Source organism: Nuphar pumila, chromosome 7 (genome assembly GCF_984573655.1).
Source record: "Nuphar pumila chromosome 7, dmNupPumi1.hap1.1, whole genome shotgun sequence".
In the NCBI taxonomy this organism is placed as follows: domain Eukaryota; kingdom Viridiplantae; phylum Streptophyta; class Magnoliopsida; order Nymphaeales; family Nymphaeaceae; genus Nuphar; species Nuphar pumila.
This window is the reverse complement of record NC_143255.1, coordinates 114,618,768-114,679,715: the sequence shown is the minus strand read 5'-3', so window position 1 is coordinate 114,679,715 and position 60,948 is coordinate 114,618,768. Positions and strand designations below refer to the sequence as shown.

At 37.6% G+C, this 60,948-nt stretch overlaps 1 protein-coding gene across 1 annotated transcript; it reads left to right on the top strand.

The window, feature by feature from the left end:
* Positions 1-790: 790 nt before the first annotated feature.
* Positions 791-30,622, top strand: LOC149833023 (uncharacterized). The gene is made up of 6 exons (XM_090013352.1): positions 791-817; positions 1,378-1,627; positions 2,148-2,188; positions 25,122-25,249; positions 27,094-27,202; positions 29,955-30,622. The coding sequence occupies exons 1-6, from the start codon at positions 791-793 to the stop codon at positions 29,991-29,993; spliced, it is 594 nt and encodes a 197-aa protein (XP_089869478.1). The 3' UTR covers positions 29,994-30,622.
* The last annotated feature ends 30,326 nt before the right edge of the window (positions 30,623-60,948 follow it).

Here is a 60,948-nt window from a genome sequence, read left to right as displayed (position 1 = left end):
ATTGGTTTCTGCTTTCTAATTATGATGTGTGTGGTATACGTAGTGTTTTGTCATGCTAAATGAGTAATGGCTGGCAATGTTGTAGCCAGAACACCCCATCCTTTTCCAAGAATATATTTTACGTGCTCTTTGCACAACATGTAAATCGTTATGTATTTCAAGAAAGCTTGCACTCATGTGGACTACTCTATTAAATTTTGTTTCTAAAAGAAATTCTACTCACAACCTTGCATGCATAAATTCGTGCACATCCATTTGTGAACATAGGGATGTAATTGTCATATCATTTCCAGGCCAAAGATGTACTAAAAGGAAAAGCTTTGTCTTAATGAAATGGTGAAAAGGTTTCCATGTTTAATAGAGTGGTTAAGTAGATGTTAGAACGAAGTAGCTTGTGTACGTATGCATGCATGCAACAACAGGAATATATAGACCATATCCAGACAAAGCAATTCTTATATTGGAAAAGAGAAAAATTGATATATCTTTTGGACAAGTCCAAAACATTGTAAACTATGTCACATAGGTGCAGGTACGGGTGCGGATGCGGCGATGCAGCACTTTAAAAAAACTTGGGTGCGGGGGTTCAGAGAGGGTATATATATAACAGTTTTAAGTTAACACTGCGTGTATGTGTGTGCATTTATGTATTTATATATATAATATTAGATAAAAATGGACTTGATTAGGGTTAATTGAATATACTTTTGGATAGAAATGGACCTCAATGTGGTTAACTTCACCTAACACAAAGGAAGTTGTGTCCAAGTGTTGCACCCGCCTGGGTGCGATGCGGGTGCCGTGCCCTGTTAGAAGAGTCCGTGTTACATAGATTGTAAATGACTGATGTGTTTTTTTAATTTGCTTTAACCTTTGTTTCAATAGGAATTTTTAGATCTCCATAAATCATGCTATAGAAATTTGTTTCCCTTTATTTCAATAGGCAGTATAAATAATATTTAAACAGTTCAAACTTTTAAACCCAACCATATTTTTCTTTTTCCAACATTGTAATTAAAAAGAAGAAAAATCATGAGACTAAGAATGATTGGTTACATCTTGAGGAAACAATTATTTTACCACATTCTCTGCCCGTGCCTGTATAATACATATCAAAACATCAGGTCATGATAAAAACTCTCTGACTTCCAAAAACTGATATTTGAATCACCTGTCATATCTGACCCCCCTTTAGAATCCTTCTGAAAGTCTAATGATCAATTTGTGAACTGGGAACAACTGAGGGTTCTTGCTATCCGGCCTTTTATATTTGCTTTAATCTTCCCTTTGTTGATCTAATATTTTACTTATATTTTTACATCGGTTTGATCTTCTTGCTGATCTTTGTAATTTTAATTTCAGGAAACTGTTCATTAGTCATTTGAAACGAACTATGGAAATCATCAGCTGGGAGCTTCAAGTACTAATTCTCATGGTAATCATGACCGGAGTGGTAATGAAAGCAAGGTTTTATTTAAAGGAGGAGATAGTTTTGATGCTAAAAATGTTGAGCTGCAATTAGCAATTGATGAATCACTAGCTATTGCTCTGCAAGAGATAGAGAATCAAGGTACTGGAACTTCCTCTAATGATGCTGCTCGGCCTGAGATTAGCAGGAATGCTTCAGGTATTGTTTGGCATTATCTGGACTTGAATTTTCTAGTTGTGCAGTGTCTATTTTCTTCTCTTTTGCTATCCTAGAGTTTGTTTGTTTGTTTGTGTGTGTGTGCATGCTTGTGTGCTCATGTGTGCATGTGTGTGTATGTGCATGCATGCATGCTTGAGCCTGTGTGTGTTTCCGTGCATGCATTTATGTATCTGCACACATGTGCATCACGTGTATGCGGCACACAGGCTCATTTGCAATGTGCACCACAAGTATTAGGTGCTTCTGATGTAGAGGAACGTACCAAGCGTGTAGATGGAGTAGTTTTCATGTTTGTGAGGTCTTTCTAACAATTCTTTGGAATGACTCCTTTTCTGTCAAATATAAATGAATATCTTCTTTCTCTCAACTAAATAATATTATCATAGTTTATAGCTCTTGCAATCACATAGATCTTTTAAGTTTGACCATGGTGTAAGAGATGTCCTTTTGGGTGTGGTTGACATGATCCTCTGACTGGTGAAATGTGTTTTTTATTCAGCAAGCAATAGGGAAAGGAACTCCACAGCTGGCACTTCTCAGGTGACCAACGCTTAGTTTTCTTTAGCCCATAACTTTGTTTATGTTTAGAATTACAAATCATAATCTACATCTGCATGCAGACCACCAATCGGGATGATATCAACTTTGACAATATGACTTATGAGGTGCATTTCGGCTCTTTTCTTTTAATAACCAATGGAAGCACTCCTTTTGCACTACTAAGTGACCTTAAATCATGAACATTAAGACAACATTGAAGTCTTAATGTGTAATTTATATAATAAATTAGGTGGTTTGTATCACGAAATAGCACAAATCCAAGACATTCCAAATAGTAGTCCAAATGCCAACCAAAATGTATTTGAATGCTAACAATATGCAAAACTTTATACAAGTTGTATGAATGAATGATTTCATTCATAATGAACAAAAATACATAAAAGAAATAAATACATAAGGGCCTCACTACATTACACTAAAACACACACAAAAGAACCTAAAACTACCCATCACTCTCTCACCTACGATAGGCACACACCCCATATATATAGAGAGGAAGAGATAGAGTAAAGAGAGGAGAGAGAAAGTCATCTCTAGCCATTGGATTAGAAATCTAGGTGTTGGGCTTAGTTCCCAACAACTAGTGTAAAGTCAACTTTAGTTGATTTTACAATAACTATATATGGACATAAATATATATACATATATAATATTATTATATACATACAAATAGGATAGAGTAATCTTAACACCCTATCTCAAACTTTCTGTGACTCACCATGAGTTTGCAATTACAAAGAAAGAACCCATTGCATAAAATGTCTTCATTGACTTCATCAAGTTCTTCCATTCATTGCTTCCTTAAAGGATGCTCTGGATCTTCAATCATATACTCTATTATACAAAGGGTCTTTAAGATCTTCAATATCATCAATATTTGAGAACCTATAAATAGAACTAACAAAACATCCCAACTATACACATATATATCATAAAACGTAAAAGATTTCCAAAATAAACTATATCAATTATATATTATGGAGAGAGGATGGCCAAACACACCAAAAATATAATATATAAAAAATATTTAATAAGACAATTTAACATTTTTCAAAATCATTTTAAAAAATTAATTTTGAAAATTCATTAATTTTTTCAAACACAATAGTCATCGAGACTCACTTCAATAGATCATTTTAAGAAACCATAGTTCTTAATTCATAAGATAACATAATTGCATATTATCAAAAAGAGAAATGCATGCATAAAATATCTCAAATATAAGCTCATAAATCATTAATTACTTTAAAAATCCATGAAAACGTGCATTATTCAAAGTCAATACTCATATATATCTATTACGAAAAGCACATTAATGCATAAAAGGCATGGATTTTCAACCGACATCAATACCATGAAGAAATAACTCACAAAAGAGTTTAAATCCTAAAATCCCACAAAGGAAAGTAAATTACTCATAGATTTTCTTTCAAGAACAAATCATTTTTATATAGCGGAAGATATAAGAAATGATTCAAGTCATTCAATAAGGATTTGAGAAGATAAAATAATCATGGATCAATTAATATTACATTTTAAAAGCAATATTAATCACACAACTAATGCATATATATGAATGAATCATGCAATAATTTATAATCAATGAAAAAGTTACTTATTGACCAATTTTAAAAGATAACAATGAAAAACTTTCAAGAAATGACACCTTATCAAAAATATGAAGAGATTTAAAATCCCACAAATATCAAGAAATGATAGTTTGCGAATATCAATATATATGCAAAACACCCAAGACAGCCAATCATAAAACAAATTTAAAGTATCCTTAATCATGCAATTGAAGCACATTTAATGCAAAATGCATGAAAATATTTCAATAACCATTTCTCATACAAAGACAAATAAGTAGTAAAAATTTATAAATTTCATGGAGAGATTTAAAAATCCCACATAACACAATGAATGATATTTGCAAATCTCAACAATAGTTCAACCACCATAAGCAATCACCTCGCTAGACCTCCCAACCTCAAAAATCAAATGTTTAAACGTGAGTATAATCACAATGTCGCTTATGGGCTAAACAAACACACAAAAAGTGTGAAATAATCAATGGGTGCACATAACTCACCACATTGAAAACATCTCTTGTCTACATATAATGACACTCAAAATAAGTATATCGACCTATGTCACAGGGATTCGGCTAGCAGGGTGCCGCACCCGCGTCGATGCGACTCGACGCGGGTGCGGCACCGGGTGCGGTCAACCCGATCCTGGGTGCGTTGACCGCACCCAGGATCATTTAGGTCCATTTTTTTTGGATTTTTTTTTTTAAAAAAATTTGCCCTATGAAATGGGCTGCGGAATTTAAAAAAAAAAAATCTGTTGACAGCTGCTGCTTCTCCTGCCTTTTCAATCCTGACTTTTTCGTAAAGGATTTTCTCTCTCCATAATAAATGATAATGATGGTGGTAGCCTTGCTGATCCTTCTTTTTCGTAAAGGATTTTCTCTCTCCATAATAAATGATAATGATGGTGGTAGCCTTGCTGGCTATTAGTATTCACTGTTCTCCTGACGAGATGGGTGCGCTATCGTGCAGCTATATATAAAATGAAATTTGAAAAAAACCCGCGTCGGGGAACCCCCGTATTAGATTGGTATACAGGAAATAAGGAGAGAGAGAGAGGGAGAGAGAGAAGTCACAATGGCTGGGGCGGCACACACTGCTCGACCACCGAAACCCTAAACATTAAAAGGTAAAAACATGTACAACGATATTATAAAAATGCCATTAATGAGGTTATATGGCATGTGTTCATACAATATGCGTATGGATCTGGATCCAGATCCATACGCATATATCCATACTGTATTCTAACACCCTCCCTCAAGTTGTATGTGATTTTGGAGCATGTACAACTTGCTCTTCAATAGCCAAAATTGACGTCCTGTTAATCCTTTGGTAAACAGGTCTGCCACTTGATCTTCTGTTCGAACATGACATAGTTCTATCTCCTTCATCTCGACTTTCTGCCGTATAAAATGTTGATCAATCTCAATGTGCTTCGTTCTGCTATGCTGGATAGGATTACATGCAATGTTTATTGCGCTTTGATTGTCACATAAAAGAAATGATCGAATAATTGTCTCCCCAAGATCACTCAATAAGTGTCTAATCCATGTGGCTTCTGCCGTGCCTGCAGCCATCGATCTGTATTCAGCCTCTGTACTCGATCGTGCCACTGCCTTTTGTTTTCTGCTGCTCCAGGACACTAAATTGTGCCCAATATAAACACAATATCCAGAGACAGATCGTCTCTCATCTGGATCCCCTGCCCAATCTGCGTCTGTATAAGTGATGAGTTCATGTCCTCTATGCAGATTATCGTTCTTGCGATAAACAAGTCCGTCTCCTATAGTTCCTTTTAAATAGCGTAGAATGCGCTTCACAGCTTCCATATGACCCTCCGTTGGAGCATGCATAAACTGGGATACCTGATTGACAGCATAAACTATATCAGGTCTGGTAAAGGTCAAGTACTGTAACATCCCCACGAGACTTCTATACGTTGTAGGGTTGACACAAAGATGACCATCTTCAGAGCTCAGCCTTTGATGTAATACACTAGGAGTGCTGACTGGTTTGCAATTCGTCATCCCGGCTTTTTCCAGAAGGTCAAGCGTGTATTTTTGTTGCATGAGTGTCAACGTGTCTTTTTGTCTGTCAACTTCCACACCAAGAAAGTACCGCAACTCCCCTAAATCTTTCATCTTGAAAGTTTTCATTAAAAACTGTTTCATGTCTTGCACATGACTATCTGAGCTCCCAGTGATCACAATGCCATCAACATATATAAGAAGAAGTATAACAATGTCCGCCTTTTGGTAAATAAAGAGTGAGTGATCCAGAGAGCATCTTCTAAAACCATAACTCTGAATCTGCATAGAGAAACTTTCAAACCAGGAACGGGACACCTGTTTCAACCCATACAGAGATTTCCTTAGTTTGCACACCCAGGCAATAGGATCCTTCTCGGCATAACCAGGTGGTTGCTCCATATACACTTCTTCCTTTAAAGTTCCATGCAAAAAAGCATTTTTAACATCCATCTGGCTAAGGCTCCAGCCTTTATCAACTGCTAGGGATATGATGATACGAATAGTACCCATTTTGACTACGGGACTAAAAGTTTCGTCGTAGTCTTCACCATATTGTTGTGTGAATCCTCGAGCAACAAGTCGCGCCTTATATCTGTCAATACTTCATTCAGGCTTATATTTTATTTTATAAACCCATTTTGAGCCAACTACATTCTTTCCTTCTGGCCGAGGAACTATTTCCCAAGTCTGGCATTCATTAAGAGCTTCCATTTCTTCATTCATAGCTTCAGTCCAATGACGGGATTGAAGAGCTTGATTAAAACAAGTGGGTTCATCCTGTTTTGTGAGCTGAGGCATAAACAACTGGAAATCAAGGGAGAAGGTCTCATAACTCACCCATCGTTGAATAGGATGCTTAATGCGTGACGGCCTTTGAGCCGAAGCATTGGCGATGCTTTCCTTCACATTCCTCGGCTCTGTATTTTTGTCCCGTCTAGTGTATATCTGCCCAGAGAAGCGTTCTACTGGGGGTGGCTCAGCTGGAGACTCAACCGGAGATAATTCAACATGCATTTGTGAGTCATTCAACTCCCTACTCAAGCCGAAGGAAGGACAATTTGTCTGACATGTTTCTCCTGTATTAGCAAAAAGATCTGCGCTCATCCATGGATCATATACTTCTAATTCTCGAGATGGTAACGCTGCAGAGTCATTGACTTGAAAATTTCCTTCATCAAAAACAACATTCCTGGAGGTCCTAATACGTTTTGTAGTAGGATCATAGCATCGATAACCTTTGTATTCATCTGCATACCCAACAAATCTGCACTTGACAGCCTTGTCCTGAAACTTATTTCGCAGAGATGAATCAACATGTACATAACATACACAACAAAAAACACGCAGCTCATCGTAAGAGGGATGTTGCTCGAATAAAGTATAATAGGGAGATTTCCGATCCAAAAGTGCCATAGGAAGACGATTTATGATATGAACAGATGTGTGAAAAACTTCTGTCCAGAGACTAACGAGCATATTGCTGTCATGTAGCATGCTCATTGCGCTCTCTACAATATGCTTGTGTTTCCTCTCCGCAACCCCATTTTGTTGAGGAGTATGAGGGCAAGAAACCTGTCGACTTATTCCTTTATCCCGAAGAAAGGCAATAAACTCGTTCGATGAATACTCTCCTCCACCATCACATTGTAAATGCACAATATCACAAGCAAACTTTGTTTTGACCATCGAATGAAATTCCCGAAATATTTGAAAAACTTCATGCTTGTGTTTTAAGAAATATATCCAAGTATAACGGGAATAAGAATCAATAAGGATAACATAGTAGCGACTGCCAGAAAGAGAAAGAATAGGTGCGGGTCCCCAAACATCAGAACAAATAATCTCAAATGGCTTTGAAGCTCTTTTATTTATAATATGAAAAGGAAGAACATGACTTTTGCAGAGTTCGCATGAAGAACATTTATTATTATTATCAAAAAATGAACATAAACTAGACTATGGAAGGAGACCATCAGATACAAGGTTTTCAACGAAACCCCGACTACAATGTCCCAAACGACTATGCCAAATATTTGACTTATTACAATGAGATGAATTTAAAACTTTCAATGAAGGAAAAAACAAAGACTCTGAAGGTGAAGACACTGAAGAATGCTTGGATGACTTCAACTGGAGAACTAGGACTGAAGATGAAGACACTGAAGGAACCTCCTTGAAGACGTATATGTTTCCTTGTCATTCCCCCTTAGCGAACGTCTCCTTCGTTCGTAGATCCTTAACATAAACAGAAGAGAGTAAATTCGACGGAAGAATTCATATCGTCAACAAGTTAAGCTACAGAAACAATGTTCTTTTTAATATTAGGAGCAAGAAGGACATTGGACAAGTGAAGTGAGGACTTTGACATAGGGATATGTGCACTGCCAGTATGACTAATGGAGTGATAAGTTCCATCTCCCGTAACTATACTACCTTTTTCAAAATAAGGCAATAAGTGAGATAACTTACCCGCATTACCCGTAACATGTGTGGCAGCACCTGAATCAACATACCACTCGCCTTGTTCATTTTGCTTGATCGTCATCTGTGACAATGCTGATAACAAAAGTTGTTGCACATCTGTGGATGGCCCTTTTGTGTCCATAGGAGTAGTTGATTTATGCTCAATTTTGTTTATTTTTCCTCTATTCTGTAGATTAAACCAACAATCAGCTTTCACATGTCCTCTTTTGTTGCATAAGAAACAAGTGGGCACTCTCCTCTGATTTCCTGTATTAAAAACCCCTGAAATATTAGGTGTAGGCAAAATACCACGTCCTCCCTGCCCAAAACGTCCGCGGCCTCTGCCTCCTTGATGCCCTCCATTCCCTCGTCCAAAACCTACAGAAGTGTCCATGGCCAATACTGAATGAGGACGAGCAGATTCATTTCCTTCTGCCTGTTGTTTCATAATCATCTCATGCTGGAGAAGCTTCGCTTGAAGATCGTCAAAAGTGGGCAACTGCGGAAGGCATGATAAAGCCGTGGTAAGCATGTCAAAATCAGGACCCAATCCATTGAGAAGTTGTTGAACTTTATCTTTATCTGCAATAGCACTTCCAATAACCGCCAATTGATCGGTAATACTCTTCAAGCGGCCTATGTATTCCATGACTGTCATGGAGCCTTTCTTTAAACTTTGAAATTCATTTTTTAAGTACATAACTCGGGCTTCTGATATCTGAGAATATGTCTGAGACAGCTTACTCCATAGATCCGCCGCAGTGCAATCATCTGAAAGAGTAACCAACACTTCTTGAGAGAGTGTTGACGTATAAGCAACCAAAGACTGATCCCGCTTCCTCCAAGCTGTATACTCTGGATTCTTAATAGAAATGGTAATTGTGTCACCCTTCTCATCTTTGGTTTCCTGCAAAATAAGTCGTGATGGTATAGGAACTAAACCATCCAGATGTTCATCGAGATCCTGACTCCGTATAAAAGGAAGGATTTGCCTCTTCCAAGTCAAAAAATTAGAATGAGTAAGTTTTTTTGTAACGAGCTGACTCAAGAAATTTGTAGAGGGACCGGATGACGAATGGAAATCCATATCAATGGGACAATGAATAAGCAAACAAAACGAATGGAAAGAAACAAACATGTTTGAGATCACTTAATCAAGCAGGAGAACCTCAACAAGACATGTACCTGTGCTATCGATATCTGGAAATAACCGCCTTTTTTTTTCCAGTTCAAAATCGAGATTGTAAACAGTTACAATCTGTCTGTAGGCGTTGCACAGGGGACACTAAAATAGCAATAAAGGAAGAATTTCTGGAATCAATAAAAAATAAAATGAATGAAACTGACAGACGTTGCACAGGGGACACTAAAATAGCAATAAAGAAAAAAAATTCTGGAATCAAAGAAGTTCTGGAAATCAAAGAATGAATAAAAAGAATAAATAAATTTCTGGAATCAAAGACGATTAACAGATGAAGAAGATAAATAATTAACAGAGAAGATGAAGAAGATAAATCATTAACAGAGAAGAAAAGATGGATGAGCACGCTGAAAGGAAAAGGGGGAAAAGGAAAGTACCAACTTTCAGAAGATGAGATTTCAGATTTAGAAGATGAGATTTCAGATAAAAAAGAAGATGATCACGCTGGGACCTGTCCACGCTGGGGTTGCTGTTCACGCTGACGAACCACGAGATGATCACGCTGGGAGCTGGGGTTGCTGTTCACGCTGACGAACCACGAGATGATCACGCTGGGAGCTGGGGTTGCTGTTCACGCTGACAAACCACGAGATGATCACGCTGGAAGTTCTTCACGCACAGGATTAACCTGTGTGCTCTGATACCATATTAGATTGGTATACAGGAAATAAGGAGAGAGAGAGAGAGAAAGAGAGGGCGAGAGAGAAGTCACAATGGCTGGGGCGGCACACACTGCTCGACCACCGAAACCCTAAACATTAAAAGGTAAAAACATGTACAACGATATTACAAAAATGCCATTAATGAGGTTATATGGCATGTGTTCATACAATATGCGTATGGATCTGGATCCAGATCCATACGCATATATCCATACTGTATTCTAACACCCCGAACCCCCTTACATATATATATATATTTTACATTTTTGCCCCTGCCGCACCCTCGCACCCGGGTTTTTTGGAAGTGCCGAATCCCCGCACCCGCACCCGCACCCATGTGACATAGATATCAACTACTAGAACAAGAGTATAATAACAATGTCACTTATGGGCTAAACAAAACACAAAAAAGTATGAATAAACATCTCGTCTATATATAATGACACTTAAATAAGAGGCATAATAGGAGAGAACATACGAGGTAATGAGAGCTTGTAATGAAAATAAACTAATGTCACCAAGAAAAATAAGGATATCAATTTTAATAATCTTTTGAAACACCATGGTTTCAAAAATAGATAGCCATCACAGATAATCATAATTATAAGCATCCATACTAACAGTGGCCAAATAAACAAATAAGTGATATAATACACTCACAGAACCAGAGATCAAACAATCGTCAGTTAGAGCTAGACTACAAGTTGACAATCTAAACTGACACAAACTGAGGTGCATAAAACTCACCCCAACAAAAAAGTCAAAAGGAAAAGAAAATGATGCATTATATAAAATTTTGTGACAGACAACCAAATGCCATAAGAAGACAATAAATACTCACATAAATCAATTTCCAAATAAGTGAGTTCATATATAAGAATCAATTTGAAAAAACAAAGTTTCAAATCAAATCAAATAACGGTAGATGAAAAATTTAGAATGAATATAGTGCAATCATTTGCACAACAAGATGCCAATTGATAAATTTTTACAAAACAAGATTACATCAATAACAAGGAAGGATTAGCATGGCCAATATAAACAAGCTATATGGAGAGGTAGCTCAATTTAGATTATAAGTCTATCTATGAGACAATAGTGATTTTTAATATTAAATGGACCAAAACATATATAGAGATTTTTCAAAGAACCGTAAAGAAAAACAAGATCATACACAAGTGCAATTAATCATGAATACTTTCAAAGAGATAAAAGATCGTGTATATGCAATAATATAATGACTTTAAAGCTACATATCCTATGCAAAAGCTTATAAAGTATCACATAAGATATGCATAGGAACATGCACAAATAACCATAAAGATACTACCATACCCAAAATATATTTTTTGAATTATCATGCTTACACAAGAACCAATAAAACAATACCTCATTTTTAAGAGAAAATATTAATTTCAATTAATTTGAAAACACGTCTAATTTTTCAACAAAATACCAAACAACAATTTTGAAATGACACATAATCATTAACGACATATAAAAACATGCATAGACATATGTGTAGGACACATGAATACGTAGATGATATACCGATAGAGCAAACTCACGAGATCATACAAACCATTCATGACATGACTAATTAGAGCATGCATGCAAGAATTTAAAATTTCTTAAGTAGCACATCTCAATAAAAACACCACATAAAATTTAAAGAACATGCTTTGACATGTGCATAAAGTCACCAATTACGATAAACACAATACAAATAACAAAAATTGGCTTTTTTGTAAACAACATGAAAAAACATGTAAGCATAGTATTTAAGATTTTAAGAAACCACATATTCTTGCAAAATATAATTTTTATTATGATATTTTTCAAAAAATATATATTCATAATCGAAATATATATTTCAAGTAAACATGTTTATGCAAAAACATATGTCAAAAGACAATAATTTTCATAAATTCCAATTTTAATTAATTTGGAAACATATTTATTTTTAATAAATAGCCATAATATTTCAAATACATTTTAAAATATATACCATAAAAGTTTAAAGTAGAGATTCCAAAGAAAAATACATACCGCAATACTAGAGTCTTGAGTCCAAGTCGTACATCAATGCAAGTCTTTCTTTTGAAGCACGAACAAGATGCCAAGACCAAGATGCTTTGCTTTGATACCATGTCACGAAATAACGTGGAACCCAAGACATTCTAAATCGTAGTCCAAATACCAATTGAAATGTATTTGAATACTAACAATATGCAAAACTTTATACAAGTTGTATGAATAAATGATTTCTTTCATAATGAACAAAAATACATGATGCAGTGCTCTTCGAGGAGAAAAAAAAATAGATGCCCATCGAGAATCGGTGTGGCTTATGCTTTCTTTTTATTTTCAATAAGGTTTCAGTAACAAAGGGGAAAACAATGAACAATAAGGAATAAATTAAACAAAGAGTAATTGAAAAGGGGAAAAGGAATAAGCAATATCAAACGAAAGAAAAGAAAGGTTGATGCGTCTTCAATCTTCTGTGTTCGCACAAAACCCTAGGAGAGGGTTTTAACTAATCAGCTGGCGGATCCGGGTTGCTGGTCCAGTCATGGACCCGAGACAAGATTCGGGTCTTCTTGTCGGATCTGTGTCGTCCGGGTCGGAGTGCCTTGTACTCGTCTGAAGTAGGTACGCAAGGGAACCACCTCCCCATGTCTCGGTACCACGTTCTGGATCGGATCCACTGCATGGGTCTGATCCTCAATCCCTTCATGCAAATCGGGTCCGCTGCCTGGGTCAGACTGTATGGACCTGGGTCCATCTTGCACTGCATCATTTTCCCCTGGTTGGGAAGAAGTCGTCTTTGACGACTTGTTGTCTCCACAATAATCATAAAGATCAGACACATTGAAAATAGGCGAAATATGCCAATCATCGGGCAACTCAAGGAGGTAGGCATTCAGGCCTAATCGTCGAAGAACCTTGAATGGGCCGTACTTCTTAGGACTCAACTTGCTGTAGGTGCTTACTGGAAAACGCTCTGGATGCAAGTAAACCCATACTAGCTGACCGACTTGAATTTGAATATCACGACGACCTTGGTCGATGAAAGTCTTGTAGGATTCGTAGCTCTTAACAAGTTTGGCTCGGACTTGTCTGTGGATATCACGCATGTACTCAATGACATCAAATGCGTCTGGAGCTGGGTTTGGAACGCTAGATACATGCGCTAGGTCTACTACATGGATGGGTGACCGGCCATAAACCACTTGGAACGGGGATTTGCCTGTAGACTGGTTGATGGAATTGTTATATGCGAACTCGGCTTGAGGCAAAACGAGGTCCCAAGTTTTGACATTCTCCCCCACTAGACTCCGTAACAGGTTTCTTAAGGTGCGGTTGACAACTTCGGTTTGACCATCGATTTGAGGGTGATACGCGCTACTGAACTGAAGCGCGTGTCTTCAATAAAGCCCATAACGATTTCCAAAAATGGCTCATAAAGCGCGTGTCATGATTGGAGGTGATCGTGCGGGGTAACCCATGGAAGCGGGCGACGTCCTTGAAGTAATAGGAAGCTACTAATGAGGCGTCAGTGGTTCGCTTACATGGGACAAAAATAACCATTTTGGAGAACCGGTCAACAACAACTAAAATTGAATCAAAACGACGTGGAGTTCTGGGAAGGCCCACGATAAAATTCATGGACACGTGCTCCCACGGTCGCTCAGGGATGGGTAACGGAGTATACAGACCACTATTCTGACGATGACCCTTAGACACTTGACACACATGACAACCTTGAATAAACTTGACAACATCTTTGCGCATTTTGGGCCAGAATTATCGTTCATCTAACAGAGCGAACGTCTTATTATGTTCAAAATGCCCAGCTAACCCTTCCTCATGTAATTTGGAAATCAACTGAAGCCTAAGGGAGAAATCAGACACACATAACTTGTTCCCACGAAAGAGGTAACCATTATGAATACTAAAACGGTGGTCGATGGTGCGATCTGAGGAGATGCACCCTTCCCAGACTTGCTGAAAATCAGGGTCCGTCGGGTATAACTCCTTGCACTGCTCGAACCCAATGACTTGCACTGACATGGTCATCAGAAGGCTGTTTTTTCTACTAAGAGCGCCAACCACCTTGTTCAGAGTACCCGATTGATGATGAATCGTGAAGGTATACTCTTGCAAGAAGCTGACCCACTTGTCATGACGAGCACTTAGCTTCTTTTGACTATTCAGGTACTTCAATGCCTCATGATCCGTGTACAAGACAAACTCCTTATAAATGAGATAATGCCTCCAATAACGAAGGGCTTGTACAACGGCATAGAACTCAACATCATAAGTGGAATATTGGCACCTGGTCTGAGTCAGCTTCTCACTAAAAAAAGCAACAGGTCGGCGATTCTGACTCAAGACGGCGCCAATTCCCACTTTAGAGGCATTACACTCAACCTCAAAGACTGCATTAAAATTAGGAAGAGCTAAGATAGGGGCACTAGTCATTCTTTCTTTGATGATCGTAAAGGCTTTTCCTGCGGTAGGAGTCCAATAGAAACTAGTACCTTTTAGGCATTCTGTGATAGGGGCCATGAGGGTACTGAAATTTCGCACAAAACGATGGTAGAAAGTAGCTAACTCGTGGAAACTACGGATCTCTCTGATAGTCTTTGGGGTAGGCCAATCTACGATCGCACGGACCTTCGCAGGATCGACTTTAACTCTATCGGAAAACACTATAAAACCCAGAAATACGACGCTGGATGTCATGAACTCACACTTTTTTGCATTGACATACAGTTTTTCTCTCCTCAAAATTTCTAAGACCTGACGCAGGTGACTCAAATAATCGGACAAAGACGAACTATAAATCAAAATATCATCAAAATAGACAACGACAAACTTTCCTATACATGGACGCAACACTTGGGTCATCATGTTCATGAAAATACTTGGGGCATTAGATAACCCAAATGACATGACTAACCACTCATATAGCCCATCACGTGTCTTGAATGTCGTTTTTCACTCATCCCCCTCCCGTATACGAATCTGGTGATACCCACTTTTTAAATCTATTTTGGAGAAAATGGAGGCAACAAATAACATATCATCCAAACGGGGAATGGGAAAACGGTATTTGACCGTGATGCGATTGATCGCACGACTATCAACACATGTGCATGGACCCATCTTTCTTTGGAGTGAGCAGGGCGGGTACTGCACAAGGGCTAACACTCTCGCGAATAAAGCCCTTTTGCAGTAACTCTTGGACCTGCCGCAATAACTCAGCATGCTCGGATGGGTTCATGCGATATGGGGGGAGGTTGGGGAGGCTCGATCCCGACACAAAATCAATGGCGTGCTGGACTACCCTCGTCGAAAGTAATCCATCAGGCAGGTCATCCGGCATAATGTCGCGAAACTCCTCTATAAGAGGGGCAACGTCCGCGGGAATGGACACAAACGAACTCATCAACGGCTTTGCCACCAAGGCATAACAATAGCCATCTTCCTGACAATGGTTCAAGAAGGGCCGGTACGATAGGCCCGCAAGCCTAGGGACTCGCTCAGGCTTATCCACGGTGGGAAAACCGATCTCCTTGATAGAGAGAAGGACGATCTTATGACCCTTAAAAAAGAAGGAATATGTGTTCTTGCGCCCATCGTGAATGGCTTTGCGATCAAACTGCCAAGGACGCCCCAACAAAATGTGACACGCACTCATGGGGGCTACATCACACCACACCTCATCGTGGTAATGCTCCCCCATGGAGAATCGAACTAAACAATGTTGGGTGATGGGAACCTCGTTCCCTTTCTTGAACCACACCATCTTGTATAGTTGGGACAATTTCTCGGTTTTCAAGTTCAAGGTAGATACAACACTCTCAGACGCCATATTCTCACAAGCACCGGTGTCGATAATAACATCACACGCGTGACCCTCACAGTTGCACCGAGTTCTAAAAATGTTGTTTTGCAACCATTTTACAGGGGTCGACTCGCGGGGTGCAGTCAAAACATGACGGATGGACAGTAAATTTTCGACATTGCCGTCAAACTCTACGACTTCCCTCTCATCCTCATCCTCGACCGAAGATTCACTCTCACTCTCTGATGCTGATTCCACAATACCTTCAACAAGATGGGTGTTCTTGCTCACAGTGGGACACTTAGACGCGACATGTCCTAACTCCTGACACCTAAAACAATGAATGGTCGACTCACTAGGTTTGACTTTGGACCGGGTATGGAAGGCTGGTCCTGACTGATCAGGTTTGCTCTAGGCTTTGGGTCCTCCTTTCTAGGGGAGCTTGCTCCCTGTAAATTTTCCTTTTGTTCCTGTATTGAGAAAGAGAAGAGAAAGAGAGAGGGAGAGAAAGGGAGAGATCGACTGCGGCTGTCACGATTTCGGTAAAAGAAATCGTGACCTAAACATGTATTTAAGTTTACATTACACTATGGGTCGGGTCTGGTATATCCAGACCCGATAACTAAATACATGATCTTTACATACATGGACGGTGACATGGATCGGGTCGGATCCTGCACCTTTTTCACCCCCCCTCAAGTTGATCATGGTTTTGGACCATGAACAACTTGCTTTTAAGCATCCAAAAGCGATCCTTGGTTAACCCTTTGGTAAATATGTCTGCAACTTGTCTTTCAGTACTGACAAATTCAGGTTCAATCTCTTTTTCTTCAACCTTCTGCCTCACAAAGTGTTGGTCGATCTCAATGTGCTTGGCACGACTGTGATGTACTTGATTGAATGACATATTAATAGCACTTTGATTGTCACAGAGCAAGGTAGTGTGAGAGATCTTTTCTCCTACTTCAGTTAGAAGATGCCTGATCCATGTGACTTCGGCAGTGGCAGCAGCCATGGATCTATATTCAGCCTCAATGCTTGATCTAGCGATAGCTTTTTGTTTTCTACTGCTCCAAGAGACTAAATTTCTTCCAATGAAGGCACAATATCCTGATGTAGATCTTCTTTCGTCGGGATCTCCTGCCCAGTCTGCATCACAATATACAGTAATTTCGTGCTCGTTTTGGCCATGGGACTGTGGTAAATATATCAATCCATCCCCAATAGTCCCTTTCAGATATCTAAGGATCCTCTTGACCGCTTCCATATGTCCAGTATGTGGCGCATGCATAAATTGAGACACTTGATTGACTGAATAAACAATATCAGGTCTAGTGAATGTGAGGTATTGTAACATTCCTATTATGCTGCGATACCTGGTAGGGTCATCACACAGATCTCCATCATGAGCGCTAAGTTTTTGATGAAGTACACTCGGAGTTCCTAGAGGTTTGCAGTCTTTCATGCCTGCCTTGCTGAGAACATCTACGGTGTACTTGTGTTGAGTGAGTGTCAATCCATGAGCCTGGTTGTCAACTTCTACACCAAGGAAATAGCGTAGAACTTCAAGGTCTTTCATTTTGAACCTTTGACCTAATAAGTCTTTTATTTCTTGGATGTGGTCCGCAGAGTTTCCTGTGATGATAATATCATCGACATAAATTAATAATAGAGTGGTCACAGACTGGCTTTTAAAGATAAATAATGAGTGGTCCATCATGGAACGTGAAAATCCATGTTTCTGAATCTCTGATGAGAAGCTATCAAACCAAGAGCGAGATGCTTGCTTCAGGCCGTAAATGACTCTTTTTAACCTGCATACATGGGTTTTACAATTTTGTTCTTGATATCCAAGGGGTTGTTCCATGTATACCTCCTCCTTCAAATCCCCATGTAAGAATGCATTTTTTACATCAAGCTGACTCAACTTCCATCCATGTTCAATAGCAAGGGAAATGATAATTCGAATCGTTCTCATTCTTACAACCGGACTAAAAGTCTCATCATAGTCTTGCCCTGCTTCTTGAGTGAATCCTTTTGCTACAAGCCTTTCTTTATATCGTTCAATGGTTTCATCTGGCTTGTACTTGATTTTGTAGACCCATTTGCATCCGACAACATTTTTGTCAGGTGGTCTGGGAACAACTTCTCATGTTCCACATTCATGCAAGGCTTGCATTTCATCATTCATGGCTTCTACCCATTTCATAGAAGTTGCTGCCTGATAATACATGGGCTCTTCATCCTTATTGATGGCAGTTAAAAACAGTTGAAAATCCAAGGAGAAGTTGTTATAGCTAACCCACCTGTCAATAGGATGCCGTATGCGGTTTGATTTTCTGATTGCGAGGGTATGAGGAGTAGGATTGGCGACTGAGACATGATCTAAATGGTTTGATATTGTCGGTCTCTGTCTGGAATAGACAATGCCTTTGTATCTGCCCGGTACTTCCTCTGCATTCTGTGACCCCGACGTCCTAGTGTTCTCAAATACCTCTTCTTCTTGTTGCACGCAATCTGAGGAACATGTTTCATTGGAGCCAGCAAAAAGTTCTGAGCTTAGCCAAGGATAGTAAATTTCAGTTGACATATTTGTTGTGTCAGCTCCGTGATCAAAATTTTGTTCATCAAAGACAACATTTCTTGAGGTTCTGATACGTTTGTTGGTGGGATCATAACACCTATATCCTTTGTAGTCATCTGCATATCCCACAAATCTGCACTTTTGGGCTTTGTCTTGAAACTTGTTTCTCAGGGATTGATCGATATGCACATAGCAAACACATTCAAAAAACACACAGATCATAATAACTAGGATAAGTTCAAAAAAGACAGTGATAAGGAGACTTATTTTCCAGAATAACCATAGGCAGCCTGTTTATCACATGCACGGCAGAATGGAAAGCTTTTGTCCATAAGTTGATGGGAAGATTGCTGTCATGAAGCATACTCATGGCACTTTCAACGATATGCTTGTGTTTTCGTTCAGCAATTCCATTTTGTTGAGGGGTGTGAGGACAGGACACCCTTCTTCCTATTCTGTTACTTTGAAGAAAAGAGATAAAATCACGGGATGAGAATTCCCCACCTCCATCACATTGGAAAAATTGAATGGACTCAGAAAATTGATTTTTGACAAGGGAAAGAAAATTTTGAAACAAAGAGAAGACTTCCGACTTATTTTTTATGAAATATATCCAAGTGTATCGAGTATAGCTATCAACAAAGATTAGATAGTATTTGCTCCCAGATCCAGAGGCAACGGGGGTGGGTCCCCATACATCAGAACAGATTATCTCAAAAGGTTTTGAAGCTCTCTTATTAATGGAATGAAAAGGCAATACATGACTCTTGCAGGAAAGACAACTGTAACATTTGTAACTGTTCTCATCCCTATTTAGACTTTCTTTTGGAATGAGATTATTAGATACAAGTTTCTCAATGAAATGACCCCCACAATGTCCTAATCGACTATGCCATAAGAATGACTTATTACATTCAGAAATACTAAAAACATTAGCAGAAGAGGATGAACACGACTCTAATGAAAGCTCTGAATTCAGGTGGACAGGGCGGACAACATGACAAGGAGCTTCTTTAAAGACATACATATTGCCTCGTCTCTTTCCTTCAGCGAATGTTTCCCTCGTGCGAAGGTCCTTGACCTGCACAGAGAAGGGAGTGAATTCAACTGAAGCATTATTATCATTAATAAGTTTGGAAACAGAGACAATATTTTTCTTAATGTCAGGAGCATGAAGAACGTCAGAAAGAGTAAGAGTGGAATGTGACATGGGAATGACAATTTTTCCAACATGAAAAACATGATGGTGGGATCCATCTCCAGTGACAATCTTACTTTTTCCAAAATAAGGAATGAGATTAGAAATCTTACCTGCATCACCTGTTACATGAGTCGCTACCCCTGAGTCGACAAACCAAGTGCCTTCATCGCTCTGCTTCAATTTCAACTCTGACAAGGAGCAGATCTTTAATCTCTCCACTGCTTGAGAACTTCCTTTTGTTTTATGTCTGTGGACCCTTTCCTTTATTCTCTGGATTATGCCAACAATTCGCCTTGATATGCCCCTTTTTGTTACAAAGGAAGCAGGTAGGAATGGATCTTGACCCCTGCGCATGAGCTAACATATTTGGAGTGGGAAGCAAACCACGCCCAACGTGTCCACTTCGCCCTTGTCCTCATCGTCCGCGTCCTCTACCATAAGACACCCCTGTGGAAAAAACTTCCTGAGAATTTGTGTGAACGTGAGATTCCTCAGAGAACCCTTTCAGAGTCATCTCATACTGAATTAATTTTGCTCGCAACTCATCAAAGGTAGGAAGGGCAGGGAGACACAATAGGGAAGTGACGATCATGTTGTAGTCGGATCCCAATCCACTCAGAGTCTGTTGTACCATATCGTTGTCACTCACCGCGCATCCTATAACTGCAAGTTGGTCTGTGATAGTCTTCATCTTGTTCAGATATTCCATGATGGTCATGAAATCTTTTCTCAACATCTGGAATTCCCTCTTGAGAAAAACCATTCTCGCCTGCGAAACTTGTGAATATGTTTGAACCAATTTTTCTCAAAGTTGCAGAGCAGTACAATTGTCGGGAATGGCAACAAGGATCTCTTGGGACAAGGTGAAAGTGATGTATGCAACCACTGATTGATCTTTCCTTTCCCAGTTGAGGTACTCAACATTCTTGACATACACAATTGAACTTACTCCTTTGTCGTCTTTTTCTTTTCTCGTAACAAATTCGATTGGGACGGGAGTGGTTCCATCAAGGTGACCTAAGAGACCTTGACTTCTTATAAAAGGAATGATTTGTCTCTTCCAAATCAAGAAGTTTGAGGTAATTAACTTTTTAGAAACGAGTTGAGTGAGAAAACTTGAAGAAAGATTGGATGAAGAGGAATGAAGATCCATGAAAAAGGAGTTTTAACAAGAAAGGGAACCCCTTTTTTTTTTGGAGTATTCACAGAGTGCTCAGTCTGCAGTCAGAGAGGTTTGTTGATCGCCTTTTTTTTTTTTTGCACTGAGTAACTCAAAGATAGACGACCATAAGCTATCAGAAGAAAGACTGAGTTTTCAATGTGAATCCCACTCGTAATAGTCAGAACAAAAATGATACGAGAAAAGGCAAATGAGAGCAAAGAAATGAACAGATTTTCTGTCGCACAGCATGTTGGACAACAAATATATATATATATATATATATATATATATATATATATTGGAATCCCAGATTATATGTCAACTGGGGGGTATGCAGGAAAAGAGATTTGAATAAAGAGAGAAGATTCACGTGAAATTCACGACCTTTTGATGTACAACGTTCACGTGAATCAAGATTCACGTGAATCCTGCGTGAACAGATTAGGGATTCACGTGAGATGTGAATCCACTAAAGGAAGAAATGAAAAAAAGGTGGGAAAACAGAAAGGGAAAACGAGAGGTGGAGATTGAAATCGTGGTAGAGAAAAAAAATCTGAAGGAAATGAAGAAAGGAATAGGCGAAACCTCAAACCTTGATTTGTCGCACCTTCGAAATCCACTTCAACCCTTAGCTGGATCTTGGATCTGATACCATGTAAATTTTCCTTTTGTTCCTGTATTGAGAAAGAGAAGAGAAAGAGAGAGGGAGAGAAAGGAAGAGATCGACTGCGGCTGTCACGATTTCGGTAAAAGAAATCGTGACCTAAACATGTATTTAAGTTTACATTACACTATGGGTCGGGTCGGGTCTGGTATATCAAGACCCGATAACTAAATACATGATCTTTACATACATGGACGGTGACATGGATCGGGTCGGATCTTGTACGTTTTTCACTCCTCTGGTTGGGAAACTCGACTTAGGTCGACTGGATGGTTCACTACGGGAGGTCCTATATACCTGCCTCTTTTTCAGCTTTTCCTCGACATTCATGGCATAACTGCTTGCCTGATCTAATGTCTCAACTGTGATACAACTAAAGTCATCAGAAATAGCAGGACGGAGACCAGAAACGTACCTCGTGACCTGCTAGCGGGTGGTTTCCTCGATCTGCACACGTAGGGAAAGACGATGGAACTCAGCAGTGTACTCCGCCACAGTTCGGGTGCCTTGACGCAGGGTCAGGTACTCCTTGTAGGCTCTCTCGGCGTGATCTGAAGGCACGAATTTTGACTGCATCAATCTCTGCATCTCCTCCCACGACTGTACGTGCTCGAGTCCAAGCCACTCTTTCGACCGCTGCAACTCACCCACCATGTCTGGGCTAGGCCCCTCAACCGAGTAGACGCTAGAGAGACGGCGGTGTGGTAGTCGAAAAAGAACTGCACGACATAAGACCAGTCGAAGAACTGCTCCGCATCGAACCGCCCCGCAAACTCCTGAGGATCCAGCTTCACCCCATAAGTGGAGGGGTGCTCTGGTGCTCTCTGCTGACGAGCCTCCACCATTTGTGCAGGATAATCGTTCTAGAAAGCATCGTCGTCCCATATTGCTTCATCGCCCTCTGTGCGGTACTGCTCGCCTGGATGCTGGTGCTGACGAACTCTATCGATGGGTGGCCGGCGCTCAGGGCGCGTCGGTCCCTACTGATTCTGCCTCAGTTTGGCTTGTCTGTGGGCGGGAGCCATCTACGGCCGACGTTGGGGCACCGGTATGACAGGAAGTCCAGGGTAAGATGGATAGGTCTGGTGGGTCTCGGGTTCTAGGTGGGTAGGGATGTCATAACATGGGTTTGGGTTAGGATAATGGTGTGGGATCGGATACTGTATTGGATTCTGGATCAGGGTTGGGTTGAGGGGTTGGTTTGGGTTTGGGTACAGGGTCTGGTTGATATATTGTTGGGTTGATTCGCCTGATGGGATGTGGATCAGGTCTATTCCTAAACTACTCGTCGGACCCAGATGTGGATAGGTTGGATCGAGGATCGAGTTGCGGGGATAAGAGGCTTGGTTTGAACTCGATCCACGATCCATATGATTATGGGTCTAGTTTTGACCCGGCTCAAATCCAAACTGGAGTTCCGTTCGGGTCTGATATGGGTCTGGGTCGACATTGGATCCATTTTGGGGATAAAAAATAACGGGTTGGATCTGGTTCAGGGCAGCCCGCGAACCGGACCCAACTAGGTAGGCTGAGTGAAGGGGTTCTAGACCCAGACCCGCTCCCTGAGACCCAACGGATGGTCCCAGCGAACCGGGCTCGTGCCCTGCTGAAGTGAAGACTGGACCGAACCCTCTTGGGTTCGACCCAATCAAAAGGGGCTCACCTGTTCCCGCTCGCGGGTGTGCTGCCACAGGGCCTCCCCGCGTGGGATCTGGAGGGAAAGGTGAGTCCTTCCCGGGTCGACCTGACGAACCCGGGTCTGCTGTAGGGCCCACCGTGACGCTGGGGCCCTGTCGACCCGACTCGGCTTGCGACGCAGCCCTCGTGAACCAATGCCATGAGCCAGGGCCTACAGGTGGACCCAGCGTAATGCTGGGGCACTGCTGGCTCGGGTCGACCTGCGACGTGGTCGCAGGGACTCGCTGCCACGAACCCATACCTGCAGATGGACCCAACGTAACGCTGGGGTCCTGCAGGCTCGGTCCGACCCGTGGCACCATCACAGGTGCTCGCTGCCTGGGGTGAGGTACCCCCACATGGGGGTTGTTGCTCGTCGGGAGTCCCTGGTGCAGCTGTAGAATGCCCGGATCAGAGGTGGATATCGGAACTGGCGGGACGGCAGCAACACGACCCTGTTGGGGTTGCGTCGGTTGACAGGGCTCTGAAACATTGGGGCTCAAGCTTGCGGACACGCCATCAACGAGATCTGTGCCTGGTGCTGCGCACAGGTCCTTGTGTGTTTCAAGGGCTGTCAGACGATCGTCAAACCCATCCAGTCGCTTCGACAGGCCGACGACATCTTTACTCATGCGCAACATGTTCTCCTGGATTTTTGTCAACATATCCATCACGCGCAACATTGGATCTTCGCTGCCAGTCTCCTCACGTTCCTCGCCTCGTATCGGATCGGTCCCCGCTTCAAGAGTCATCTCGCTGATGAAGGTGGACGCTGACTCTGATACCACTTTGATGCAGTGCTCTTCGAGGAGAAAAAAAATAGATGCCCACCAAGAATCGGTGTGGCTTATGCTTTCTTTTTATTTTTAATAAGGTTTCAGTAACAAAGGGGAAAACAACGAACAATAAGGAATAAATTAAACAAAGAGTAATTGAAAAGGGGAAAAGGAATAAGCAATATCAAACGCAAGAAAAGAAAGGTTGTTGAGTCTTCAATCTTCTGTGTTCACACAAAACCTTGGGAGAGGATTTTAACTAATCAGCTGGCGGATCCAGGTCGCGGGTCCAGTCATGGACCCGAGACAGGATCCGGGTCTTCTTCTTGTCGGATCTGGGTTGTCCGGTTTGGAGTGCCTCGTACTCGTCTGGAGTAGGTACGCAAGGGAACCACTTCCTCATGTCTCGGTACCACGTTCTGGATCGGATCCACTGCATGGATCCGATCCTCAATCCCTTCATGCAAATCGGGTCTGCTGCCTGGGTCCGACTGTATGGACCTGGGTCCATCCTGCACTGCATCAATACATAAACACTCAAAAACATACAAAAGAACCTAAAACTACCCATCACTCTCTCACCCACAATAGGCACACACCCCATATATATATATATATATATATATATATATATATATATATATATATATATATATATATATATATATATATATATATATATATATATATATATATAGAGAGAGAGAGAGAGAGAGAGAGAGAGAGAGAGAGAGAGAGAGAGTCATCTTTAGCCATTGGACTAGAAATCTAGCTGTTGCTTAGTTCCCAACACAAATCTAGTTGTTGGGCTGAGTTCCCAACAACTAGTGTAAAGTCAACTTTAGTTGAATTTACAATATATATATATATATATATATATATATATATATATATATATATATATATACACACACATACCAAAAGGATAGAGTAATCTTAACAGTTTGGTGGCCAAGTTCTTATGCAGCTTGATTGAATAATTCTTTATTTTCTTGTGTCCATTTGTATTATTCAATGTATATTAACTAAGTTTTCCATTCTAGGAATTGCAATCACTAGGAGAGGCCATTGGCACACACTCCAGAGGTCTGTCTGATGAGCTAATCTCATACTTACCATCTTCAAAGTACAAGGCAGGGCGGTTATTCTCCAGAAACAACAAACATGAGGAGTAAGATCCGCAAATACGCTTTCTTTATCTATCATACAGTCTCATATCTACTGCTCCTCTTATATTGGGAGGGATAATGCATAGGATTTGACGAGGGCGGATCAGCTGCAATCACATTGCACACTGAAAGTGTGCCACTGCACCTGACCGTCTTTCATCTCTGGATATAGCTTGTCAGATTTGGGTCCCAACAGTGAGATGGAGGGCTGTCAGGTGCAACGGCACACTTTCAGCATGCAATGTGATTGCACCTGATCCGTAGTCGGATTTGACTGCTTCCTCCCGTAGTTACTTTCCCTGATATTTTTTTCAGAGCATATTGTAAGGCTATATCTTTGTAACTTATCATAAAGTTTTTCTTGGTTATAGCATGTGTTTTGCAATTATTAGCAATCCATATTGTTGCCACTGGTAAAAATTGGTGTGGCTAATCTCTTGAACATAAAATTCATAAAGGTCTTTCTTGTAATGAAGGACATGAGATGTGTCAGGCACCTAAAATCGGATCATCTGAATGCTAATTAAAGGAAATAAGATTAGTTTAGAAACTGTGATTTGCTGGAAAATTTATATTTATATATATATATATATATATATATATATATAGAGAGAGAGAGAGAGAGAGTGGCATTCTTCAAGTTTTGGTGTGCCCCAGGGTCAAGAACATCTCTTTCATGCAATCTAATGCCATAGATGTGTTATGCATAGTTTGTTCACTAAGAACTTTTTCGAAATAAGATCATAATTTTTTAAGTCGTGAAATTTTGGCGCATTGTGAGCCATTGATTTTCGATGCATTTGAAAATCCTTCTTACACATTGCAATGATATGTTTCAAAAGATGCTTTTTATTAAAAAAAATCATGTAGATCATATACGTACAGTTGTTTTAACCATCTAATCATTCGATTGGACAATTTAGGGTCAGGGCACACCATCCAACTTTATATATATATATATATATATATATATATATATATATATATATATCTTAGTCACCTATATCGTTAAAAGTAATTTCTCGGCAAGGGTATTTCTCAAAGAGATTTTCAAAAGTTGATAAATCTCGGGAGTTTAAAAAATTGGAAAAATATAAAAAAAAAAACAAAAACCCTAAGAAAATAATAATTTTTGTATTATTTTTCTTTCAAAAATATAAAGAAACATGTTTTAAAGGTTTTAAAATATAAAAGAAACAAAAAATAGGAAATGCAAAGCTAAAAATAAAAAAACTCAAAAAAATCACGATAATATCGCAATATTTTTTATGTGCCGATATTTTGAAAATATCGCGATATATTCCCGATATTATCAGCAAGCTTGAAATTGCTGATAATATTGCGATATATTTAAAAAATTGGTGATATCGGTGACAGTGATATATATATATATATATATATATATATATATATATATATATATATATATATATATATATATATATATATATATATAAGTCCTTAAGTGAGATGTGCAGTTTAAACCTGGGGTGTCTTGCTTTGACCTTTTTCAGCAACAGAGCAGTGTACTCAAGGGGAGGCCACAATATGACAACCCTGGCTGGGAACAAATGCCGCAGGATTTTTATTTTGATAGTGTTCCCATTTCAAATTTGTCACCAGTTAAGCATAAAGCAAAATATGACTATAAAAAAGTGTTTTTTAATGATCTAATAGATGATTACTAATTTACTAGGATTGAAGTGCTGAACCCAGATCTTTCCCTTTTATCCAAGCTGACAGTCCAGCAAATACAGCTGTGCCTATGTTGTGGTTCTTTTTAATCTTCTTATTTCGGACATATCAGTTTCTAAATGCTGCTCTTATCCTTGGTTATGTTTTACAGATGTGTGATATGTTGCATGGAGTACAAAAGGGGTGATAGTTTAATCACTTTGCCTTGTCGACATCTATACCATGCAGATTGTGCTACACGCTGGCTACGAATTAAAAAGGTACTCTGTTACATTGATATTGTTGCTTCTGATAATATATATACATATTATACTATTTGTACATGCATACCCATATATATATATATATAAGTATGCAAAAATCGGTATCGCCTATATCTCGGCGAGGCTATTTCTTGTGATATTATAGGTTTGGTGATAAATCTCAGGAAAATCTCAAGGCATAAAAAATATAAAAAAAACAAAAATAAGTAAGCAAATATCATGTTTAGACAAAAAATACATAAATAATAAAAGTAATAGGTAAAAAAAATAAAAAAAACATATTTAAAATGTAAAAAATAATAAAAAATTGATAATATCGTGATAATATCAGGAGAATATCGTGATATTATCAAATTGGCGATATTTTACGTATATTATCTTTTGCTGAATTTACAGCAATATTGTTGCGATATTTTGAAAATATCACTGATTTCTGTGACTATATATATATATATATACATTATGAACATAGTAGAATGTATTTGGGATGAAAATGTACTTTTATTTTATTTATTTTTGTTATTTATTTTTTTGTATTTTTCATGCCCCTGATGGGCCATTTTTGTCTTTTGTTGTGTTCCAACTAGCTGTAAGAGCTACCTAATGGCTAGCTCTTTCCCTTCTTTTGTATGTAAATGGAACTAAGTCCCTTGTACATCTCAATACATTCTTTGTGCATTTGAGTTATTAATAAAATATTATTTTTAAGAGTGTTGGCATGCTCTCTTTGGCCCTTAGTGGCTTTTGTGCTTGTGCCCATAGTAGTTTGTATTTGTACCCCTTGTGAGGTGTGTGGGATCTTTCTTTATTGCATTACAGCTTCTGTTGTCTTCATCAATACTATCATGATTGAGTGCCTGTGTTGCTTATGTTAGCATGCTCAAATGCATTCTTTCTTCAATAGGATTGAAACTCATGCTGATGATCATTGAAATGAAACCCTCTTTGTAGCACACTTGGGAAAAACAATACAGTAAGAACATTTTCTTTGCTGGAAAAGAAAATACTAGCAGTATAGTGCTTGCAGTTCGTGTTTTTCTCATTGGATGTTAAGTGGAGGTGTGAGTTCCTGCATTAGTGGTCTGAAGATACCATCAGTACCATGCTATTATCTTCCTTCTTTTAGCTCCTTGTTTTAGGTCATGAGTTCTATTAGGATTTTTACTTTTTTTTTTGGTTAAAAAATTTATTTATATAAAAGAGTGATCAGATTAATGCTAATGTTGTATATATACAAGGGTAGGTGGCCAGTCAAGGCTAACTTGGATTGGTTAGAATTGGGTCAGGTAGAACTGGTTTAGGCATTAAGTAGTTTACTTTTCTATTTGATTGGGCATGAAATGAGTTTGGGTACAAACATGTTTTAATTTTGGGTTTGTTCATTTATATAATTTAAAGAACCTACCTTGCCGGGTCTAAAATGGTTCAGGTCTGGTATGGTTTCGAGTAGAAGATAAGTTCGAGTCCAACTTGGTTTGGGTACATATTGCATGGAACCTATGTTGAACACTGATACAGGTGTCGGTGTCAGCCACGAGTACGAAGTGTCAGATATGGATGGTTTTGAAAAACTGGATACATGGACATGACAAGATATATATATATATATATATATATATATATATATATATATATATATATATATATATATATATATATATATATATATATATATATAGAGAGAGAGAGAGAGAGAGAGAGAGAGAGAGAGAGGTAATTAAGTAAAAAATAAAAGAAATATTTCAAAAAAAAAGGAGGGAGACATTCAATTCTCTCTCCTGTTTGTGGCATCACACAATGTAATATGCATCCAAATTGTGAAAGAGGAGAGCTAATTCTTAAATGAGACTGAATGAGGCTTGATTGTTGTCACAACAAGTCTTTTTACCAAATATCTGGACTCCGTCATCAATTGAGAGAGAGGGCATGTCGACTCATTTTTGTGGAGTTGGAACCCAATAAAATATAGGGAGAGAAATAGAGTTTAAACCAAGTTGACACGAAGTATCCGACATTGGACACTTTGTGTTTAGGTCACTCAAAACTGTCAGATGCACTACACCAAGTCTATCTTTTCTTAGAAATTTCTATGTTAAAAAATGAAGCGTCTAGAAGTGTTGGTATTGGTGTTCAAGTGCCCAAGTGTTGGACACTGACACGTTGGCCCTCCAGAAGTGTCAATGTAATATAGCATGGAACCAATCGGATTGGGCATAAACATGGGTTGGTACAAACAGTTTTGGTTTTGTAATTTTCTAACCCAAGAAAACATCGTTTTAAACAGGTTCAAATTTTAGAGCTGACATGTATCAATGGGTCTATCAAAATCAGGTTGGGTGTAATCAGTTTGGTACTTAGGCTTGGGCTGTCTTGCCTGACCGGATACATCCTAGAAATACTTCCAATTAATTTGTACAGAGTGAATTGCATTTCAAATCACATTTACTTGCTTCTTGGGAATTGGGATTTTTGTTTTGTCTTCCGGCCTTCTGTGATCTTTAATTACATATTACACAACTAGCAGGATTTGTAATGGTCATTATCTCAGAATTTTGCAATGAAAAGGCTGAATGCAACTTCATTAGCTTGAATGCTCATAGTTGAGTCTTAGGATACTTTCTGCTTTTTGTGGAGACAACTGTCTGGCATCTTGGTATTGCTTGTAGGGAATGCTGATGCAATTATTTTAAACTCTCTTTTATTCCAAAAGAAATTCAAACTGAGATGAGTTCTGTTAAATGTCAATTAGGTATGCCCTGTATGCTATGCTGAGGTATTTGGTTCGTGACACTCTGTAACGGCCCCTCCATATTCTGCTCCATTATGACAGAGCTAGCTTCTCTTCAGGGATGTATGTGAATATGATTTTATCAAAGATGAATAAAAGGATTCAAAAGTGTGACCCTAGTTTTATTTGAACCGACTATTGCCGTATTGTAGAAGTTGTCATCACAGACGTGCATTCCGCAGGCAGATGTTCAGGAGATTATAAAACTATCTTGCAATGTGAATTTGTAAAGTCAGCATCTCTCTCTCTCTGTGTGTGTGTGTGTGCACCCCCGTAGACATGCATGCAGGTGTTTTTATATATTTTAATGTTGACTTATACCTGCCCGGGTCACCCCAGTGGTCACAAGCCTGGGGAGAAGGTGCCCACCTCTTAGCCCCAGGTTCGACTCCTACTGGATGTGCAGGTTGTCTTTCAATGGTGGGCTCCTCAAGGGCTTCGGTGTCAATGAACCCACCCAGAGATTACCCGCTTCGGTTGGGAACTTTGTCATTAAAAAAAAAATCTTATTATTGTAGACTTGATTAACTCTGTATTTACTTCGTCCTGTATAAGAGTTTGACTTTAACCACACAAGCATGTTCATGCTTGTTTTTGTAAATGATAAGATCCTTGATTTGTTTTGCCAATGTCCACATTTTTACATAGGATTCGTCGCTTTTATTTGGAACCAGTGTTGTGAAAAGCGTTGAGGCGTAGCGAGGCGCTCCACCAAAATCTGAGGCGAGGCGTAAAGCGCAAGCCTCAAAAAAAAATTTAACTTAAAAAAACCATAAAATATATCTAAAATTATAAAAAAATAAAAAATGCTTTATTGATGAAGCAACCATCAACAAGAAATAAAAAATCTCAAATAAATACTGAAAAATATGAGATTAACATGTAAAAGTAACATTAATGCAACAACTTGATCTATGTAAGTATCTAAGAAATAAAATATTCAATAAAAAATTAACATTAACAATGAAATGTATATTAACATTAACAACATCATCTCATAATTAAAAAATAAATGTTAGCATTAACAACTAAATCTTAATATTGTTCAACTGCAAAAATGCATATAAGAAAACATATATTAACACAAAAATTTAGATTCATATTCAAATAAAAATGGATGAATCAAGTGATGAGTTGTGGAGCCTGATTCACTGTTTTTTCTCTTACAAGAAGGGGGTCCGGGGGTTCCCCCGGTGCGGGTCCCGGTTTCTTATGGATCAGCGCCCCCTAGAACAGATTCCCTTTTGCATGAAGTTTGATATAAAAATCCAAGTGAATCTATAAGCTGTCTTAATTTTAGATCATCTCTTTTGTGTGCTTAACACTTTTATGCAAAATAAAGCTGACAAACATAGAGTCAACTAAGCAAATGGTATTCAATAAACTAGACAATTTTCTTTAGATGCTAGATATGGAGCAACATGCCAAAGTTCATTTTAGAGTGCAAATTAGAAAAGAAGACCTACACACTCAAAAATGTCAGAACTCAAAAGCTATAAAAGAAAAACTTATCCAATATATAAGTACTTTCACGATACACACATGCACGCAAACTCATGTTACACCGTCTGCCAAATGGGTGATAAAGGTTCATAGGGGCGACAAAGTGCAATGCTTGCACTCCTGCTCATGGAATCAACCAAGATTACTCATGAAGACATGGTGCTGAAAACATTAAAGTGATTTGCTATACCATAGCAAAAATGCTAGAGGCAGTGTGGGAGCAAAAGCCACAGATCATGCACAAGTTACATCCTTTTCGACCAATGTTCATGCACAAAAAAATGTGAAAAGATATAATCTTAACCTTCATTCTATTTTCATCATTTGTGGTGACCTTCTCGTTACTTGAAACATAGCTCAATAGCCTATAAAGTTTCTGTTGTGGCCGTGAACAATTTTCTAGAAGTAAAAGAGAAACAAGAGTTCATGTAGTCAAGCATGCTTCATGTTACCAAATACACCAAGCACACCTACCAGTTATGAAGAGAAAGAGAAGAGATAAGAAGAAGAAGAAGAAGAAGAGGAGAACGAGAAAGAGAGAGAGAGAGAGAAAAAAGTTGTTTTGGCTCCACCATAAGAGAGACAGAGAGAATGCTGCGACTGTGAAAGCCGAGAGGGAGACGTACATGTTTCGGCTCCACCACGAGAGAGGCAGAGAGAATGCTGCAACTGTGAGAGGGAGAGAGTGCCGTGAGAAAAAAAAAACAGAAAGAGAGAGGTTCGAAAAAACTAAAATCAACACATAAAGGGTCGGGGCAGTATGTTTATGCCCTATTTTTTGGTCAAATGAGGGTTTTGACCCTCATTTGACCAAATGCTTTGAGGCATGTACGCCTCAGCCTGAGGCACGCTTTTTGCGCCTTGAGGCACGTTGTCTCATGCAAACCCAACTTTAAACTAGCAAAATTTTATCAGATCTTTCATAATCATGGTCTCATGCACCTGCTCTGTTAAGTTGCATAGAGAGTTTGGTTTGTAACTCTGTTTAGGCCCTGTTTGAAAACTAGCCGTTGGAGGTAGTCAGAGTGGGAAGTGGGGAATGCCAAAGTCTATTGGGATGAATGCAGTTGTAGGAAATAATGAAACTGAAGTGGTATTTGATGACTCCAATTCCATGTTTCACTTGTCACCTAGATGAGGTGGTAGTTACCAAGTGCTACACCAGTTCTCACACCTGCTTGGACGATGACCTTCCCAATGCTCTTCCAGCTGCACAAGTGGAAGTGGTAAGTCTCCATTTGAATCGTTTGACTTGAATTTGCTAAAACCACAATTTTTTGGGATTTAGCATCCGGAAAATGATCATACTATCCTCATCCTCGTAAAAAAGCACATTTTTGGAAAAGCCTCACAATTTGCCGAAATTCAACCCATGTTCAAATTTTTGATTTCCAAATTTTTTAGGACATTTTTGCTCTTTCGTCAATATAGTATGACCTTTGCAACTCATGTTTGTGAATGTCCTCAAAATGTGCAATTTTTTCAACATGGGAGTGGATTTTGGCAAATTGTGAAGCTTTTATGAAAACACGCTATTTTACAAGGACAGTACGATTATTTTCGGTTTAGTATCTGCATCCTTAGCTGTTTATTCAGCCCGTTGGCATAGATGCTCTTCTTGAAATTCAGTTTAGATCTTGAAGGTCTGATTGTTGTCATCCCTAGTTGGTTTAGAGTCAGCAGACAGTTTCTTCCATTGCTCACGAGGGCTCTGTACATCTAGCTAGGTGGGGTAGCTCATGGCACTTCAAGTTGAAGGACGTCGTGAGTTCGATACCTGTACTCTCAGGTTTTACGTCTATGAAGGGCGGTTAACAAATGGGACAGTTAAGATCCTTGAGAAGTGTGCCTGTGAATCCATCCCCAACCGCCTTGCACAGGTCATTTTCTTCATTATTAAGAAAAACAACAGAGTCTCTTCCATCAGATGGATCTGTTAGGGTTTTCAGGCCTATGTATAACAAAGAGCCAATTTGGTTGGGCTTTTTAGCAAAATGGATTCGGAATTGGATGTGGTGTCCTACCTGATTCCAAAACCAAGATTTATGTTGGATTTGAATGTATCTAGGCCCAGAAGCGAGGCTGAGTCAATGGTGCCTTTTACCAAACGCAAGGGGTATTTAAGATGGCCATAATGCATTACCAAAAAATGGAGTGGAGGTTCAGTCATGAGGACAAACGAACTCAAATTAACAGAATTAGGTTGGTGTAATGGTGGGCGCGCAACTCAGACCCATATTGTAAGTCCCTACTTGAACCAAAAACTCTTGATTGATGGTGGAATGCTTGTTTTGCTTGGTTTACCTCGTAGGTGGGTGCGCCACCTGATTCTGGATGAGGGTTCCAGGTATATATATATATATATATATATATATATATATATATATATATAAAACTAAACAGTTCAATCTTTCTATTGTTGGATCCATAATGAACCCATGGATCCTTGGGATTGGTGGATTATTTTATATCCTCCATAGATCAAACTAAGGGTTACAACTCCTACTCATCCTGTATATTGTCCTTTTCCTTCCATGTTGCAATATAAACTAATACTAAGAATATATACAATACAAAAATTCTTCAGAACATATCTTTCTTTCTCTCTCTCTCTCTCTATATATATATATATGGAGAGAGATGGTCTTACTTTTTTAGTTAGGTCTAGGACCTTCTAAAAATCGTACATTCAAGTATTTTTCTCAATCTGAACCATAGATGTGTTTATAGTTGCTTATTTACAAAACAAATTTTCTTTTAAATTGATTTGATGTAAAAGTATAGATATTGTTATCGGAAAATTTTAGTATAATATCAACCATTGATTTTTGTACCTTTCTCTCTCTCTCTCTCTTTCTCTCTCTCTCTCTCTCTCTCTCTATATATATATATATATATAACTGAACGGCTCCATTTCTCGTTCTGCCTTTTATGATAGATCTGAACCATTAGATGTGTTCAGCATGATCGAATTAGTGAGAATCGATTCTTGGATCATGTTTTTTTGTCAAAAAAACATGATTTTATGAGCTAGGAAAAACTGATACCTTCATAGCCATTGATTTTGGATCACCGAAAAAACCTCTATACAGGTCAGATTCCGGTGATCCAAAAGCTGGTTCCCACAAAAAAAAAACCTATAGATCACATCTACGGTGTTAGATGTGAGAAACAATACTTAAATTATGATTTTTGAAGGGCCTAATTAGACCTAACGAAAAAGATGATCTTAAGGAACACATTACTCATATATATATGGCAATTATATTATGGTTGGGAATACCTGTTAGATCATATAAGATCCAACGGCTACCCTTTCTCCCAATAAAGGCGTCCGACGTGGACAACCACTCTGGCTTTTAAAAGCCGGCTCAAATGCACTTGTTTTTTATCAAGAGAAGTATTAAAGGCGTATCTTAACTTCACTGTCGTTCTTCGTCTTTTTCATTTTGCAAAAAAGGGCCAAGGCCTGAACCTTTATGTTAGGCTCAGTGATAAGATGCATGCAGCTCTAAACCGAAAGTTTTCATGCTACCAACTCAACCCAATGATGCTATACGAACTAGGACAAGCTTGGGTTCTGATCCAACCTTTATAACGCTAGGCGTTTTCTTGTCCTTTGTTCAGTTAATTTGGAAAATGAAAAAAAATAATAATAGGTTCACTTAGAAACTACCAGTTTTACTCTCTTTCAGATCTAAAGTAAAAATGGGGAGCCACTTACAAAACGACAAAAGGCCAAGACTTGAGTTGCTTGCTCCTAACAGACAGCTTGGATTGCACCATTTATACTTCCTTACATGAGCCCACTTGATAGAATGGTATTGACACTGTGTTCTCATTCAGTTGTTAATGGTAAAAAAATGATAGATATACACTCACGTATCTAGTAACTTACCAGATTTCACTCTTAACATGAAATGGTAAGTTACTAGAATCAAGGTAACTTTCAATACACCCCCTCAAGTTGTATGAAACCAATGTCCTTCAAGTATGATGATAGTTTTGCAAACCAATTTTTAGACGATTGTTTCAAATTGTATAGACTTGTTGAGACGACAAACTTGTTGCGCCCTTAGAGAAACCGGGTGGCAATTGCATATATACTAATTAATGTAAGTCTTCATGAAAAAATGCATTGTTGACATTAATTTGGTGTAAGTGCCAATTTCGAATGACAACGATGGCAAGTAAACATCTCACTATAACAAGTTCAGCAACCGGAGCATAAGTATCATTATAATCATGACCTTCGACTTGAGTGTATCCTTTCGCAACCAATCATGCTTTATAACGTTCTATGAAACCATTAGATTGATATTTGATTTTGTATACCTATTTGCAGCTAATTGGTTGCTTTTCAATCAGGAGATTCGTCACCGCCCAAGTATTATTCTCAGGTGCTCGTATCTCAGCACTCATAGCATAAGGCCAATGCTGGTGCTTCATGGCTTGAGGGAATGTTTTTGGTTCATGACATTGGCTAATAGAAGCTAAGAAGGCTCGATGATGATGAGAGAACTTATTGTACCCAAGGCAATGACTGGAAATTTCTTCACTCGAATCACCCGATTGAACTATTAGAGCCACTGAATAACACTTGAAGTCCTTGAGATATGTTGGTGGATGATGTGTCCTAGTGGATTTCTGGGGCATAGGGTCTTTAAAGGAAACATTTTTGAGACTATTGATATGGGTATTTGGATCAATTTGAATAGGTAAAGTATTAGGAATGGATCCTTGGATTTGATTGGATTCTTGAATATGAGTGTGAGGAATTGATTCTTGCCATCCAAATATGGGTATGAGAAATACCGTACCATCTTCTTTGTTGAGAGTCATATGATCATGAAAAGAAAAAATATTTTTATAAAATTTTACATCTCAAGGAAAAAAAATCATTCAAAATCATAGACTTTGTACCCAACTTGGTCATAGGGATAACCAACAAACACATATTCTCTTGCTCGATTATCAAATTTGTGGGTTTGATAAATGTTAAAATCATAACATAAGCATGTAAAAACTTTTAAGTGGTCATATTTTGGTGCTTTGTTATATAAGACATCATGCAGCATCTTACCCATCAATTTGATTGGTGGGTTGGCCTAAAATCTAAGAGTCCGCGCAACATTTGATAAATCTCTATATTTACATTCAACAACTACATTTTTATTATGGAGTTGCCACACAACTATGTTGGTGATTGATTTCTTTTTCTCTAAGGTATGAAGTCATATCATTAGAGAAAAAATCAGCACCATTATCCGATCTAACATTTAAAATATTGGCACTATTAAACCAACAAAAAAAATTACATCAAAAGTTTCATATTTATGTCGCATAAGATAAAACCACATGCATCGGGTAAAATCATCTACTATAGTCAACAAATATTGGGCTCCCGACATAGAGACAGTTTGGTATGCACCCCATATGTCACAATGAATCAACTCCAAAGCCTTGGTTGTGGATGTGATATTGTGAGGGAATGGTAGTCAAGTTTGCTTGACTTTGTGACAAATAGAACATGGATCATTGAATAATTGATCATGCATTTTATTTGAATTAACAAGAGTTTGAACTTTGGAATTAGACAAATGTCCAAGTCTAAAATGCCAAGCGGACAAAAAAGAAGACAAAGAAGTGCTAAGAATACATTTACCATCAATCTCAAGAGCACATAGGTTACCCTGGAGCCTACTCACTCCATTCTTCCTCTTTGAGTATGGGTTCTAAAATAAGCAATAATCATCCTTGAATATGACTTCACATTTTAAATCACGGATGAACTTACTAATGAAAATAAGGTTAAACTTAAAGTGAGAAACACATAAAAAGTTTTTCAAAGTGATTTCTGGAGAAATCGTGACGCTCCCAATGTGCATCATAAAAATGAAAAAACCATTTGGTAGGCCAACAGGAAGAAAAGATACTTTTATGGGAGAAGAAAGGCTATCTAAAGAATTCATAATGTGGTACTTGGCATCCGAATCGATAATCCAGGATTGAGATATAGATAAACCAACTGATAGATTAGGAAAGTTACATGTGAGATTGGCCATAGGAGAAGATTCAGCTTACCTATATTGACAAGAGTCATGATCTTGTTATATTGTTATTGGGTAAGCTAGGGAACGACAAGATTTGGATTTGGTTTCTCTGGATTTGGTGTTGCAATGAAAGCATTAATATTTGCTTGATTGTTGAGGTGAGCATTGGGAGAGTTCCTTGTACGGCTGGAAAATCCATGAAGGTAATATCAATTAGCTTTAACGTGACTCATCTTCCCACAATGGTCGTACTTAGGCCGAACATGTCCCTAAGAAATCCTTGAATAATCAAGTTTCATAGCACGGCCGGTTTTCTCTATAGTGGCAGCAATTGGGTCATGAGCAGGGGTGGCTCGGAGGTCTCATTATCTTTCTTCTTGGATTACGAGTGCATATGCCTTAAAAACACTCATCAATGGGTTCATAAGAAGTATCTGACTACAAATGGCATTGTAGCTATCGTTGAGGCCCATTAAGAGCTGGATACGGCTCATGTTGTTGCATCTTCTAGATTATCTTCATGGCTCTGCATGAACATGGTGGGACTGTGACATGTGTAAAATATGCAGCCACCGAAGAGTGTGTTTGCCTCAAGTTAATGATCTCTTGTTGGATCTAATAGATCATGGGAGCATTCGATTGGGAGAATCTTTCTTGAAACTCTGACCAAACTTTTACTATGGATTCTATATAAATGGCACTCAATGCAAGATCCTTATGTATCGAGTTAAGAAGTCAGGACAAAACCATGTTGTTACATCACTCCCGTGTGATGAATTATGATGTTATCAACTTAAGCTTGGTGATTGATCCATCTATGAATCCAAGCTTGTTCTTGGCGCTCAGAGCCATGATCATGGGCCTACTTCACATAGAAAAATTATGTCTGGTTAAATGTTGTGGGACTAGAGATATGCCCGGGTTGTTGGGGTGATAAAGAAAGAATGGATTCAACGTAGACTCAGTATTGAACGTCGATCTACTCCCAATGTTGTTGGCATCATCATTGCTGCTATCGAATGCCATTGATGACCCTTAACACCTAAGCTTTGATACCATGATAGAATGGTATTGACGTGAAGAAGTTCAATGTATTCCCATTCAGTTGTTAATGGTAAAAAAAATGATAGATACACACTCACGATAATCAGTTACAGGTTATCTTTACATAGTTACAATAGTAAATCGGGTAGTGATTATGGGAGATAACGTTAAAACGTATTTGCAGATTTCAGGTGACTATTATAGTGAAATCTGGTAAGTTACCAGATTTCAAATGGTAAGTTATCAAGGCAACTTCCAATATGACTCCCCCCTCTTTTGAAGTTGTTCAGCCACGCTAAGCAGCTTTATGGGAGTTACAACAGTCGTCGGATCATGTATGATCCAACCGCTATTAATCCAGTATTGAACCATCCCATATATATATATATATATATATATATATATATATATATATATATATATATATATATATATATATATATGTGTGTGTGTGTGGAGAGAGAGAGAGAAGGGTAGGTCCCTAATGCTTTTTATGCTTACCGAGCTTGGAAAGGGGTTTTCAGGTTGTTTTTCAAAAATCTGACCCTACAGATGTGTTCTCCATGACCAATTTACTAGGAAATCATACTTGGATCATGTTTTTTTGAAAAAAAAATGAGTTTTTAAGCATTGAATTTTTTTTTTAAATTGTAGACCGTTGATTTTTGAATCTTCTAACTGTATGATCAGATTTTAAAAAAAATAGAAACAATCTTTCCAAAGCTTGGTAGACAGGCAGCATGCACAAAAAAGTGTTAGGCACCTACCCCTTAATATATATATATATATATATAAATAGAGAGAGAGAGAGAGAGAAGGGTAGGTTCCTAACACTTTGTGTCTACCGAGCTTGCATAGGAGTTTTTAGGTTGTTTTTCAAAAATCTGACAGATTTACTAGGAAATAACATGTGGATCAAATTTTTTTTTTGAGAAAAATGATTTTTTAAGGATTGAATATTTTTAAAATTGTAGACTGTTGATTTTTTTAATCTTATAAAAACCTAACTTGGTGCGATCCAAAAGTTGATTCACACAAAATCTAGCATGTAGATCACATCTGTAGTGTCAGATTTTAGAAAAAATAGAAACAATCTTTCCAAGCTCAGTAGGCACGCAGCATACACAAACAAGAGGCACCTACTCTCTCTCTCTCTCTCTCTCTCTCTCTCTCTCTCTCTCTCTATATATATATATATATATATATATATATATATATATATATATATATATATATAAGTACAGTACCACCGTACACACTTGATTTACATAAATATAGGCACCAAAAGCAAAATCTAACCTTTGGATCACCATAGATTATGATGTTAAACACTTGATTTACATAAATCTTAGCACCAAAAGCAAAATCTAAACATTGGATCATGTTCAACATATTCTATTTATTATTTTCATGTGTTAAAGTTGACTCAAATATAATATTTTATATCATTTTTAAACCACCCTTATTTTTCATAAATTGTGAGCCAGACTTTCACCGTCTTAAAAATGGAATGTTTCTCATAAAAAAACATGAAATCTTATGTTGCATTAAACATGATAAAACTTTCTAATGTACTAAGTAAATCATGTTAAACACATGTGTACAATTAAATTTACCATTTGTTGGCTAGATCTATCTATACCAACAAGAGTGTTCTAGTCTATGGTATCATGTTACAAAATCACTATATATATATATATGTTACAAAATCACCATATATTATATATATATATATAGAGAGAGAGAGAGTGATGCATAGCTCCTCACTCGTTACGTGCTCAAGTTGAAGGTCACTCACGTTGAGCATTCATCGCTCGACTTGATGGATGCTTAGCATGAGTTTTGCACAAAAAGACTTTTACTGCACTAAATTAGCGCCAGTAAAAGTCTAAAATTGTCCTTTTAGACTTTTACTAGTGCTATTTTAGTGCAGTAAAAGTCCTTTTTGTGCAAAACACAGAGTGTCCATCGCGCTGCACGATGAACGCTCAACGTGAGTGACCTTCGTTTGAGCACTTAACAAGTGAGTAGTTACCAATTTTCATGTATATATATATATATAATGGAGATTATGTTGCCCCCTTTTTAGTTAGGTCACCATTAGGATCATCTTAAAACCATAGTTTTAGTTGTCTTATGCTAGATGGAAACTGCAATATATATATATATATATATATATATATATATATATATATATATATATATATATATATATATAGAGAGAGAGAGAGAGAGAGAGAGAGAGAGAGAGAGACTTGGGTGGATCTAACTAAGTTTGAAAAGGTTAAAATTTTATAGCTGGAAAAGTGTCATCAGCAAGTTCAATTGTTCTTTTAAAGGCCTACTAAATTGCATTTGTTTTGTGAACATATCCTTACAGACTTACAGAAGACGATGAATTAGGAGTTATACATCGTCATCCTTGGATGAAGATGAAGATGGAACCTTGTTGGTTGAATTTTGTCATAGCGAATGGGCCTAGGTTAGCTTTAAATGTATGTGTGCATATTTGTGAGTAGAATCCATGATCCAATGTTCAGTAATGGGCATGATCACTGTAAGAAGAATAAATAATTATCCCACAATGGCTCTGCCTTCTTGGCTAGGACTGACTATGGTTTGTCATCTAACACGGGATGACTATGATTAGAAACCCATGGGGGTGTCCCTTACTGCAAAGATCAAAGCTGGGTGTACCCTCCAGTGATCCGGAAGCTCTCAAGGATTTTACCAACTAGAGACCTGCCAATGTTCTATCGGGGACGGGGAGTTTTTCTTTGGCCAAAACCCAAAAAAAAAAGTACAAGTCTATTATGCTACGTGCTAACCTAAGGATGCAGTTTTTTTTTTAAATAATCTTTTAAGAACATTTTCCCTCATGTAAAACATGTGTAGCATAGCTGTAATCAATAATGTAGTTCCATCCATGTGATGACCATATGAAGTTGTTCATTGCTGTAAGAAGTAATGCATTTTGAGTTGGTTGAACTTGTGCTTTCATGTTTCTTAGTTAAATCTTTATGTTGAAATAATTGCAGTGATGCTCTATAGGGGTGTGTCCTCTTGAAACACCTAACATGCCTCAGAGCAAGTTATTTATTGTAGTCCTTAACCTAAATATCTTTGATATTTTTCTTTAATTGCAAATATCCAACTCATCTAACGCATGTTTGCTCAGTAACATCTTCAAACAGTATCATCACTCGTTATTTTCACAATGCATACTGTTGAAAATAAAGCAACAAACTAGAGAAGAAGATTATTCTCTAGAATGAAAAACACACAGAAATGGTGCAAGAGAAGGAGAAGGCTACAAAAGGCTTCAATACATTCTAATGACTTGTCAAAATGAGGATACATAGCTGCTATATATATATAGCATTCAAGCCCAACCAGAATTTAATTACATAATAATATCCTACCATAGAAAAACTAAAAGACTATTACATTTTCAAGGAAAATAAATAAATGGGAGAGGAACCCAAAGAGTTGCAAAGAAAACTGCAAATAGCCTTAATGTAAAACGAGTTCCCAAAATGAGGGAGGAATACGAAGAGTCTAGCTTATAATTTCAACAGGCCTTAAAGTAAAATGAGTTTCCCAAAAATGAGGGAGAAATATGAATAGTCTAGCTTATAATTTCAACAGTCCCTCTTAAGCTAGACTATAACAACACCTAATTTCTCTCTCAATTTATTGAAAGTTTCATTCTTTGGTATCACAAGCAAGAAAGATAATATCATCATCAAGAATTTCATTTTTCTCATGCATGAAAGTTACCTCCTTTTGGTTTTCTTCTGCCAATCTCTTTCTACAGAACTTTATGGTGTGACCATTCTTCTGACAATGAAAGCATTGAACTTGTGAGAGAGAGCGACCACGACCTCGACCTTGACCTCTTCCTCGTATAGAATAAGATGAATCACAAGCATCTTCTTTCGTTTCTTGATTTCTACCACCTCCATATCCTTTTTCTCTTCCTCTTCATCCTCGAGCACCACCACGAATAGAGAGTTGTGTCTGAAAAGCTTGTTCGATTGGAGGAGAATCAAATTGCTTTATACGAAGTTCATGGTATTGAAGTGATCCCATTAAACTATCAATGTACAAGGTGGATAAGTCTTTGGATTCTTCTATAGCAACAATAATATGTTCAAACTTGCGAGTTAAGCTCCTCAATATTTTTTCAACAACTCTTTGATCTTCAAGTTTTTCACCATTTACTCGCATTTGATTAACAATGGAGAAGACTCGATTGAAAAAGCTTCAATCGTTTCAGATTCCTTCATTCTTAAAGAATCGAATTCACTTCTTAGAGTTTGTAGTCTCACCATTTTTACCTTGTCTTCTCTTTTGTATGTTGTATAGAGAGTATCTCATGCTACCTTTGCCGACTCCGCGGAGGATATCCTTTCAAAAATGGCTTCATCAATAGCTTGATAAATATACAACAAAGCCTTATTGTTCTTCTTCCGGTTTTCCTTCAACTCATTTTGTTGTCGTTGAGTGATGCCCTCCACATTGTCCATCTCATCGAAGCCACTTTCAACAATGTCCCATAGATCTTGAGAACCAAAGAATGCCTTCATTTGAATAATCCACTTGTTGTAATTTTTTCCAGCAAAGCAAGGAACTTGTGGTTGCACCATATTGTTGGAAGTCATCCTAGCTCTGATACCACTATGTTGAAAATAAAGCAACAAACTAGAGAAGAAGATTATTCTCTAGAATGAAAAACACACAGAAATGGTGCAAGAGAAGGAGAAGGCTACAAAAGGCTTCAATACATTCTAATGACTTGTCAAAATGAGGATACATGGCTGCTATATATATATAGCATTCAAGCTCAACCAGAATTTAATTACATAATAAATTCCTACCATAGAAAAACTAAAAGACTATTACATTTTCAAAGAAAATAAATAAATGGGAGAGGAACCCAAAGAGTTGCAAAGAAAACTGCAAATAGCCTTAATGTAAAACGAGTTCCCAAAATGAGGGAGGAATACAAAGAGTCTAGCTTATAATTCCAACAAGCCTTAAAGTAAAATGAGTTTCCCAAAAATGAGGAAGGAATACGAAGAGTCTAGCTTATAATTCCAACACATACCACATTTGCTTTTCTTTTGTGTGTGTATGCAAGTGTGTAAGCACGTGCACGAGAGAGAGAGAGAGAGAGAGAGAGAGAGAGAGAGAGAGAGGTTAGATCCAATGGACAATTTGGTTACTTTCAAAACCATGATTAGTTGACGGATATATATAGGTATATAGTTGGTTGATTCACTTAAAAATTAAGGTATATAACTTATTTGTTATAATCAAACCCACTATAACAATGGACATATACTATTATGAGATAGATCAAATTTTTGGTAACCAGAAGGAGTTTGGCATAGTGGGATGGGGCCTATTGACCACTAGGCAGGCGGTCTAGGTTCAAATCACATTCACATCTTTGGCAAGCTGAAGCCTAGCGACTCCCTTGGGGCAAGGATCGTAAGGCCACAAAATTTTACACAGTCAGGGCAGCCATCGTAAGTATGACAGGCAGAGCGCAGCTAGATCTCTGATCCTGTGGGCGGTTTGTCTCTGTAAATAATAAAAAAAAAGACCATACCACGATAAGGTATTAAAATTTTCTGTCATTTGGTACCTTAGGAGAGAGTGCCTTGAGAACACCAACTTAATAGGATGAATGATGGAAACATAGTGACAAATACTGCGAGATTTATGAAAATCTCGCGATAATATCATGAGAAATTGCCTGAAAGTTTAAAACGGCAATTTCTCGCGAGATTTTCAAAATATCACAAGATTTATGAAAAAAACATAAATACCGTGATTTAAACGCAATATTTATGTTTTAAACGGCTATTTATCGTGAAAAATTCTTGTATTTTTAAATAAATTTGTATTAATATTTTCTTATAAAAAATCAATTTTAAATTTTTTTATTGCCAAGATTTTGCCAAAAAAAAAACGAGATTTATGGAATTTTTTCAATTTCTCATGAGTTTTTGAAAAACGAGAAATTGCCTATAAAAACGTTTGTCACTATGGATGAAAACAACCAGTTGTAAAAATGATGCCATCGCTAGTGGGCATTTAATTGGCATCCGAATCTTTTGACTAGATTTCGTTCTAGAACTCAGAAAAGGTTGTTTGGACGTGATCTAAGCAAGCCTTTATAAGAAAGCCATGCCCCATAAAGAAGGCTTGTAATAAGAGCAAATCAAGTGTTTGACAATAGAATATTTTTAATTTCCAAGAATTAAATAACTTTGTGATATTTCTCCTCTTGTACTCGTTTCTTGCGTTTTATGCTTCCCCCATAGGAACCTTGGAAAGTAGGATGCTCCACTCTTGAGCCTAAGAACCTGATGCTTTCATCTGCATTGTGCTTTCCCTAAAATTCAAGCATATACTACTTTTACATATACCCGTGTGGGTGTCTATGGTTTTGCCCACATTCTCAGCTACATCACAGGGACACATTATTTAGGCCTTGTGTATAGGTGATATGATAAGATATGACACCGACACACCACACACATGGACACATGTCATGACACGATTCACATTATTCTAATTTTATTTTATGTACTAAAATATCAAATATTATATTTTTTATCAAGTAAAAAAAATCAGTGTCTTCATATCCTAGTTTTCAAAAGATTTGATAATTCATATATCACATTCACTTAGAGTCTTCATACGTGTCCATATCCTTGTGGCATGAAAACCCGAGCAGGTTGTATGTTACCCCCTCAACACGGGGCTGCGTGTTCAGGGGTCCGAATGAGTGCCACATGGCACTCATTCGGCTGGTTATGTACGGAAGAAGGAATATTGCAAAACCCAAGATCTTCCTCCGTACATAACCAGCCGAATGATTGCCACGTGGCACTCATTCGGAACCCTGAACACCCGGCCCCGTGTTCCAGGGGGAACATACACCACCCTCTCCATGGAAACGGACGTAGGTCTGCCATAAAAAGCGAATGCACTATATGCCATTCATTTTCACGATTAATGGCATCCAAGAACGATGCTTAAACTTTCCATCTTATACCCATCCTGATTTAATTAGGGGTGTCAATGGGTCGTGTTTGACCCGGACTTGACCTGTACCAAACCCTATAGGGTCAGGGTTTGGTGATAAATAAGGTCTGATTACAATCCAGGTCAGACCTGAAGGGTCGGATTAATATATGGAGCCAAGTATGGTTTGTGAGATTTCATACCAGAACCCGAGCCTGACCCGAGTTCCGACTAAGATCCACAATTTTTCAATATAAAAAGGATAAAAAATTATTATTTTATCGGGTATGGTCCGGGTCTGGTTCATGTAATCCTTATAGGATTTGGGTATAGTTTCTCTTATGATGAGTCCAACTGGACTCTGATCCAGACTGGATATCACTATCTCAAATCAGGTCTGAGTCTGGTTTGGTCTAGATCCAAATAAAACCTGACCCGTTGACAACCCTAGCTAGATTAATCATGAGGGCAACATTGTCCGGGTCACTACTCACTATTGACAGGTTGTTATTTTGGGAAAAACAATTTAATGGCTAACCCTTTGCCTTTAATTCTAAATATGGGTCTCACGTTTTATTATTCCAGTAAGTCATCGTAAATCACATGTCAAATTACAACAGTCACCTTCATCATTAAGAGTTCATTCACTTTTTCTCTTTTTGTGAGAATGGATTAGTACTTTTTAACTTTTAAGGGACAATATAAGAAACAAAAAAGAATCACCTTTTCCAAGATGTTAGAGCTTGACCCCTGAGGTCCCTATTTGACTATTTTCAGAAAAAAAATTGGCTCATATCTGAAAATTCATAAAAGTGTAGCCAATTTTTTGAATTATGAGCAAAAGGTTAGCCTCGAAATGAAATTTCTCCTATTATTCTCTATACTTGTGTCCACTGTAGAATTTAGGTTATGTTTGGCTCTCAATATTGTGGATGAACTTCTCTAAAAGTCAGTTATGTCGATGACACAGTTTAGAAGTTTATCCGCTGGATAAAGAAGTTTTTTAGAAACTGTAACTTTAAAGAGCTTTTAAACATTAATGGTATGTTTGTCACATTAGTTAAGGTCTTCTAAAGCATTGTTTTTGTAGTAAAGGACCAACTTACCTACAACCTTCTAAAATGGGTCAGGTTTGGGTGGGTTATAGGTTAAACTTACCCAGCCCAACCTGAACCCAATTGGAGGTGGGTCGGGTCGGGCCAACCTGAACCCAACTCAAGGTGGGCCGGGTATAGGTTAAACCCACCCAAGCCAACCTGAACCCAACTTGAGGTGGGTCAGGTCGGGTCATGAGTCCGGCCAACCTTTGGATTGTATGTTTTCGACACAAAAACATGATTTTTTGAGGGGTGAAATTTCGGCACATTGTGGATTGTTGATCTACATGGTTTTCTTAGCAAAAAACAAATTTTGGATCAGGTTATTAGGATCTGTAAGAAAGTTTTTCAAGACAACCACTAGGCTTTGGTGCCCAAATTTTCTTGTTTTTCAATCACAGTTCTCATCTTATGCAAGACACCCATTAGATTTTAGTGCCCATTTTTTCCTTGTTTCTCAGTAACAGCGCACCCCAAATTACCAGGTTCACATGAAATCAACAACCAGAAGCTGTATATAGGAACATAAATAAACATACAAAGTTTATTATTTAGAACTTCCAGATTTCATAATTCAACAAGCATCAAATTATAATCAAGTATAGGGAGTATCACATCCATGTTTGAACCTTTTGAATATGCTCAAAATAATGGTGGCAAGTGATGATCATTATGGTTGCAAACAAAGCCGCTCAACAGTAGGGTTTTGGCTCTCAACAAAGCTCAACACGCGTTTTTGAGTTATTTCACCTCTTCCCAAGGGGGCCACTGATACCTGCACATTAGGTTCAACTATTGAGATGCTGATTCTTTTCAAGATTTTCTCTTCATTTGATAGGCACGATTTTCAAGTTAATAAAGGAAATTCCGCATGTCACAGAGTTTTGTTGTGGCATAACTACTTTCAGGAGAGGAAGAAAAGATACACACACCAAGTGTACAAAAGGAAAATATCAAATAAAACTACAGAGTGTGCAATTAATGATTGATCTTACCTGTAAATCCTTGAAAAGTTTTGTTGAACTTGGTTTTGCAGTAGTGAGCAAAGGAAACAAAGTCGGCAGTAAAGGAGGCCAAAAACACCTCCTCAATATCTTCTTTCTAATCAATTCCATTTTCTGATTTTTGTAAGAATTGAAATAGTCTGAGCAAGCATTCCCTTTAAAAGCAATCAATTATATTTTCTGATAGAAAACATTAAGCCAAATAAGTACATGTTAGAATACTAAAAGTTACCTGGATAAAGAATGATTGTCACAACCCAAGAACACCCTTGAGTGAAGCTGCTGCTTCAAAATTGCAACTGCAACTGCAAGACACTACAAGAAAAACCCTTATTAGCGATGGATCTTTGCGACGGATTTTTTCCATCGCAAATTAGCGACGGAGTTAGCGAGAGAACATTATCCGTCACCAATCTTTGAAATATTTTTGAAATTAGCGACGGTATAAATTCCGTCTCAAATCCGTCGCTAATTATTGACAGATCGACAACAAAAAATTTTCACTACAAAACTGTAGAAAATTAGCGACGGATTTAGCGAGAGAATTTATATCGTCGCTAATTAGCGACGGATTAGCGACGGAAAAATTTCTTCACTAATTCCGTCGCTAATTTTCGATTTAAATCATCCCACCTAAGGCGCAAAATTTTCCCTCTCTCCCCCGTTCGAAATTTAAGCTGATGTTCGATTTAAACAAAGCCTCGTGCTCCCACTGGTCGATGAAGCCGAGCCTCATGCTTGCCGCAGTAAGGCTCACCGGACGATGTCGACCGTCGCGACTGCCGTCGCCCAACTCCGACGCAGTAGAGGAGGGCGAAGGAATCTCGATGAAGGGCGTGCGGATCGCGGGGCGGCCATTGTATCTGGACATGCAGGCAACATCGCCGGTGGACCCGCGGGTGCTGGACGCGATGTTGCCCTTCTTCACTGGCCGCTTCGGCAACCCCCATTCCCGCACTCACCTCTACGACTGGGAGTCGGACGAGGCGGTCGAGCGTGCCAGAGAGCAGGTCGCTTCCACGCCACCTACCTCCTCGTTGGCTCTGACGACCTCCTCGACCGCCTCTGCGACGTCATCTGCCCCGACACCGGCCTCATCTCCGTCATGGCCGTCAACAACAAGATCGGTCCATTCCGACCTCTGCGAGACCCAATCGGAGATGTTGGGGTCGAGGGAGTACGACTTGTTGGGATCCAGTGGTGGGTCGTCCTCCTCCTCCGTCGCCGTCGACGAATCGCTCCAAGTCCAGCCTATTGCTGCCGGAATACCTCCCGGCAGCGAGCAAAATTTTTTTTTAATTTTTTTTTTAAATTTAACGACGGATTAGTGACAGATATTATTCGTCGCTAATTTAAAATAGCGAAGGACTCACGACGGATATTATCCATCGCTAATTTAAAATAGTGACAGACTCGCGATAGATCATTTCCGTCGCTAATCCATCGCAAATTAGCGATAGATTAGCGACGGATAAGTTTTGTCACTACTTAGCGTCGAAAAAATCGCAATGAAAACTATCTGTCTCTAATCCAACGCTAATCCGTCGCTAAACTGTTTAGCGATGGATTAGCGACGGATTTAGGTCGTCGCTAATCCACAGGTTTCTTGTAGTGAGGGATGTTGCATCCTGTCATGCAGATAATAATGAGATTTCCTATTCTTAAAGTTAACAATGATATTTAGTTGATAATCAGAATTGCATTATTGAATTAACTATCAAAACTTACGACTAAGGATCATCCAAATGAGAATGACATACTAAACGAAAACAAATTCCCAAGTCTACAACTATAACATTCAGAAATCACATATGAGAAATCATCATTGTACCCTTCCAATCAAGTTTTAAAATCTTTTGCCCACAGAGAACAAACCAATGATAATGAACACATACAGACATATACACACACACCATATTATTATGGCAAGCCAATGATCTTGAAAGCATTAAGATCTAAGAATCATGAGTTCCACCAAGATTGAGTGTATGGTCTGGATGAATGTCCATGCGGGCACCCTTATCAAACTTGTACAAAAAGTCAAGGAACAATAGCTTACAAATCAACAATGTCGTTGCCTAGTACTTCAGCTTCTAAAACACACAAATGACATACTAAACGAAAACAAATTCCCAAGTCTAAAACTATAACATTTAGAAATCACATATGAGAAATCATCATTGTACCCTTCCAATCAAGTTTTAAAATTTTTTGCCCTCAGAAAACAAACCAATGATAATAAACACACATAACATAGTACTGTGGCAAGCCAATGATCTTGAAAGCATTAAGAGCTAAGAATCATGAGTTCCACCAAGATTGAGTGTATCGTCTGGATGAATGTCCATGTGGGCACCCTTATCAGACTTGTACAGAAAGTCAAGGAACAATGGCTTACAAATCAGCAATGTTGTTGCTTAGTACTTTAGCTTCTAAAACACAACAACAACAACTACGCCTTCATCCCAAAACAATTGGGGTCGGCGATATGAACCAACAAAGAAAATCATTATGGGTCTTTCACATGAATCCTTCTCCTCCATTCATTTCTATCCAATGCCATGTCCTTGGTGAGGTTCAAAGCATTCATATCCTTTCTTATCACCTCCATCCATGTCTTCCTAGGCCTACCCCGACCTCTTTTAACTAATATATTTTCTCATTTCTCCATCCTTCTAACGGAAGCATCATTAGGCCTTCGTCGAATATGTCCAAACCACCGTAAATGATTCTCTCTCATCTTATTTTCAATGGGTGCAACGCCTACCTTCTTACATATCTCCTCGTTCTGAATCTTATCTTTTATTGTATTTCCACACATCCATCTCAGCATACGCATCTCAGCTACACTTATTTTTTGAATATGATGTCTCTTGATAGCCCAACATTTCGTACTATATAGTAAAGTGGGCCTAATAGTCGTCCTATAAAACTGTCCCTTCAACCGCAATGGCATTCTACGATCGCACAACACTCCAGTTGCACTCTTCCATTTCATCCACCCAACCTTTATCCTATGATTTACATCTCCATCAATTTCTCCATACTTTTGAATGATAGATCCCAAATATTTGAAAGAATCATCCACCGGTATTTCGTGCTCACCAAGCTTCACTACACTCCCATCACTACTTCGTTGCTTACTAAATCGACATTCCATGTATTCTGTCTTACTCTTACTCAACTTAAAACTTCTTGCTTCCAATGTCTGTCTCCATAATTCTAACTTAGCATTAACCCCAACTCTAGACTCATCAATCAAAACAATATCATCAGCAAACAACATACACCACGGCACATTTTCTTATAACGGTTGGGTTACATCAAGGATCTGCTTTAAGCCCTTTCCTATTTGCTATAGTGATGGATGAGCTTACGGTTGGGTTACATCAAGGATTAGCTTCTAAAACACACAAGTGAAAAATCAATAAATACTTCAAAACTCAAAATAGAAAAGCAATTGTAAAGATATATAAAGTCCTTCCAATCTGACTACATAGCCACCAACTTCAAAGACTTTGTTTTCTGCAATAAGAAGAACATTTGTGCAAAAAGAAACCATATGGTCAATCAAAAGAGAATGTGCAACATAAAACACCAAAAATTATACAAAAGAAATCATGAAATATTGGTAGTGCTTAAAGGACTCTTTTGCACTGTGCAAATAATCTGAATTTACTTATGTTGATATAGTGGACATGTATGGCATGCATAATCATATGGTCAATAGTTTTTCCTTCTTTTTTCAGGCTGGGGATTGACATTGGTCGACATGCCAATAGAGAATTAATTTTTTTATAGCAGTTTATAATAAGATATAATATGAGAAGTAATCAACTAATACAAATGCAATCCTACAAATGCAAATGCTTCAGTGCTTCAAGATGAGTATGGAGTAAATTCACTAATGAGAAGCATTGTACAGGAAGCAAATAAAGATTGTCTATTATAAAAAAAGACTATAAAAAATGATAAAGACAATGAAGGTTCTGACATTGATCCACATCAAATATAATTCCTATAAATACATATATCTAATATAACTAGATAAAAAAAATGATGAGAAGTGTGAGACAAATAGAGATCATAAAACATTTCTTAGACTTTGGTGTTTTTTCACTCATCATCTTCACCCTCTTCATATATAAAGTGTCTATTTTTCCTTCCAGCAACTTCACTATTGACTTAAGGGATTTCAATATATGTGCATGTTGAATCTCGATATTAGAAGTAGTGGATGAAATATAACTACTACTTTCTCCAGTACCATCTACCGGCTCAATAAACTTGCATTTTGGGTGGCACTCATTTTCGCACCATAGTCCACTCCCATAAAATTGTCCACTCTAGTGTTGTCCCTTTTTTATCGTATTCAAATGAGATCGTGCACCACAATAGCAAAAAACTATTCTTTCATGTTCTATTGTGCGTCAAATACTATATACTACCTGCAATGTTTATAAGAAAGGGTTTAACAAAATACAACAAAATTAACAAGATATCTCTATAATTAGTTCATCAATAAGCTAATACAAAATTGTTCCATAAAAGTTATTACATGTCCATAAAAAATAAATCATAAGAGACAAATAAAAAAATAGACAAAACTGGAAAAACAACTCAAGCAATTCTTTTATCACTAGCAATTTCATTTGCAATGTTGCTTCTCTAATATTATGCATCTCCAATGTCTTCATTGGAGACACGTCCACTTTGACCTCCCATATACATTGGTCTAGCTTCTCATCTATGTCGAGTATGACCTTATTGTTCTCGTACTGGTTGAACCACAAGTCTCTTAAGTCAGTTTCTCTAAAGAAATTATGGATTAGCATAGTTGCGATGACAATCTGCGCATGCTTGCGATATGGAAATGGAGCCATTTGTTGTAGAATTGGAAAACGACTCTTCCACACCCCAAATGTGCATTCTATGATATTCTGCAAGGATGAGTGAAGGTGATTGTAAACCTCTTTTTCATGGTCGGGGTCCGTCTCTAATAATCTTAAAGATGATATTTAACTCCTTTGTATGGTGTTAAAAAATTGAGCACGTTGGGATACCCAGAGTCAACAATGTAATACTTTCCTACAAAAATAAATTATAAATTATAATTGCATGTATGATATATGACAAATCATATTTTTTTATATACTTATAAGACCGAACCTCTTACCATGAGGGGCCCATAAAATCTATATTTCTGCATATTGATTGCATTATTCAGAATCTGAGAATCATTTGCCATCTCCTCCCACCTAGCTTGCATAAATATAAAATTCATGTTAAAATCACATGCTACAAGAACATTTTGGGTGAATATCTCTTTATGTCCTATATATGTAACTTGCTTATACATTGGTATAATGGCATGCATTTGTGTATCATCGAGTGCTATGACACAATTCTAAAATATGTGAAATATACACAAATAAATCTTAAGTGTTAGATCAAATCATGGTGAGACAATCACATATAAACTATAAAATAAGAATGAAAAATTACCTGAAAATACAACATATATTTCGTTGACCTAGAAATATAACTAGGTGTCTCCTCGAATGATGGTGGAACGATCATATTCCTAGCCAAGTCATCATTGCATTCAACACATTAGTGAAGTGTCGACTAATGGTTTCCCTTGAATGACTCAACATGTGTTGCTTTATTTTGTTCCTCTCATTGTAATCTACAACAATAAGGAATATAAATAATTGTTCCTCCACCCTGACTTCTTTGTTATCACACAACAAGTCATTGTGTCTAAAATAATTACAGTCTCTTGAAGACATGCTTCATCATGTGAATGATATCATAAGCAAGTTGCTAGTGGCCCCCAAGTATATGATGCACGTGATGGATACCACAAACGAGTTGTGCATAAACTCTTTTATCATATAATTCAAAAAATAAGTCGCTACAGAACCCATTGATGAAACTACTAACAAATCTTCTTCAAACCTCTCATCATGTGATGTTTTCTCATATGAATCTATAATCACCTATTACAATTAATACGATAAGTTCATTCACATGAATAATAAATGCATACACATATGATATGATTATTAAATATTCATAAAGCATACAGAAGACAGATATCAATGCTCTTGCAACCACACAACTAAACATACACAAACCACTCCATAATAAACATATACAAACCATAAGATAAAAGAGACCATAAAGATATTAATAATTGTGAAGAACCATAAATCAAAGTATCAAAGCATCAAAGTGTCAAAGTTATAATAAACACAAACTATAAAAGTATCAAAGTATCAAAGTTATTATAAACCCATGAATCAATGTATCAATGATTGTCGTATTCATTTTTCAACCATACAAACCTACGTTTGTCACTCTAAAGTGCCAGGAATACTTCAGTTTTCTCCTTGTTACTAAGGAGTCTATAGCCAAATATGTAAAGAGCACTGTGACTCTCCAAACCCTCCATCATCTCCAGAAGCTTGATTGCTTGACCTATAAAGTTGAACTTTGTATTATTTTGTCAATTAATAATCGCCTCATATATTTCATTTCGGATGTCAATCATCTGATTTGCATTAGACCTCCTCTTATGACATGTGTTGTTTTCATCATCATCTAAATTTGATAGCTCCATCAACTCCTTATGAGGTCGTATAAGTAGTACACTAGTGGTAAGAGTAGTAGCATTGGCAATGTCCTCCTCTTTCTCGAGTTCATTTAATCCTATGTACGAGTGCTACTTTTAGTAGTAGGAACCTTCACTCTTGGAGAAGGAACTTCGGATGGGGTCAAGGTATCTTCACCCATAGCATTGGTCCTCCTAAAAAAAATATCACATTCATTAAAAAACTCAAGTCCTTTCAACCTAAATTTATCACCTTCTTTAAACTTCTACAAAACATAAAACTTGTATATATAACAAATCAGCTTAAAATTCAAGACTTTTCATCTATAAAAAAAATATTTCAAGTATACCTTTGCAAATTCGACTCAAAATTCAGTCAATACAGTGTATGTATGTAAGATGTGGTCCCAATCTAAACCAGTTTGTTTAGAAAGGTATGTCAACACTTCTCAATTATTTTTCACATTATCCCGATGGTTCTTTAACTGCTTGAACATGTAAGCAAAGTGAGTTGATTGAGTGAATTTTTTCTCCATGATCACTTAACCCTCCGTAGTCAAGTGTGTTCTTGGTCTATTGCTTTTTTTTATATAGAGAATCGCTGGGGTTAGGCACAATTATATAATCATACCATTTGGGATTTAAATGTGGAACTTCCCAACACAAGGTGACGTGCACTAACTGCAGCTGCCAGACAAGCGGAGCCTCCCGTTGGTTTAGTGTTGTCATGATTTCTTATGCGCACACACGCACAAATGTGCTTGAAGGAAATGAAAGGCGGTTTTTTTCTCAACGATAAGCAAGCAGAGGCCAGACCTCTACCAAATTACAAAACAAACTATACATCTGCGTGTGAAGGAAATAAGTCAGGAGGTTTATCCTTTCAAAAGCAATCCACGCTTGTGCCCCCAAGTTGTGCTAGATATCTAAGAACTTTTTTTTAGTTTTTTTTATTTTCTTAAGAGGAACTCTCGCCGTGAACTGGGTAACTTAAAAGGCTCGTGCCTCTGCGAGGAAGAATATTACATTCTTTTGATATCTAGACGCAATAAAACCTGGTGAAATCATACATGAATCTAATTATAAAACTAGCAGGAACAAGAGCTGTAGGTCCTAGACCCCCAAGAACTTGTTTAATCATCGTCATGGTGTCGCTAAGCGAAGATGCCGAAATCAAACTAGTGCTATGAAGTTCTACAAGAAGATATTGCATACCAGTGCCATTCTCTCTTTGTCCATAGCCTTAAACCTCACCATTTCACCCTATCTTCAAGAAATTACCCTGTTAATCTCTAACAGTATATCTAATGCACCAGTGTGATATGCATCAACTGAAAAACTTAGATCTGTGGGGGCCTTCAACTGTTTGCTTTTAACAAACGCAACTTGATGGTGGAAACGTTTGGTTCATGCATATCAGTAGTCTGTCTCTCTCTCTCTCTCTCTCATTCACTTTTTTAAATGGCAAGTTGGGTTTAAGCAGACCCCAACCAGTGATACAATTGTACCTGCAACGTCCCATCACAAGGTAACGTGAACTAGCTGCTCCTGCCATACAAGCGGAGCCCCAGTTGATCTCTCTCTCATTCATGTTAACGTGGAGATGACTAGAGCTGTTGGCAGCTTGTACGGACATCTAAAAACCAGTGGACTGCTTTTCTCGTTCACGTTGGAGAAACGTCAAGATTACTATATTTTAGTGAATATTGGGAATGGCATTCATCAAATCAAATCAAATCATGTGTTTATGACTCATCTCACGTGTCTGTCCAATCTTATCCTTCCCACCTCATCGTCTGTGCTGACTAGGATTTTTGTGTGAACTAGGGTATACGTGTATGACTAGTATTTCTCGTCTTCTTATTAGTCTTTAATTTCTTTCTGTGTTTTGTGAGAGCCACGTTGGATTGCACTATATTAAACTACTTTTTTTTTTCTTTTTTTTTTAAGTTGGTGGTAAATGAGCAAACAGAATATTAATCATAATACCTAAGAGGAACTAATCGCCCTAATATCACCAAAATCCTTTTCTTTTTTTTTCTTTTTTCTGAAAACAGGTGAGTGGCTTCAACAGTTTTTAAATAGTAAAAGAACTACTATGGTGGGCTCATTCTCAAGTTACCTGTTATTGGAATGAGTCAATGTCGTTAAAATTGTTTTTTACTAAATGAATCGGTTTAAAAAAAAATTGACATCAGTTCGAATTGAATTGAATCTAATCATGTCATTTTTAACCAGACCATTTTAAAAATTTATTATTAGATTTTACTTTATATATATTTGCACACAATAAAACATTTAAAACTTTTCAAATTCACGTCAGACCTTTTTGCCTAATTTACCCATTATCATTTATGCTTTCCACACCAACCTTCAAATTCCACCTAAGCACGTTCAGGAGCTGGAAAGTAGCGATGTAGGTGATCAATCTACTTATGATAGGCATGTTTTCAGGAATAAGTAAGAGAACCTCATAAAGAGACTAAGACACACAAACACGTGCAAACAGATTTGATATATATATATATATATACCTACGCAAGAGAGTCACTAGAATATAGAATATGAGAACTACCATGTGAACCACAAATTTTATGGATTTTTTTATTCTTTTTCTCTTTAATCTAACTATACAGATGTGACCTATATATATATATATATATATATATATATATATATATATATATATATATATATATATATATATATATATATATATATATACACGCAAGAGAGTCACTAGAATATAGAATATGAGAACTACCATGTGAACCACAAATTTTATGGATTTTTTTATTCTTTTTCTCTTTAACCTAACTATACAGATGTGACCTACATGCTTGGTTTTATAAGAACCAGCTCTTAAATCATTCATGCATAAATAATATTTTTTAAGACTTTAATACTAATGGCACATAATCTTTATAAATATTCAAGCATTCAAAAATTGTATTTTTTATAAAAAATACATGATATAACAGTTGATTCCTAGCAAATTCACCCTACCAAATACATCTACATGGTTTGATTTGCAAAGTGACCCACATATATATATATATATATATATATATATATATATATATATATATATATATATATATAGAGAGAGAGAGAGAGAGAGAGAGAGAGAGCAAATTCATACGTCTTGTTTTTTTTGTGCTCACCTAGCAACCCATGAATAGTGAAAGTGCAAGGTCTGGTGATAATGGAATATTGGACGTTAGTTAGAGAAGGGGGGTACATCTCTTTTAACTTTCAGCCCGCACTGGTTTGGTTTGGAAACGCGACAAGGCCACCACAGGCTGTGGCTGAAACGCAGGCCACAAGCAAAGATCTCCAACGTCGCCAAACTCGATGGTTCTACGTAATCAAGCTAAAAGACAACACTGTGCGGGTGAGAATCGGTCATTACTCATATGTGGTGAGACAACATTAATGGTGGGCTTTGATTTTTACAACGACCTTGTCAAGCATTGAACATCATCACAGAAACAGAAGACAATCACTTTTCAATGCTTCTGAATCTGCCATTTATGCCTTAATACAAAATCTCAATCGATCACCATCTTTTTCTCTCTGGCCTCACAGCCACCTCAAGCCAATAATAGCCCTCAAAAGTGACAGCTAGTCAACTATCAAGAAAATAGGCAATGAATGTCAAAGAAATGCTCCCACGGGATTTGAAAGCAGGTCTATTAAGTGATCTGGTTCTTGTGAGGGTTTTCCTCCACCGAGGGTCTCTGTGTGGTTGGTAGGAGCTGTCGGTGCAAAGTCTCCTTGTGGTAAGTTGCAGGTTCAAAACTCAGTGGTACAGTTGAATAACTGGTGAGATCTACCTAACCCAGATTGCCTTTCAAAAAAAAATTGTTTCTCCCTCTCCTTCATTCTTGTCATGTTCTAATTTGTTCTAGAGTAGGATAGGAACAGGCCATCAATTTGTGGCATTTAGCAAAAAGTAAAAGGAGACCACCAAGAAACCGAAAGCGATTCTTACCATGTTGGGCATCAACAAAACAATACCACCATTGGTCCAGTAGCAAAAGTGGGACGGCATTGACAATAGCACCCAGAATCTGCATGCTTTCTCGATCAATTGTGGAACTCTAACGGCGGAGAAAAACTTGAAATAATTGATGGGGTCTAAAAAAAAAAAGGGTTTTTTGGCAAATTGATCCTCGCCTTATATCCAATTTGCAAAAGAGTTCCTGCCTTATAATGCCAATTTGCAAATCAATCCTAACCTTTCTCACCGTTACTACAAACTGGTCCGTCTATAACAAATGTTAGTTTGACCATAGTCAAACACTGACCGTGGCTAACTGGTATTCAAAATGCCCTTCATCAAATAGTTGTTGGTGTATTAAATTTTTGCAAATTAATCTCTACCTTATTCACATTTTTGCAAATTGGTCCTACTGTAAGGGCAGAGCCATCAATTTCTCTACCCTTTTAACAGTTACTGACAAAAATACAAACAGCTGTTAACCTGACTGATTTGCAAGGGTTAGTGAAAAGGCAGGGACCAATTTACAAATCGGTATAATGCAATGACCATGTTGTAAATAGGCTATAAGGCAGTAACCAATTTGCAAAAAAGCTCGAAAAAAAAAAGAGTGTTGCCTCGTACCCATTGAAGACCTGAAACCTTGTTTAAATCGGTTCACTAAGTGAATCAATCAAAAAAATGATGAATTGGGTTGAATGGTTTACTGATAGGATTATTCTAAGAATGATCAATTTTGCTTTATCTATATACTGCAATCGACCTAGCAAAACCTATTTTTTTCAATTTTTTTTTGTTTTCCTGTTAAATATTCTTAATTCATATATATTATCTGCATGTTCCATATATTAGAAATCGACTTTTGAATTGCTGTGTATGCAGGTTTCCTGGATGATGCAACAAAACAACAGTTATACACACTAAATTTTCTCAACACAAGAAAACATGATTTTTTGTTGAAAAGGCATGATCGAATGGTTGATTCTCACTAAATTGGTCATGCTAAACACATCCACAAGGTTAGATTGAGTCAAAATAACTTGTATTTTAAGATCCTAACTAGAAATCATGGGCATGAGTTGTGTCGACACAATCAGACTTCAAAAATGGATTTAACATGCACAGTCTAAATGCTTGGAACCGACTCGTATATTTTGTTTCCTGACAAAAAAAATACACAATTTTATGAGCTGAAAAAATATCTTAAATTGTACAATGTTTGTTAAAAGCGTGCTTACATGTCATAGTTGGAGGATTCAAGATCCAATTCCCAGCAACCAAACCATGTAAATCAGATCTATAGGGCGCCGAGTTTTATGAAAAAAAAAAACTCATTCAAGCACTGTGGCGACCTCTCTCTCTCTCTTTCCATATATATATATATATATATATATATATATATATATATATATATATATATATATATATATATATATATATATATATATATATATATATATATATATATATATGGAGAGAGAGAGAGAGAGAGCTGCCTACCACTTTTCTAGTTTACTGCCAGCTTAAGAGGCTTTTGAAGGGTTTTTTCATGTTTTCTTTAAATTTAAGTGTACAAATGTATTCTACACGCTTGATTTTATAGGAACCGACTCTTAGATCATTCAATTCAGATACTCAAGTTTTTATAAGGTTCAAAAATCAGTGGTTTAAGATTTTCATAAATATTCAAGCCTTAAAAATCATGTTTTTTATTATAAAAACATTATTCAAGTATCATTTTCTAGTGAATCGACCAAACTGAACACATCTGCAGGTCCAGATTTTTGAAAAATGGTCTGAAAACGGCCGTTTGATCTTGGCTGGCTGGTGGTAGGCGACTACCACTTTTCCTTTATATGTGTGTGTGTGTGTATGTGATTTAACTGAATCAATAACGATTGAATTGTCTGGATTTGAGTTCATTCTGCTGACTTGACCAAAAATTAGTCGATTTCAAGAGGTTCTTGTATTTTTTATGTCAATTCGTCATTGGATTTATGAGAAAATTGAACTACTATGATCTAGGAGAAAAAATTTCAAGAAAATTGCTGAAAAATAACTAGAAATTGCAAGAAATTAATGGAAAGCAGAAAATGATAGAAATAAATTAAAAAATAACAATTTTATATTTCAATATCAACTCACCCTCTTCAATGCCAGCTCATCTCATCTATATATAGATGATATATTACAATCCCAAGTTATTCAAGTTTTCTATCTAGATAAGCACCTAATCAAGAAAGCAAATCCTAATTTTACTAAACTACTAAAATGTGATATGAATCAATTATTGAGATCTGATATCATTGCAATGATCTAAAATAAGAAAATATTCAAACTAAAATAATATGATTATCAAAGAATCCAATAAACTATTTGGACTCCGGTTCGATCTTGCATCATTATCTTCAGGTTGGAAAAGACTTATCAAGTCTTAATTTCGCTTGTGCTTCTTTCAATTATGCTTTACCCATAGGAAAATAATCGTTCAAGCCAACTTCTTGCAAACATGGCTCGACTTCTTGCCCTAGTAGGGCCCAATCCAAAATATATCCAAGTAATATATGAATGGTGATCTGACAGAAATGTGTCTT

Excerpts from the sequence above, each read along its gene's own strand:
- LOC149833023 (XM_090013352.1), top strand. The coding sequence starts at position 791 with ATGCGGGTGCCGTGCCCTGTTAGAAGA. Across the intron at positions 818-1,377 it reads TGCCGTGCCCTGTTAGAAGA|TCATTTGAAACGAACTATGG; the intron begins GTCCGTGTTACA and ends ACTGTTCATTAG. Across the intron at positions 2,189-25,121 it reads CCACAGCTGGCACTTCTCAG|GAATTGCAATCACTAGGAGA; the intron begins GTGACCAACGCT and ends TTTCCATTCTAG.